At 40.1% G+C, this 72,089-nt stretch overlaps 4 protein-coding genes across 4 annotated transcripts; 1 reads left to right on the plus strand and 3 right to left on the minus strand.

Annotated features, from left to right (window-relative positions):
* Nucleotides 1-13,878: 13,878 nt before the first annotated feature.
* LOC144703024 (ferredoxin thioredoxin reductase catalytic beta chain family protein) lies at nucleotides 13,879-16,722 on the minus strand. Its single transcript, XM_078575101.1, has 6 exons — nucleotides 16,491-16,722; nucleotides 15,176-15,288; nucleotides 14,958-15,007; nucleotides 14,782-14,853; nucleotides 14,567-14,627; nucleotides 13,879-14,058 (listed from the first exon to the last, which is right to left on the minus strand). The coding sequence occupies exons 1-6, from the start codon at nucleotides 16,594-16,596 to the stop codon at nucleotides 14,014-14,016; spliced, it is 447 nt and encodes a 148-aa protein (XP_078431227.1). The 5' UTR covers nucleotides 16,597-16,722; the 3' UTR covers nucleotides 13,879-14,013.
* A 2,923-nt stretch (nucleotides 16,723-19,645) lies between these two features.
* CFM2 (CRM family member 2) lies at nucleotides 19,646-25,563 on the minus strand. Its single transcript, XM_078575112.1, has 12 exons — nucleotides 24,921-25,563; nucleotides 23,739-24,222; nucleotides 23,535-23,665; nucleotides 23,125-23,400; nucleotides 22,881-23,037; nucleotides 22,410-22,702; nucleotides 20,845-20,904; nucleotides 20,668-20,766; nucleotides 20,484-20,576; nucleotides 20,245-20,404; nucleotides 20,040-20,170; nucleotides 19,646-19,935 (listed from the first exon to the last, which is right to left on the minus strand). The coding sequence occupies exons 1-12, from the start codon at nucleotides 25,554-25,556 to the stop codon at nucleotides 19,750-19,752; spliced, it is 2,706 nt and encodes a 901-aa protein (XP_078431238.1). The 5' UTR covers nucleotides 25,557-25,563; the 3' UTR covers nucleotides 19,646-19,749.
* Nucleotides 25,564-28,828: 3,265 nt separating this feature from the next.
* Nucleotides 28,829-30,503, plus strand: LOC144703044 (Pyridoxamine 5'-phosphate oxidase family protein). Its single transcript, XM_078575124.1, has 6 exons — nucleotides 28,829-29,008; nucleotides 29,119-29,154; nucleotides 29,249-29,450; nucleotides 30,014-30,092; nucleotides 30,168-30,285; nucleotides 30,355-30,503. Exons 1-6 carry the CDS (start codon nucleotides 28,842-28,844, stop codon nucleotides 30,380-30,382), a joined length of 630 nt encoding a protein of 209 aa, XP_078431250.1. The 5' UTR covers nucleotides 28,829-28,841; the 3' UTR covers nucleotides 30,383-30,503.
* A 12,733-nt stretch (nucleotides 30,504-43,236) lies between these two features.
* Nucleotides 43,237-53,792, minus strand: LOC144713961 (Major facilitator superfamily protein). The gene is made up of 4 exons (XM_078588703.1): nucleotides 53,494-53,792; nucleotides 52,603-52,820; nucleotides 44,134-44,708; nucleotides 43,237-43,957 (listed from the first exon to the last, which is right to left on the minus strand). Exons 1-4 carry the CDS (start codon nucleotides 53,663-53,665, stop codon nucleotides 43,237-43,239), a joined length of 1,686 nt encoding a protein of 561 aa, XP_078444829.1. The 5' UTR covers nucleotides 53,666-53,792.
* Between the last annotated feature and the right edge of the window lie 18,297 nt (nucleotides 53,793-72,089).

The raw sequence follows: 72,089 nt of genomic DNA on the forward strand, positions 1-72,089 counted from the left end.
AATAATAATAAAAAGCGTGTTTATTGGGCCAACTAGGAGACAACGAGGCGCATTAGCACCCAAGCTAGCCACAGGCTAGCAAGCGCAGTGCTCAAGCCAGCCCGCAGTCGACAAGGGGCAGTGTGCCTGGTTGGCAAAGCCCAGCCAGACACACAGAGAAGACAAGGAGCCCATAGAGTCCCATGAGAGGTCTAAGTGTGCAGTACAAAGGGGAAGTATGGCATTTCAATTCATATTTAAGCATCTACCATCATTTATATAGCACCGCGGTTTCCCATATTTCTGATATGGGATCTATTTCCCAAGGGCTATGTCAGCTCTGCGTGGGGCTAGGTCGATGAGCAACAAACGGATGTGATCTCGTACGCCTGATCTTCTTTAAGAATATTGGACAGTGAGATCTGGCCGTCTTATTTAATCTTTTTTTTTTCACGGCTTCATTTTGGCTGGCGAGGATGACGAGGACGATTGGGCCCCATGAAGAGTGAATCAGAACCAAGGAAAGCACTAACGCAGCTGTTGATGAGGAGCTGATGTGACGCCGACGAGAGTACACCATAAGAAGGGTCTAGGACTGTGATTTAATTGCAGCCATTGGGCGTTCATAAGGAGGATCAGATGGCCAAGGGCAGTTCCATCCATTTCAGCCCATGACCATCATCGCTGCTTGTTGGAGGCCATTTTTGGCTGGCGAGGGGGGGCTATTGGTGATCCAACAGCCTGGGAGGAAACCTAGGCCGTCGCGGTGCATCGGACGGCCAGGGAAGTCCATCCAAAGCTGTTAAAGTGTGCCCGAAGGCCCCCAAATTCCATATCTTTCGACCATTAGTCTTCACGACGGTGGGGTCACCTTTTGGCAGCGTCAAGAGCAGAAGGAGAGGCGTGATACCTCTCCGAACATTCCTGGAGCTCCGTACGGTGCCAAAGAAAGGGAATGTACACCCTGAATTCGTGCTAAGATGGAGGAGACGAGCGAAGGAAACCGCATACCGAAGTTAGGCGGCGGCGATCAGCGCTGCCACCTTTTCTTGTCCAATTAGGATGATTCAGGTAATCTTGTGATTTTCTTTGGTTGATTTTTATGTTTTATGACAGTCTTAAGGCATGATTTTGTGCATAAGCTGAGATCGATCGAGTTTCTTAGAGTTTTATCACCGCGACTTCTGTTGTGCATTTCATCGAACAAAGCATGTGTTCGATGAATATTTTTTGATTTACATAAGATATATTTTATCAACTTTATAAAAAATTAAAAACATATTAACCGCCCTATTCCATCTTCTATCAGACATTATGTTGAACACCTTGTTGGGTTCTATAGGCCTTGACATGGATGAACAGAACAAAACGATGCGCAGCGGAAGACTTTTGCGAATCAAACGGCATCGACAAAAACATTAACCGAAGTACCTTTGCACGAATCTCATTCGTGATTTCTTCGATCCCGGGGCAAGACAAGTCGAACTGCTCAAGTGTGCAGCCTCTAGACGTATCCACGCGGTCCTCGGCACACGGATCTCCTCCTTCTCCTTAACGAGCCCCGTTCTTTCTCCGTCAGCATCGTTACATCGTCCCGATCACATCAGGGATGGTGAGGGGGTGTGATGAGAGTAGAGAAGAAGTGGAAAGGCCCTGAACAATTCTGGCCTGGGTGAATTTCGTTCAGGGCCTTCCCCTATTTATACTAAGTGGGTATTTTTCATAAAAATCCTCAAAACTTAAGTATATCTTGCAACGTCCAAAAGACCATTTGCGTGTGACCCTCTAGGCCCGTGTATCAGTCTAGTTAACAACTCCAGCGGCCCAAATTAATTAACTATATCATCATATAGATTAATTAACATAAGATCGATTTAACCCAATCGATAGGTCGAGACTCCGACACGTGGGGTGCTAAGCTACACCTCGTCTCCTAGAAGATACAAAGGAGTGTGTATCGACTCCTTCATGGAACCTGTTCATCATCAGTTACTGTGTATGTATACTCCCTCATCCACTTGATGCTCCTTGGACGACTTAGGGTATGGTCAAGTGTCAAACCCTAATCGATCATCCAAGTTAGTGTTGATGCATTCGGAAATCATCGGAGAACTCTTCTCCGATATTTCACTGCCTTGGCCAAGGACTTTATCGCATCATCTTCCTTGAGCTGTCACCTCTTATACCAAGGGTAGATGATCCCATCTTGACCACTCAATCGCCTTCGTGAACTTCTTGATGCACCCGAACTAAGACCATTTAGAATCCCATGATTAGAAACTCATCCGTCATAGTCGAAGTACAAATGTCCTTCCACAAGATGTCTTTGGTGTCTCAGATCAAAGCACCACTTACACAACCGTGACGTGAATCAACCTGATTGACAGTTTGGTATAATACCATTCAGGGATTCGTACGGATCAATTCAATGAACTCTTTCCACTAAAGAGCACCCACTATCTATCCTTAGTGTTGCCACACTAATGGCTACGGGACCGGCCATACTCATCAAATGAGTGAGGCTAGATAGTGATATTCTATCCAGATACTTTGATGTCCTTCTCGCGTATCCTTCGAATAGGAATGTTTAGAACACATGCTTAAAGACTAGTGATTTCCGTATTACGATCTCATCATAATTCACTAAGTCCGATCATGTATTCATGGACTTCATTATATGCATCACACGTGCACTATAATGAGTATGTTCTATTAATGAACATGGAACAAGATGTGGAATGTGTGATTGGCTTGCCGGCCACATATATTTCCATCACACCTCACGTGCGTTTGATAGAAATACCCTCTTATCCCTAGTTTATTCTATATAAACTATATATAAATCATATAAATGCTAAGTACACTATATAAATATTTTATTTCAACTGTTTTCGGCATTTGGTCGGACAACTCTAAGGTGTTCAACTAAGTCAACTCATTAATTCTCAAAATTAAACATAAAAGTATATATAAGAAAATATCAAAAATATAATACCTAGGTTACCTGTATAATTAATATTCTATAATTATAGGTGATCTTATATAAATATAAGTATTTATTAATTATCATAACTAACCCATTTATCCTCCCCTAATATATCTATACCCATCTAACTACTTAATCATATAATAGTTATATACTTTCTTATTCTCTCCCTATATATCTTCTTAGTATATATAAGTAGTTCTCTAGACTTACCTATCTACTTAGTTATATTATAATTAGGTAGTTAGTTAATTCTCTCCATATCTATCTAGCTTCTTCTACTTCTTCTTATTCTTTACTCTTGTTAAACTACTTACTCTTATTAAATACTTATCTAATCATTCACTAACTATATCGATATCATCTTTAACTATAATATCTAGTATCTTACTTCCTTAATATTCTTAGTATCCATAAAATATATATACATATAATATCTGATATTTCTTCTCTACCTCACTTATTAACCTATTATTTTCAATCCAGATATTAATTACTTATTTATTCTTATATTCACTATCTTTAGAGCTTATTAACTAACAACTCACTTATTAAAACATCCTTAAAGGCCAGTCCCTGTGGAGATGACCTTACTCACACTATACATTTGAGAAAGTTTATATATTTTATCAAATTTATTTGAAAGTAGGCAAATTAAATTTACAAAGACAATTAAAATTTATTACGTAATTTGCCTCCCATCAATAGACATAGTGTGTGTAGATTCCAAGCAGCCAACAGCCCCCTCACATACCCTCACCCCTCACCTGGAAGTGTGTCTAAAGATTCCTCAATATGACACAATGAAATTTGTCATGACCTTGGCCAATGGGCATACATATCACAAACTAGGCTTATGCAAAGATGTAACTATAACCATCCAAGGAATGACAATCATGCAAGACTTCACTTTCATGCCATCAGGAAGCACATACATCATTTCAGGTATTTAGTGGATGAAAACATTGTACTAGATTTATTCTAACTATGCCATCTTGGAGATGAAAGTAAGAATGGGATGTGACCTTTATGATTTGGAAGCATACCCCATCCCCAACAAGACAGAGATAGCCCTTTGCCAACTAGGCAAGACATTATTAAGATAGTAATGCCTGCTGGTAAATCTTTACCACATGATAGAAGCTGCGTAGGCATCTTACAAAGAGACCCGTGAAGAGATGTTACTACTAGCACTTCATAGTGAATTATGGTTTTATGTGAAGAAATTCAAGATCTACCTCCCTCTGGCCAGATATAAAACGTCATTGTGACCAACCAGGCGAAATGCTAGTGAACGATCAACCTTACATGTATTCATAGCTCCAACATACTAAAGTAGAAACTTTTTGAACATGAGTTTTGGAATCAGGCATGGACCAATATTTGACTAACCTATGTACCAGAGCATTACTCTTAGCGCGCTCCTTGGATGACACAATAAATCAGGTAGAGGGGAATTTTATATTGGTTATCACACCTTAAACGATTCAATATCCCCAACCGGTACTTGCTAGAGCCAAATTGTGCTTTCATTTCATTGTCATTGTAAATTCAATTCACCTAAATCAAATAAAATGTGTAATTGTGTATAGTCACTCAAATATATATTAGTCGGAGAGAGGTTGTCAACACAAGGACTGGTCTTTCAGATAAATCCATAGTTGAGTAAGGGTTTCCAAAGAGGAAATGAATGAGTGAGCAATAAGAGGAATTAAGTATAGAATAATAGCTCTGATGAAGCAATAACAATATGATGGTGATAAAGTACAAGATTAGTGAGTAAATTCAATTCACCTTAAATTCTCTCTTTTTATAGATATTAGAAAAAGAGAGAATTTAAGATGATATGTAAAGGTAAATTATAGGAATTAGTGTTAGGGAGAACTAGAAAAGTGAGAGGTATTGTAGTTATAAGAAAATATATTCATATTATTAAGAGGTTTAGTATATTTTAGATATATTAGAGATAGTGAATAAGTGGAAGAAATAAATTCATTTATAATATTATAATGAAGGGATATGTTAATATTAGTAGTTAGACGATAAATAATTTTATTTGAGTCAGATATAAGAAGAATAATGAAGAAGAAAGAGGATGAGAATATTGATGATATTAAGAAGGAGAGTATTAAGTATGTATATAAATGGTGAAATGATTATATATAAAAATAGGAGCATAATAATTAGGGAGATAAAATAGAATATATTTTAATTTATAAGAGATGATTCAACAAATTAGATTGATAGGAGGATAAGGGAATATAGTTAGAAAAGATGAGCTTCTCAAAACTACCAGCGTTCCTATAGGGATATGCGTTTGGAATAGCGGCGCATATACTGAACATGTTACCTAGAAAGTCGGTAACTTCCACACCATATGAGATATAGAGAGGAAGAAGAACAAGTTTTATGTATGCTAGAGTTCGGAGATGTCCTGCCCATGTGAAGAGGCACGACCCAAGAAAGCTGGAACCTAGAACTGAACTGTGTAGATTTGTGGGATATCCAAGAGAGACATAATGATACCACTTTTAGCGGCCCAAGGAACAAACCATTTTTTGTTTCAAAAAGGGTCATCTTCCTAGAGGATGCAAATCTTCTAAGAGAAGATAGTGGGAGTAAAGTAGTCTTGGAAGAAATTTTGAGTCAAGACACAAGTATTGTCTCATCAGATGAGCACTCAGTTCATGAACATGTTCAGGAAAATACACTAAAACCCCGTAAGTCAAGAAGAGTAGTGAGACAAGTTGATCGCTATATTGGACATATTGCATCAGGTGAAGTCGAGACACTACATCTTAAGGGTGATGATCATTCGACATGTGATGAGGCAGTTCAAGATTCTGACTCTCAAAGATGGCAAGAAACAATGGATTCTAAAATCCAGTCCATGCACCACAATCAAGTATGGTGCTTGGTTGACCCTCCCGAAGGTATAGTACCTATCGTGTGTAAGTGGATCTTTAACAAGTTGACACAAATAGACACGACTAGCTGTGAAAGGTTATCGTTGAAGGCAAGGACTTGACTATGACCAAATACTTTCACCAGTTGCCATGATAAAGTCAATCAAAATTCTTCTCATCATAGCTGCACACCATGACTATGAGATCTCTTAAATGGATCTCAAGGCTGCTTTCCTCAATGTAAACCTTGAGGAAGAGGGGTATATGTTACAACCCGAGGGTTATGCATCCAAAGAATTTCCAGATAAGGTGTGCAAGTGGAAAAGATCCATTTATGGATTAAAGCAAGCTTCGAGGAGCTATAATCTCAGATGAGATGAGGCTATCAGATCTTATGACTTCATTAAGAATGAAGATGAACCATGTCTATACAATAAAACCAGTTAGATAGATCACTTTCATGATTTTATATGTGGATGATATTCTACTCATTGGGAATGATCTAGGAATGTTGTCATCAGTAAAGGCATGGTTATCCAAGAACTTCTCCATGAAAGATTTGGGAGAAGCAACCAACAAATTGAGAATACATATCTATAGAGATAGATCAAGGAGGTTGCTTGGATTATCCCAATCTATGTACATAGATACCAATGACAAAAGGTTTGATATCATTGAAAACTCTAAGAGAGATCTCATACAGATGAGGCATGCAATTCAAATATATGAGGAGCAATCAAATAAGACTCCTGCAGATAGAACAATAATATCTAAAGTTCCATATGCTTCGGCTATTGGATCCATCATGTACGTGATGCTATGTACTAAGCCTGATGTTGCATTTTCTCTAAGTGTTACGAGAAGATTTCAGGCTGACCTAGAAGAGGAACACTGGGTAGTAGTGAAATGCATCCTTAAGTACTTGAGAAGGACTAAGGATTTATTTCTGATTTATGGAGGAGCGGAGCTGAAGCTGCAAGGTTACACTGACTAAATGATACCATGCATTTTTAGTACCCTATATGATCACATTTACATGCTTATTCGCATTAAATCACTCATACTTGCATGTTATCAAGCTTTAAATGATTAAATCTATTTTTAGAATGATTTTCTGAATTTTCTACATTTTTTTGGGATTTTTCTAACAATAGATTCTATAAGAATATAATATTTGAGACACAATATGATTTTTCTGGAATATTTTGACATTAAATTTGGAAAGATATGATTTTTTTGAGTCAAAATATACATTTATACGTATTTTTTGGCATTTTATTTTATTTAATATGAAATTTTAAGTATTTTGGTTTTTTATGGCATAGGGTGACGTGGCGCGCTGATGCGCATCAACGTCAGCGTCGAGAAAGAGATTTTTTCTTTTTTGTCCTTTTGTCATGTAAATGTGGCACGGAATACAAAAAGCTACGGAATACGAAAAGCCACATAATATAAAAAGCCACAGAATACAAAAAGCCACGGAATATGGAAAGCCACGGAATACGAAAAGCCACAGAATACGAAAAGCCACAGAATACGAAGTGCTTTGACTTCTTAACAGGCACGAAACCGATGACATTGATGAGGAGAGAGAAGAAATTAAAGGCTAGGATTACTTCAACTTCCAACGGCCATAACTTTTGATCTTCCCTTCCTCTTTCTATCCATACCCTCTTATCTATAAATAGAGTCTTGGATCATTGTAAAAATCATCTTGAACTTGCTTCCTACTTGTGTAGGCTGATTGAAAGATAGTGAGTTTTGAGATCCATCAAGAGTCTTCTTGGTGTCTTGAGTGTGTGGGAAGAAGCATTGGAGAAGAGGGGGACCTTACCGGCACTCATAAATTGTTGTGACCCTGGCGGAACGTAAGGATCTAAATTAAGGGTCTTCGCATTACGTTGTCTCTTTCCGGTCACTATAGCTAACATAATTAGTGTTTATCATCGTTCTTGCATCCTCATTTTACTTCATTCTCTCGTCTCTCCATCCTCTCCACCACACCACTTCACATCCAATCAATATCTTCGTTCATACCATCGTTCATCGTCATATCAATCACAACCACTTACTCTTTTCTTTAAGTTAAATTAGTTTATAATTACGCATTTTTTATCGATTTCACTAGCTCACTTCCTCGAATTGTGCTTTCACCGATCCTCTCGTCAATCATCACTAGTATAAGAAAGTAGTTCCTCAATCATTGTTCCTTGTGGAGACGATCCGTACTCACCACTAACTACGTATTTTGAAGTACGGTTAAATATATTTTTATTGAATAATCTCAGTCACCAACGACAAATTTTAACCCTAAAATTGAGATTATCACTCAAGTTTCCAGTCATATCCAAACGATAGTAGGTATACATCTGGATTTCTGTTCACACAATGGAGGTGCGATATCCTAGAAGATTTCCAAGTAGAGTAGTACCGCAGACTAGATGACAAAAGCTGAATACATTGCAGCAGACGAGGACACTAAGGAAGCAGTCTAGTTGAAGAAATTCATCACAGAACTTCGCGTTGTTCCTCCCATCTCAAAACTTATTCCACTGTTATGTGACAACAAGGGTGCAAAAGTCACGGTCTCATCAGAAGTCAAAACACATTTTGAGGCGATTTCACTTGATTAGGGAGATCATTGCACAATGAGATATTGTGATGGAAAGGGTTGCATCAATAGACAACATAGCAGACCCACCATCAAAAAATGGGATTTTTGAACAAGGGTGATTGGCTTTGGTCCAAGTGGGAGATTGATGGATATTATGTAGTCGTCAAGCCAATCACACCACCATGTTTATTTTAGTTCATTGAATAAATATTATGTTCATTATTATTCCAGTGTGATGATTATAATGAAGTCCATGAATATGTGCAATGACATAATGAATTATGATGAGATCATAATATCAGTGGTCACTAGTATTTAATTATGTATTCTAAATATTTCCTATTAGATGGATAGTCGAGATGGACATCGAATTATCCAGATAGAATAGCACTAACTGATCCTTCTCATACGATAAATATAGCTGATTGTGTGGCTATTAGTGTGGCGACACTAAGGATAGATAGTGGGTGTTCTTTGGAGAAAGAGTTCACTGAATTGATCTGTATGAATTGTTGAATGGTGTTACACCTAAACATCAATCAGGTTGATTCATGTTGCGGTTGTTTAAGTGATCCACTGACCTGAGACACCAAGGACATCTCGTGAATGGACGACTTCATTTTGACTACGACTTACAAGCCTCTAATCATGGGATTCAAACAACTAATAGCTCGGTTGTAGTGAGAAGCTCAAGGAGATGATTGAGTGGTCATGAGAGGATCATCCGCCCTAGGTATGAGAGGAGATTGTCTGAAGGAAGACGATGTAGAAAATCCCGAGGGTAGTGAGGATATTGGAGAAGGTGTTCTCCAATGATCTGGTTACGCATCAATGCTAATCGAATGACGGATTAGGGTTTGATGATAAACCATACCGTAAGTGTTCGAGAGTCATAAGAGGATGATGGATTATACATATATGGTAACAAATGGCGGTAAAGGTTTCATGAGAGAGTTTAAACACTACTTAGTATCTTCTATAGCACGAGGTGTAGCTTGGCACCCCACAGGCTGGAAACTTAACCTATCCATTAAGTTAAATTGATCCTTAGTTAATTAATCTATATGTCGATATAGTTAATTAATAAGGTAGGCCAATAATTGTTATTGTGCCACTAAAGTTACTAACCAGAATGATACATGGGCCTAGAGGGTCACACGCATAAGGTCATAGGGGCATTAGTGCATATATTTTACTTTGTAGAGTTTTGAGAAAAAAATTTAAGTAAAATATAAATAGGGAAGAGGCACTCATTTAAAGCACCTAGGCCAGCCAGATTTGAGAGCCCGCCCTCTCTCCACTCTCTTCTCCACTCAACTAAGGAGAGTGTCTTCATGGTGAGAAGATCTTCAAAATTTTCAAGAAGAGTTGAAGAAGATGAGGTGGAGATCCAAGCGCCAAGTGGTCGCATGAATATTTCTATAGGCCAGACACATGAATGGCTTTAGAATGATCTCAGAGAGACAAAGTCAAAGGTGGAATAAGTTCCCCACAAGGTACATTTGATGTATGCTTTTAAAGATCAATTACGAATCAATTAACACACTTCTGCATCTATGGACTCATGTTTTTTATGGATGAACCAAGGCACAGAACCCTAAAACTGGGACCCTTTTTAAGGCTCCCAGATGAGCTCCAACAGTTGTGGATAGTGTGGAATGGCCATGGGGTCATCACAGGCCATTGGATTGCAAGTGGCGGTCCCCCTCTACAAGACATCGTCATCTGGTTGGAGAAGGACCACAACCAAGGGCAGAGATGGATGCATCTGCCTGTCACTGCTGGATCTAGATTTAGGAGTTAACAACAGCGAATAAATCACAACCGTGGACCACCTTAAGCCAACGGTGCACCTTTCCTTACCACGTCGATCGCCCATCAACGGGCCCATCAACTATTGTCCACTTTACTTGTTGGTGTGGCCCCGTCATCCTTATCAGCTACCTCAAAAAGAAATAACATATAAGAAAATTCAAATATAACATGTACAGTATGATCTCTTTATGAAGATCAAATGGTCAAGATTAAAATGCAACTAAAATATGGCTCGTTATGATGCGCACTTTGGGCAATGTTGGCTTAAAGCCCGATCATTTTTCTTGTTACTTTTTGGCCCAAAGTGTGGAGCTAAAAGAAAAAATTATATGATACATATCACAAAATATTAGAAAATTTGTAGCAATATAAATCCAACTGAAATAATGAAACAAGTTAAATGAAGATCTCCCTTGTGTGTGTGGGCTATCAACTTGATTGGCTGTGTATGCGGCCTATTTTGGGTTGGTCCTTCTTGTTTACTCCATGTGCTTCTTTTCAGCTACTACCTATGTGTCGCCGCTCGTCAGCCGCCAGCAGACTTGACAGCTCTGTGCTCATTGGCCTGATGCAGTCTTGTGTGTTGTTGCACCTAGCTTTTATCTTGGTTACTGGCACTATAAAATATAATTTTCATTTTTTAGTAAAACTTTGTCTTCAAAATATAAAATGACCAACTAGAAAAATTATTAAAACACATTAAAAAATAATAATTTTTGTACACAATTTACATCAAAATAATTAGATTTTGTAAAATATGTAAAGGATTCGAATAAAAAATGTTTTTTGATCAAATTGAGATAATCATTAAAATGATTTAAAAATAACTTCAAAATTAGTAGAATTTGATGCCACATTATGGGTTCATCAGTACCCCACTCTAGTCATTGATGAGCTTTTCAAAGAATTACTGGGAATGTTGATCTTGTCCAAACTCGATTTGGCATCAAGCTACCCCCAAATTATAATGAAAGCAAAATTCTTCTCAAAAATGGCTTTCAAAATACACCAATGGCATTATGAGTTAAATTTATGCCTTCTGGCCACACAAATACACTAGGATTATGTTTTTGTAATTTTTCTTGATATAGGTTATAACATATTCATGTATGATGCAGACTTAGTAGCACACGAGGGGCTTCTGATAACTCGCAAATGATTGGATCCATTATATTCACTTTACATTTTTAATTGCATCAAAATAGTTATATATGCATGTTACCGAGCATGAAATGACTAAATCTATTGTTGATTTAGTTGTATTTTTAAGGATTTTATCAACATCACATTCTTAAATATTTTATTTTTTGCATCAGAATAATTTTTTTTACGAATTTTTGACATTATATTCCGGAAGATATGAATTTTCTAAGTCACAAGTTATTTATTTATATGAATTTATGAAGGTTTTTGGGATTTCTTACCGTCATGCCATGTGTTGCCATTTGAATCCTCACATGGTCACCAATCAAAATTTTCTGCAACGATTAGTGTCAATAATCATTGTGGAAAGGCGCTATGATGGCATCACAAATTGTGATGCCATAATGGCCAATCATTGACCAACGTATTTTTCTATTTTTTATTCGCAAGGGTGACTAGGACTAGTGGAAAAAGGTTGGATTTAAGTCACAATAAATATGATGCAAGCATCAAGAGAAGAAATTAAAAAATCTAATTATTTAAAGCTTGAAAGGTCAAAAGTTGTGCCAATACACGTGGCCCGTCTGTGTAACATTATAATTGGTTAAAAGTAAGCGCAACGCTGGTTACACAGAATATTTCCTTATTTTGGAGACACTAACATTGCAGGAAGAGGGGACCCCACCAACTCCACTAAAGACAATAATAAATAGAATGGATTGTTTGATTTGGGAAGAAGTTTCATGGAAGAAGTTTTCCATCTAAATTTTTGTTGTTATATTCCTTTTCCTCATTTGGGAAAGGCTCGTCTCAGCAGTGTCTGGCTGAGTGAAACATAAATCCTGATGTGAAAATTTATGAAAATGTTTATAAGATTCATGTAATAGTTTTCTATTAAATGTTGAAGAACCAAGTTTGAAAAAAGTTCTTGTCTTAGCAACAAATAAAGACCAGAGGTTAGTCATCTTATTCTTGAGCTTTACTGGTATTCCCCCCAACCTATTATATGAATATATTTCTATACTTCCATCTGTATCCTTTTAAATGGTTAAGATAAATTATTTGGTGTTAATAATTCTTGACGTTTTACTTCTTTATTCCCTCTGCCTCGTGTAAATTATTTAACTTTAGTTATCATCTTCTCTTATCTACCTCTCATAAATCATGTTTATAAATTCAATATTTAGTTCACCATAACGATGATGCTTTATTCTAAAATACTTTATTTCCTTATTCGGAGGACATTATTTTTTGAGATAGCAGTAAATGTTTTGATTCATTTCAGTCAAATTTTCATATTATAAAACCCTTACAATGATCTCATCACTTTTTTATTGGAGATTGGGATAGGAGGTTGAGACCAATTGTGGAAACGTTGATGGTCAATGAAATTGGGTTTAAACTTGAAACGCAGGGAAAATACTACTTTGATTGGTTCCTCCCAATCAACATGGTTTTTTACCTAGGCACTCAAGAGTGTTGATAGGGCTAATATTGTGTATCTGGGGTATATTAATCATAGATCATACAAATCCTGATGTATATTATTATGATATATCCTAATTCATTTATATATAGACTAATAAAGAAATAATTTATAGATTCAGAATGAACTCTAAAAAAACTAATTTTCCCGTTAGCCTGATATGCCAGTTTTGCTGTTCTTATTGAAAGCATTTATTGAAATCAATATCCCCATTTTCTCTATATTTAAATGCTTTTGTAATGACTTTTTTAAAATGGATGCATTTTTCCACATTTGTAATGACTTTTGCACTTGGATTTATCCCAATTAGTGTTTACAGACAATGGCCAAAATGGTCATCATCATCATCGTCAGCACCATCATCATTATCATCAATAACCCATTATCAACCACACCTCGAGAACAACTCGCCATAGTGATTGGTGACAGCTAACAATAGCATTGGACTGTTAGTTCATTTTATTCAGATGGCTATTTTTTAAAAGAATTCTTACCCGCCTCTGCAGACTCTTTTTTTTTATTTGGTGAACTTTTCGTCATCAAATGTATTATCTCAAATCCTATGAATGTAATCAATTAACTCATCAATGAACAAAACTTTCATGAAAAGATTTTTTGCACCTTATTCTTTTTTTCCGTAGCCTTCTACATTTTTTCCTTATCCTATGCCAAGAAACAAAGTGTTTCTTTCTTTATCATCAAAAGTGCACTAAATGAATTCATTCATGGTTCCCAATGACTGACTTAACGACAATTTGTTTTTTAAAAGTGAACCAAAATTTAGTTTATGTGGAATCATATTTTCATTTCTGTACAGTTATTCAAGTATCTAGTTTTCAGACATCATTCCCAGGTTTATTGTCTATCATTTAACTCTTCGTCGAATCCTTTATTATCAGTTCCTCATTAACAACAAAGTGATTTTTAAGAAGAGAACTGGGGATAAAAGGACACAGAATAACCTATCGATGAGTCCCATTTGGAGAGAAATGTGCACCAGGGAATCGAAAGTAAAAGCCATGAAAACATAGATGGGTATCATCGTCGCGCCAGGACGCAGCAGATAGAGAATTTACAAAGGCCATCAGTAGTGAGCCGTCGTCTCCTTAATCTCCTCCATGGTAATTGACTGCAAAAAAATCAGAAGAAATACTTGAGAAATGGGAAAAGTGGATGGGCATATTCGGGATAAAATTTGTTCCACAATACTGGAGATTTTATTCCCAGAACCAGGTTTCTTAAGTTCATCACCATCGTCCATATACTTCGTAATTGATATCCATGGATGTCAAGGGGACAGTGACAATGACAAATTGTAATTGATGGTGGTGATGATAACGAGGACAACGATCACAATGACGAATATCTCATCATCATTTTCAGTGATGTGTGACCCTCTGAAAATTCCCCCCTTATGTGGGTGGATGGTGAATTTGTCACCCTCATCTTCATGACAATCATCATCCATGTTTGGCTTGGACAAATTCATCACCTCCATCATCATAGTCAACCTGGATGTCAAACTTTAACGACCACTTGGACATTTCCTAAGATTGTGTTTGATGAATAATCCGTAATCAACTTTGTAGGGCTGGAAAGATCACTGGTTAAACTGAATCCGTATGATAAATAAGCACCTGATCTTTTCCAGCGAAATCATTCTCAGGTGTTAAAAATAGCATGCAGTGGCACTCTTTCCTGCAAAAGATAAGTAAGAAAGTTAGCTAAAGCACAAATAGTATAAGAAAATTATTTTGAATTCATGTTATAGTATTTTACTGCTAGAGAAATTAATTAACTATAGAGCTGGATCGTTAAGGGAATGCAGAAGCTTTTAGAAAATCTTCCCGACCTTTCACGCATAGGAACACAAGGGCAGTTCCAAAATCCTTGTGCTGCCTCAGCAGCCTTGTCATCATAATGCCTGAAAAAATTTTGAAGGCGCCAAAAATTATGTGTTTGATGTTAAAAGATCAGCAAAAAAGAGAAAATTAGTCGAATGATTTTATGTTCAATAAGTTATTTTACCTGCAAGGGCACAGGGGTGCTCCAAGGGTGTCTCTATGTTCAGCTAGGCCCTATAAGAAATTAGACAGATGGAACTTAAAAGAAGAGAAAGCATCGCTGATAGATGAGAAAAAAATACATACTGCCATAGCATCTTTAATTTTTCTTTAAATTCGGAAAATATAAAATGATATACATATCCTTGTTTACATTAAAAACAAAATAAACGTTTTCAGCACCTTGATAACCACAGAGGTGACTCCCTTGTCAACGCAGAAATATGTTCCTGATCGACGAGCATATTGCTCAGAGAACTTTCGCATAATCTCTACAGATTTCTCTGAAGGTTCAGCTGCAAAATAAATAAAAGTGGAACTTCTGTTAAAATGGAAACGCAAGGCTTCTTCCAGATGCTAGACATTCGTTAAGGTACCATTAGATAGTGTATTCGACCAAAAAGGAAAAATCTCAAAGCCAAACAGTGTTCACAAAATTTCATGAATGTAAGTTGTGGTCCGAAACAAGCAGGAAAAACATTATGATAAAGAATGAATGTGGACTTCGAACACTATATAGAAGTATACTTCTTGTTACATAAAGATTAGCTTCTTCAATTCAAAGACGGAAATAAAAAGTCAAGCTAAAGTCGCATTTTTGTGCTATTAGATGCAACTGATCAGCCCAATACGCGAGCTAACTGTAACTGAAAAGAACTTACGTTCATCTTACCAATTAAGGAACCTGAGAATTTACCTACTATCCTACACATCGAAACACAGAATTTCACCTAACTCCATCATAACTAATCTTTTTAACCATCATAACTAATCTTTTTTCCCATCCCTTCTAACATCTGATCCTTCGATTACTTGGTTTTCTCCCCGGAGCTAGTTTTAAAACGGCCTTGTAACCAGTCTTCGACGAAATTTCACTCATTTCTTCTCCAGAAAATCGGAGCGTAACATCTACTCCGTTCTAACATAACGAGTTCACATCTATTCTGGTTCTAAAACAGACAAGCTAAGGTTCACTTATTTGGTCAGAAATAGAATGCAGAAAAACAAACACGCAATCTTTTATCCCGGACTGTAAACAGTTTATCATGCCGATAGATGAGCTGCAGCCTGCGTTTCGCAGAATGAACCATTCTACAGAAAAAACTGGAGAATCCAAGGATCAGCTACATGAAATTAAAAAAAAGCTGTTAAAAAAAGGACGATGTACGTGAACCGATCATCAAAAACTACGATTTTTTTTCCTTAATGAGGAACCATCCTACAAACGGAAGAAGAAGAAGACGAGAGTCCGGCAACAATCAAATCAGTTCAAACCCGCCCCAGAACTCCGAAGAGGGGGACAGAGGACGAAATGCGGACTAATTTTATCAACTGCAGGACAGTATATAGAAAAGAAAAAACATGCAATCTTCGACCACGGACAGCAAACAGTTTATCATGACGAAAATTACCGATAAAACCATTGTCGGGCGCGAGATCAGGAACCGGCCCAGAAGAAGAAAGAGGGGAAAGAAGAGATCTGCAAACAAAAACTCACATTTGGCTTTCACGATAACGCGAGAGCAAGAGCGGCTCCTCGCGGGCCAGCAAGAAGGGGAGCCGAAGCTCCTCAATCCAGCGCTGGAGTTGCTGAGAGTCTCCATAACTTGGGCTAGTTCAAGCAATCGAAGTTCTTGATTTCAGCAATGGCACCTTATCCTGCTCCTCTCTGCCTCTCCGTTCTTCTTACTCGTCGTCGTCGCCCTGCCATATCCTCGTTGGTTTATGTGGTGGCACGAACACTCACCACAGAAATGACTTGGGCTTAACGGATACTTTTTAACGGTCACAATCCATATTCGGATCCTGTTGGCTTCTAGAGTCAGGATAGGGTTTGGATGAGGATAAGAGGGATTTTTCTTTATCCAATTGGGGATATATTACAACTAGGGTTTGACGGTCCCGGTCCGATCTGGGTTTTTATGCAAAGACCTAAACCCTACCTAAAATTTGGTCCCGTTCTTGTTCGGTCCTGGTCCGGTCCTATCTGATCCCGGTCTGGTCAAGTTGACTAATCAATGTCAAAGTCAAAGTGGAAAATTCTTATGGATGGTTATGTTGAATATTAACCTAACAAGGTTTAGAATACACCTTCTCCTCCCTCCTTTCTTTCTGCTCTCTCTCTCAATCTCTCTCTCGCTTCGTCTTTCTCCCTCCACAGCTCCATTCTTCATGGAGAACTATCGTGGTGAATAGAGAAGGATAAAAAGTTCAATTGAGGAAGAGGTTTTGATGGGCACTTGCAGCCTAATTTCAAAGGAGAAGTCCTCATCATGTAGTGGGTTCCCATGAACATTCAAACACATTGTGGGTGTGCTAAGCTAATATATTTAGAAGTTTCAAAAAATAGTAAATAAATATTTAATGATTTACTTCCAGTTCTCGTCGGACTAGGCCCTTGGACCTAAACCTATCCAAAAAACCAGTCCACCCGCAAAATGGGGGACCTACTGTCCTGGTTCAGTCCCGTCTGACCGGTCCTCAGTACTAAATATCCAACCATATTTACAACTGTCTTCTATTCTTCTAATGCAGAGTACACATTTTTGTACTTCTTTGGAACTTGGATTATAGATTTATGGAGTAATTTGTTGGTGTTTGTTGTGCCAATCAATCATTGTTCTATTGTGGTTTTTGGACCAGGAAAATGGCTGACCCCTCTGATACAAATTATTAGAATGGAGTAGAAGGAGATAGAGATGGGGACAATAAAAATCACCTGTTGGGATTTTACGCTCGAGGATTGTCTGAACAAAGATTTATGGAGTGATTTTCAGGTGTTTGTTGTGCCAATCAATCATGGCTGTATTGTGTTTTTTAGAACAGGCAAGTGTCTGGCCTCTCTGACACAGATTATTTCACTGGAGTAGAAGGTGATAGAAATGGAGATGATCAAACTTGATCTGTTGGGATATCATGCTCAAGGATGATCTGAGCATAATTTTATGGAGAAGCAGTTTGTAGGTGTTTTTTGTGCCAATCAGTCATGGTTTATTACGGTTTTTAAACCAGGCAAGTGTATGGCCTCTCTGACCCTGAAATTATTAGATTGGATTAGAAGGAGATGGGATGACATGATCAAAATCATCTCTTGGGTTATAATGCACAAGGATTACTTGAACACAAAACTATGGAGTACTTTGTGCTTGTTAGTTGTGTCAATCAATCATGGTTGCATTGTAGTTTTTATACCAGGAAAGTGAGTGAACTCTCTAACAATGAAATTATGAGAGTGGAGTAGAAGGAGAAAGATATGGGTTTAATATGTTGGGATATCATGCTCAAGGATTATCCTAGAAATGATTCACCATTGATAGATCTCACTAAGGACAGATCGATGGAAGGTGGAGAGAGCAAGAGAAAGGGAGAAAAGAAGAGAAAGAGAGAGAACTTCCGAAACTTGCATAACAGTAATCATCATACAATGAGATAATCCAAGCTCCAGATCCATGTAAAAAATAAAAATGGATGAAACCTGTGTGTGTATAAATTTTTACATTGAAAATTATATTGATATTTTTGTATCAAATAAATGGTTATTAAGAATAAAAAATCAATATTAAATAAAATTTTCCATGGATCAGTTCATGTGAACAAAAACATGTGTTCTGAGGAATTTCTAATGACTTTTTTGCGGCTAATTTTAAATAAGCATGCATTAAGTGAGAAAAAAATGTTTTGAAGCCCTAAGTATTTTCTGCAACATTTAAATACTGTCTAAATTTTGAATAATTTTGTAAGCATAAGTCCAGTGATACCCTTCAATAAGTATGTTAATTAAACAGTGTCATCACCAATTATCTGTGCAGAAAAAATAAAATAGTGTGGGAAATTTCAGTAGGAACTTTAGGTTCGACCTTTTGAGGAAGATATGCATCTTGAAACGTAAAAGTAGATATATTGGTGGACCAACACATTAAAAAGCTGTGCATCCGAGGTATGAGCATTGAAAGGCACATAATTCCTTCTGATTATTCTCTTCTATCTTTTGCCTGTCATCTCAACTTGATATTTTAAAGGTAAAAATTTCTTGAAATAGATAATAGGAATATCTGAAGGGATGCTGAGCTAAATATCTGGTCAGTTCAGGGGAAAACACCATGTACAGCATTAAGTAGAGTTATCTGACATCTCCAGGGCGAAAAAGTTTGCATTCTTGGTGTATTTTTAATTATTCCTGACATTTAATATCAGAAACTGCTCTGAGGATCAGGGAACCGATCTATAGGTGTGATCAAGAATTAGTTGCAATCTTATGGCTGTCATCAGTCATCAGTGAAAGTAAAATGAGATTGAATACAAAATTTCAAGGGGTTCAGTAAAGATAAATCCCTTGAGACATCAACAAGCAAAGCTGCGGCAATCCAGATAAAAGCAATGCAATACGTCAGGGGAATAAGTGATTTCCGGATGAATATTAGGTTATACAAGTGTTTACCAATACTTAAGTATAGAAATATACATATGCCTAAACTTACTCCATCTTAGCATTTTTTAACACCAGCATCTATGAATAGAGAGGAGAATTTAAAGACATGATCATGGATATGGGACCCTGGTAAAAACTCTTGAATGATTGTTCCACACCATCAGATATGGGACCCTGGTAAAAGCTCATTTTCTCAGCACTATCTTCTTAAAGACATGATCATGGATTATCTCAACATAATAGCCTTTTCCTCATCATTCGAGAGTTGATGCATAGAGAGGGGCCTAGAGAGAGAAATAGAGATAGAAATAGAGATAGAAAAGGGAAGTTAGTATAAATCTACTCCACATTCAAGGCTGATAGCAGCCATAAGAAGCGGGGAGACATCCCCATGTTCAACCTCTCTCATTTCCCTGTTATCTTCCATTGCCCTAGTTTGTCTCTGCTCCGGCCAACCTCTGTACAATATTATCTTGCTGGGCTCTCTTGATACCATCAAACCTCCAGTGGCTTGCTGCTCAAAAACAAAAATAAACAAAAAAACAGAAATAAAATAAATTAGCCCCTTACATGACATCAGCATCTGACCCCAATTGTCAAGCGTGACGTCAATTATACCTCCAAGGCAAAGACCAGCTCCTGAACAGAGGTGCCTTTGGCTCTTCCTTTGACGTTCACAATAGCAAGGGGATTTTTCTTGAAGTGGCCCACTATTGCTCTAGCCACGCCGGCAATGGCATTGCTCCTCCCTTTACAAAAGAAATGATCGTCTTCAGTTATCTTATGGATTGTTAGTGGGTAACTAATTATCTTAAAAAATTACCAATGGCAAAGACAGGTTTTTTCTTCATTTTAAGAGCCTGCTTTCTTAGGATCAGCCTCTCTCTGTTTGACAAAACATCCAATTTACGAGAGAGCTTGACACCAGATGCCTTCCCCGTCGTGGCTTCTGGAAGAGTGGGTTCGTCTATCGCAAGTGTTGACTGAAATGGTGAGGAAAAATTGAAACAGGTTTACCGCATCATTCATTAAAAAAAACTCTTAAAGAGAACTAGAGCATACCTGTTCGGTAGGCTGTTCAACATCACTTAAAGCCTCCACATCCTCTGCAAAGAACGATGAATTTGTATTGCTCTCATGGTCCAGATTGCCCTCCTTCATTGGGCCGCCAGTATGGGTAAAACATTTTAGTTGGAAATTTGGATCTTAATCGCCAGAAAATAATAATAATTTGAATTTAACTCACGAGAGTTGCATATTCCACTTCCCCCCGTCCTTCAAAGAATCTGTGCTTGCTGGTCTCAGAAACAGCAACTGAGCTTTCAAACTCAGAATCATCATTCGCCTGAGGCAGAGTCGACATTATACGGTAAGAAGTATGTAATGAAGCATACGGGTGATTAATAAAGGAGAAAAACCCCACCATCTGATGCCGCATTCGGTCAATATCCTCCGAAAGTTTGAGAACATGGAGCTTCAATGACTGAAAAAAAAAAGGAATTGAAGTAATAAATATAGTTTTTTTTTGAATTTTGAAGTAATAAATATAATAAGTGTTAGAATCTAAAAGCCCAATCCACACAGCTCATATTTTATCCTTCCTTCCAGAGAATTTAGCTCTATACCCTTATGTAAGGTCTCTTTATTTTTACCGTTGTAAAATGGGATTCAGATCTTGAGATCCGAACATGATGTGTACTTTATAAAAAGAAATTTTCTCCATATGGAATAGATGACATGATTTTCAGACCTAAAGCCCAAACTCTCCTTCTTCTGCCTTCTTCCTCCTCCCAGTCTCATTTGATGCCCTAATAGTGTTAGCCTGCTGATCTCTTGGATGATGGGGTGTCAGGAAACAAGCATGCCAACAGTAAGAAAACATAAACTTTCATCATTGTATGATGCGACCCAACAATCTTGGCAATGATCTTGATGGAGATCAATTGCACAGCGTAAACTAAACTTCCAAACTCTGCCTTCTAGGATTCGGCACCTTCCAACGTCCTTGACAAGGGACATTGACAGTGATGTTGACAACTGATTGACAATTTGTTGATAATGTCATCAACGTCAATGGACCTTCCAATGGCCGTCAACGGCCACCAACGTCGACAACAGCGCTAACTGTTTATTTGAGTCATCCCATTGACAGTGACAAGTTATTGACACTGTCATTAAACATCAACATCAATTTCTCAGGGCATTGGCCAATATCACTGCAACGTCACTCACCCCAGAAACTGTCAACATCATTATTAATGTCAATGTCATCAAAGATTGATGATACAGTCTTCTCAGAGATCGTTAAGTTCAGACCAGAATTAACTAGAAGAAAGGTACAATATTTATTGATCAGAGTTGGTGATACAAGTATGCAGGCCCTCTCTCTCTCTGGATAGGACCCACTAGACGATCACTCGCCTCCCAATCTCTTAAGAATTAACTTAAGAGCCTTAGGAATCACTCCTTCTCCTTGAGTGTTTTCCTGATCTATACACACTTATTTACACATATATATACTATCCCTATTCAGGCAGTTATACTGCCTCTTCAGTAGCCTTCTTCGAACATATCCAAGGATGGTGTCTGTTGGACACTCCCCCTGGATTCTTCTTCAGGAGATGCCGTTGTTAGTGTCTCTTCAGATGACTCCGTTGGTTGGGTATGCTGTCTTGAATCCCAGGAAGATTCTAACGGTAAATGTGAATGGCTACCATAACTGTCATTTTTCATAATCAATATCGATTTATTTCTTCTTTAGGAAGACTCATATCAATCGATCAAGTTGATAGGTGTTGAACATTACTGGCTTCCAACCACAGTTTGGACAGACCCAGAGGTAGGAAGAGTGTAAGAGAAACAACATAAATTTAAAGTTTACCCACCTAACAGTAAACTAACGACAATGGCCCTACTGGACTAAAAGATAGAAGTACCCCTAAGATTGGATGAGTACTGTATCGGTATAGAAAAGTATTTGTAGCTAACCTGGCGTCTCTGGGACTCTAAAGATCGTCTTAGAGCTTCTTTCTTGTTCAAAAGGTTTTTAGGCCTTAGAACGCCAGGACGGCTGTAGTTTTTGCCCCTGTAGATAATAATTGCGAAACCCTTGCTCACTCTTTCAATGGCCACGAGTATTCCTCCACTGGCCGATTCCAATTCCATAGCTGCCCTTTGAACACTTTCAGCAGATCTGTCTTTTGAAATTATTTTAACAAGCTCCCTGTATTTCCAGTGGAGATGCATGTTCTCTACGGTCCCATCAAACACCCCTCGCCTGCCTGAACGGTAATGAAACAACACTATAAGATAAAAAGGTAATCAAGAAATTTGCAAAAAAAGAACAGTTTTATCAGATTTTCAACATCTTACAGCTTGAATTTGAAGAATGCGGCGATACTGTTTGATTTTAAGCGGAAATTTTGCAGAAAGATTTATGAGTGTAAAGAAACTACTCACCCATTAATAAAAAGGGCTTCATTCTAAGGCCCACTTTTCTCAGCATAAACCTTTCTTCCTCGCTTATACCTTCTTTATCCAGCTCTGACTTGGGAGGTTCCATGGATTCATCAAGTTCCTGTAGAACCTTTTCAGCCTTCTCCTTTTTTCTCAGCGCCTATAAAAACATCCAAATCATGCGTCTCACAACTAATAAGGTAATGGGAATTCAATTGAATCATTTAAACATTTGTGAAAATCATACACTGGCTAGTTTCGCCTCTAGTTTAACCGCATTTCCAGATGAGGAGACAACTTCTTCAGATCTCACATAGTTCATTGTGTCATTTGAAAATTGGACTTCAGAGTTGATCTCCATCCTCGTAGAACTGGCCTCATTCAACACATCTATCTGAGAACGGCTTTCAAGTTTTCGTCTCTTTTCTATGGCGCTGGACACTGCAAATGGCAGGAAATCCTTTCCTCGATAGAAAACAATGAAGTCCTTGTCCCGCGAAAGAATAGTGCCACCAGTAAGTCGCTGCATAATGTTGTTATTCCAGGTTCAAAACTTGAAATAAAGAATCAAATGAATCAGAAAAAAATTTATTTGTAAAACCGAAAGGAAATCTAGTTCCCTTAACTTGGGTGAAGAAAATAATTTAAAAAAGTTACCTTCAATTCTTCAGCCATCAATTCAGAATTCGTGTTACGAGCACCCCTCTTGACTGCAATCTTAGCAATCTCACACTTTTCCCAAAGCTTAACCATAGCCTGCGCTAGTCCTTGGAGATTCCTATTCCTCCCTGGACATCAAATTTCAAAAATCACCAACTTATATGGGAAAATCGACGAGAAGTAGTAGATATTTATACGAACCTAGAGCAAAGTGGCAAGGTAAGGGGCGGCTGAGCCTCCTTAAAATGGTCATTTCACGATCTGTTAACTTGGGATGCAACCCAAACGGAAGAAGTCGAAAGGGCCGCCGATATCCATGGACGACAGCCGGCAAGAGGTCGGCGTCAACTGGTGGTGGGCCCGGGTCCCACCAGTCAACGAAGCGGGGACCCAAGCCATCCAAAAGACGGTCAACCTCTTCTCCAAGCTCCACTTCACCTGGCATCTGAAATCTCACCTTGTTTGGAGCTCCAACACCATGAACAAGCTGGTGATGTGTCGAGGCTGAAGATGATGAGCTGTCTAACGAGGTTTCTTCTTCATCATGAACAGACTCTGAATCTGACGCGGATTCAGACTCTGAGCTGCTTTCTGTGTGGGTAAAGTAGGGGTACTTATAGTCGTCACCCCTGTATAAAATGATGATGCTTCCTGATCTCCAGATAACAAGACCTCCGGTTTTTTTCTGAAATAGGAGGTCGAAAATCAAAAAACTTAGTTGGTTAATAACTCAGGAATAGAATGATTCATGTAATCTGGCACACGAATGTAATTTATTGCAGTTTAAACTAAGCATTCATAAAATAGAAAAAAAGTTGGGAGTTTAATGTTGTTCTCGCTCTTGTTCATGGTTTTTAACAAATTAAGAGTTCAAACATGAGCTAGACAGAAGGTTCATTCCATAAGATGCAGTGGCGAATTGTCTGATGATTTCTTACATTTTCTGCCTAATTTAAGTAAAGACTAACGAACTACACGTTGATCTAGTTATTATTCATCGTTTTCTGCAAAATAAGAGTTCAACCATTGGCTAGATCGCCGGCTCGTTTCATAGGATGCAGTAAATAACTTTCCGATGATTTCATGCATTTCATGTCTCTTTAGTGGCTAAAAATTGCAATGGGTCACGTTCATTGTTTACAAAATAAGAATTCATCTGCAAGCAAGAGCAGAAGCTTATTGCACTACACGTAGTACTAATTTTCTGACGATTTCTTACATTTTCTGTCTGTCTAAAATCTTTGGAGAAGAGCCCATCGCTTCAGGTAGCATAATTCAAGTCACTACTCATTAAAATCTGGCATAGAGATCTTCGACAGGCGCAAAATTAAATCATCAGACGAAGCTCGGAGATGCCCAAGACAAACACTCAAAGAAACGAACCTCCAAAATCTCATGCGTTCTCTTCATGTTCATCCTGCACAAATCCTCGCACTTGATCTTCACAAGCTCCGATCGCCGCCACCTCTCGTGGATGGAATTCACAATCCCCTCGGTGACGCCGGCCTTACCCACCTTCAACCGCAGCTTCTTATCCAATCTAATGCCCAAACTCCTCAATCGCCTCAATTGTTGCGAAGGAAGTATCATCTCCGCCTCCATCGGCGGCGGCGGCTGCTTCCTCAATTGGCGGAACCGGGCAAAGGCGGGGCCGGAGCCCGGGGCAGGGACGGGGCTCTCCGGGGAGCTCCAGCTGGAATCGACGGTGTGGCCGACGCGGTGCTTGGGGAGGGCCATTGGCGAGGGGACGAAGATCTCCCCGGCGGAGCAAGACCCAGATCGAAATTCATCGTCTTTTGGCTCTTCTTCGATGAACCCTAGAGCTCGAAGCTTCTCGGCGATTCTCTGGATGGCGGAATTGGCCGTAGCGCCCCGATCCGCGGTGGAAGTGTCGGAGACAGCAGCTCGCAAGGGAGGCAGCAGATGAAGAGCCGGCGATGGCGAGAACGAGGGTTTGCGGGCCTTCCCCGGGGAAGAAGACGAAGGAGGAAGACGATGGAGCGGCCGAGGTAGCAGCATTGTACAAGAGAGCAACCAGAGAAAGCGCGCAGAGAGGAAAGATAAGGAATTGTTACACGTCAACCGTTGACGATTCTCGTTGACGATGACGTCTTTCCCCAATTTTTAACCTTCATTTTTGCTGACTTGGGTTTCAAATTATGAAACTACTGTCGTCAACGTCTAACTGTTAGTTCCCGTCATCAAATACTCATCAGTGTCAGTCGTCGGCCTCGTCCCCATAGCTTCTGTCATCGTCAGGGCGACAGTTGTCACTGTCTGGATACAATTGTCATTGTCATCCATGACAGTCATTGCCCTCATTCATGACCCTTCTGTTGATGGTGCCTATCGTTGTTGCAATGACAATTGTGACTGCCCTCGACAAGTGGTCTTCGTCGTCGGTGTTAATGTCGTTGTCATTGTCATCCATGACAGTCATCTCCCTCTTCACGACACTTCTGTTGATGGTGCCTATCGTTGTTCCAATGACAATTGTGACCCCCCTCGACAAGTGGTCTTCGTCATCGGTGTTAATGTCGTTGTTGTCGTCATCCATGAGTGTCATCTCCCTCATTGACGACGCTTCTGTTGATGGTGACTGTCGTTGTTGCAATGACAATTGTGACCGCCCTCGACAAGTGGTCTTCGTCATCAGTGTTAATGCCCTAGTCATTGTCATCCATGACAGTCATCTCCCTCATTGATGACACTTCTGTTGATGGTGCCTATCGTTGTTGCAATGACAATTGTGGCCCCTTCGACAAGTGGTATGTGTTGTCAATGTTGGTCGTCATCTTTATCATCGTCTTTGTCATAGTTGTTAGGTTCAGTGTGTTGGTTCGTTTGTGAAAAACATGTTTATATGGATGGGGAAGCGTGTCGATTGATTCACAATCTAACTTTAAAGCGAAACATTGAATGTACCTTTTTGGGAAACTTATTCCACCCTTGACATGATCACTTTGAGATCATTCTGAAGTCGTTGACGCGTCCGGCCTCTAGAAGTATCTACGTGATCACTCGGCGCTTAGTTCTCCACCTCTTGTTCTTCAACTCTCCTTAGAGACTCTCTCCTTGGTTAAGTAGTGATATGGAGAACGAAGAAAGGGAGGGGCTCTCAAATTAGGCTTGCATGGGTGCTTAAAATGAGACCCCTTTCCCTCTTTATATTTCACTTAAAGTTTTTCCCAAAACCCTCCAAAGTAAAATATATCCACCAATGCTCTTATGACCTTGTGCATATGACCCTCTAAGCCCATGTATCATTCTAGTTAATAACTATAGTGGCCCAATAACATTTATTAACCAACCTAATTAATTAACTATATCAACATATAGATTAATTAAATAATGATCAATTTAACCCAATCGATAGGTTAAGTTTCCAGCCCATGGGGCACCAAGCCACACCTCGTGCTCTCGAACTCTCTCATAGAACCTTTACTGTCATCGGTTACCGTATATGTATAATTCATCATCTGTGTGAGACTCCCAAACAACTTAGGGTATGGTTTATCGTCAAACCCTAATCCGTCATTCGATTAGTACTAATGCATAACGGGGATCATTGGAGAATGCCTACTCCAATATCCTCACTACCCTCGCCAGGGATTTTTGTGCATCATCTTCCTTGAGTTAATCTCCTCTTATACCAAGGGCAGATGATCCCGTCTTGACCACCCAACCATCTCCGTAAGCTTCCTACCACATCCGATCTATAACTTGTTTGAATCCCATGATTAGAGCCTCGTAAGTTAGAGTCAAAACGTAGTCGTCCACTCACGAGATGTCTTTGGTGTCTCAGGTCAATGGATCACTTACACAATCGTGACTTGAATCAACCTGATTGACGGTTAAGTATAAAAACATTCAGGGACTTTTACAGATTAATTCCGTGAACTCTTTCTCCAAAGAGCACTCACTATCTGTCATTTGTGTCACCACACTAATAACCACATGATCAGTTATACTTGTCGTATAAGTAGGATCAGCTAGTGCTACTCTATCTAGATAATTCGATGTTAATCTCGACTATCCATTGAATAGGAATATTCAGAATACATGTTTACAGACTCGTGATTACTCTATTATGATCTAATCATAATTCACTAAGTCATTGCACGTATTCATGGACTTCATTATAAACATCACACAGAATAATAATGAACGTAAATATTGTATTCAATGAACTTAAATAAATATGGTAGTGTGATTCGATTGATGGCCACATAATATCCATCAGTATTGACAATCATCAACGTAGGACGTTGTAACAAGAATCATCATAGTGACAGTTTTCAACATGATTTGTCATCATTGTCTTCATCATTGCGACGCTCATATTAACCATTATTGTTGTCGTCCATGACAGTCATTGTCCTCATTGATGAAAAGTCTGGTGATGTTACCTTGTATTGTTGCAATGACAATTGTGATCCCACTCCACAAGTGGTCTTCATCATTGATGTTAATGTCAATGTCGTCGTCGGCATTGTTGTTGTTGTTGGTGTTGTTGTTGTTGTTGTCACCCATGGCAGTCATTGTCCTAATTGACAACATTTCTGGCGATGGTACTTGTCATTGTTGCAATGACAATTGTGATTACCCTCCACAAGTGGTCTTCATCGTCATGGTCGGTCGTTATCTTCATCATCGTCTTCGTCATAATGACAGTCATCAACTTCATCAGTCATCATCGTCTTCATCATAGCGACATTATAAACAATTGTTGTTGTCATCCATGACAGTCGTCGTCCTCACGATGACGCTTCTGTTGATGATGAGAATCGTCATCGCCCTTGACAAGCGGTCTTCGTTGTTGTTGTGAATGTCGTCGTTGATGAAAGTCATTATCCTCGTAGTCATTGTCGATTGACTGAAGAAGCTTGTGGACATTAATTGATATTCACATTTTGAATTAGTCATCCACATTGGCGAAGCTTCAATGGACATTGTGTCAACTACAGTCGTCATCCTTGTCACTGACACTTCCGTTATAGTTGTTTGTTGTTGTCGTCATAGTGACAGTCGCGCAGTCGACTACAAACAGTCGTCGCAGTTTCTTAAGGCTTCGATTTTCAAATCAAATCAATTAAGAGGTATTAATTTTGAACAAATTAAGTACGACATAAAGTGACGTGCTTAAGAACAACATTATCAGTCCAAATTAAACACAACTGTTTTGATTTTTCTTTCCCACTGTTTAGTTATTGGATGACGATGACGATTAAGGTTGTCGTCATCCTACATGAACACTTCAAATATCTGTTCTTGGCTGGAACTGTAGAGGGGGAGGGGAAGAGAATGGCAGCGATTGAGCTCGCGATTTCTCTAATTGTTCTTCTAATTTGTCACCCGATCACTGCAGAATCCCGCGACCTGTTCTTGAATGGGTCGCCCAAGCCCGATCCTTTCGACGCCGCCGCAACGGCGCGGTGGCTGGCGGCGGAGAACTCTTGGGGTGTTCTCAGGTGAGTTTTTTTCCGCCTGAAGAAGGCAAAAAATTGCGATTAATGAGCAAAAAAGACATTTTTTTGGCCACCCTCGTAGTGTTTGATGATCGATTTTTCTCCAATTTCAGCACAATATCTTCCGAATTTGGGGGGGCACCGTTCGGGTAATGTTGTCTCGCTTTATGAAAGCACTGGCTGAGGAATTTCCTGCGGATGGAAATTTTTATTCTGATTTGCTGATGGGGAATATGAGTGCAGGAATGTTGTTTCATTTAGCGATGGATTACCGGGACAAGGCTTAGGAATTCCTTACTTTTATTTGACATCTCTTGATCCCACCGCTAGGGATGCGCTGAAAGATCAAAGGGCCTCGTTCACTGTCAGTGAGTATCCTCTTGGATCTTGCGGTAGAAAAGATCCGGAAAATCCTACTTGCTCAAAGCTCACCCTTGCTGGAAAGGTAAACATGAGAATTTTGTTTTCTGCAAGAACAGAAAAGAGATGAGATTTGCTTAACAGTCTTATATTTTTGCAAATTACTTGGTATGTTCTCAATTTTCTTCCATAATTTCGTTCCATGATTTAGGACTGAGCTTTTTTCAAATGTACATAATTTTTTATGGCCTGTGCAATGGTTGATGAAGCTGTAAAATTCATTGGTTCATTTGTACAGGGATAAGATAAGACCTTCTGCCGGAGAAGTATTAGTTTGGTTGAATTGGTCGGTCCACGCTAGGATTTCTAGTACTCATCTGCCCAAGTTATTTATTAGATGAAGAAAATAACAGACTCGGACAAAGAAAATGAACCTTGCCAGTTCATCATCTTAAACTTTTACTCAATGTTCTATCAAGCGTTTTAGAATAACTTTCGGTCAATCTCTTTCTCTTCCTTGTGTATTGACTATCCAGTTTCTACTTTTGGGCCATCCATTTCCTGTTCTGTTCTTGATCTGTAATATATCAAAGAATAATCCTTTTGGATTTTTTTCCAAAGAACTTTCCAAATGGGTTTAAACTGCAGCTTAAACCAATCAGCCTTGACACCAAGGAGGGGAAGTTTGCAGAATCAGCGCTCTTCACCAAGCACCCAGAAATGAAGTGTAAGAAGGATATCTTCAGTACTACTTAGGGATACACAGTCTTTTTATTCTTGGTATTTTTTTGTTTTTTCACAGACTGGCCAAAGAACCACCATTTCCAGATCTTCAAGCTGAACATTGAAAACATATTTTTAATCGCCTGGTATGGCGGATCCAAGCCCCTGACTCTGGATCAGTACCTGCACCCTGCTCAGTAAGTTAACCGTAGGCATTACCTCTCTAGGTATTTTGTGAAATTGAATGGTTGCTGCATGTTCTCCAGGGTCAACCACCTGTCCATGCGTTCTTGATCAAATTGCACAGCGCAGTTGAATCTGATTATTTATATTTCCAGAACATAATCCGCCATTTATGAACAAAAATCTCGGCATTGCACTTTGATGGAGTTGTATATATATTGTTTGTACACCATCCAATCCCTTTCCCTGATGGCAGATAGAGAGTAAGATGAGAGAGACGAAGCTACAGTAGAATCAAGCTTGATGAGTGGGAACGGAGGCAGAGAGGAAGAGAAAGAAATTAGGATATTTATCAAATTGTGGAAGAATCAAGCTTTAAGGGTGAGAATGGAGGGAGAGATAGAGCTATCATGTTCTCTTCTACGTTGGAGTAAATTTTAATCCCAATTTTTGCTAAAATTTTAGAGATTATTTTCTAAAATCACAAGTGCATTTTAATAATGGATAAAATATCAAAGTATCTTCCGTTGTCTTAAGTCAAGCTTTTAACTGACTAGTCAGCAAGTCATGGCAAGTCAGGCAAGTCAGTAGGCTCTACCGAATAGGTAGAGAACCTAATTTGTTACTAGTAATGCACAAGAATCAGTCATAATCCAATACTTTGCTTTTCATGATGATTGCAACAAGTGTTCATGATGATTTCACAATTATTAGAGTTCAAAGAATGATTCTAGACCAATCAAACGCATAAAAATAGATTCATTTTTGTGTATCAACTATGTTTATGCTAGACACAAAATTACCTCACTAGCAGAACATTTTCGAGTCTTTTACCAAGGGGGACCCTTAAGCAAATGGAAATGGGGTGGCCCTGGAGCCACCAAAGTGGCGCAGAGCCAACAGGCTGAACTGACAAGACCTTTCACTGTGGAGGAAGTGAAAGCTTCCATCAAGGGGCTAAATGGAGAAGGCGCACCATGTCTGGACGGATTTCCGATCTTCATTTTTTGCGAGTTTGGGAAATGCTCGAAGTACATGTTATGGGCACGTTGACGGAATTTTGCCATGGCAATTATGGCATGGAGCGATTAAACAGATCACATCTTTTCCTACTAGCCTAATTCTAAGGGGCTTCCCGAATAGGCGACTTTCGTCCTATAGCGCTCTCAAACTCCATCTACCTCATATTGGCAAAGGTACTAGCCAATTGACTTCGGCATGTGATCGGTGATTTGGTTGGACCTTTTCAATCCGCATTCATTCATCCCAGGGTGACAGTTGATCGAGAGCGCGGTAGTCACAAGGGAAATCATAGCAGCTTGGTAGAGAGAGGGCAGGAAAAGCTTTATGTGGAAAGTTGATTTCGCTAAGGCATACGATACACTAGATTGAGAATTTTTATGTGTTTTGATGAGGAAGAGGAACTTTCTGAGGGAATGGATACAATGGGTGAGAAGGTGTGTGACGTCACATTCTTTCTCAGTCCTCGTGAATGGTAACCTAGAGGGAGGTTGGATCCAACCTCAAAGAGTAGTTCGATAGGGTTGCCCACTGACCCCGCTTTTATTTGTCCTAGCAGTGGATGCCCTAGCCATCTGTACGGTAAAGATATGTGCACGAGGCAGGCTGAAGGGCTTCCAATCCGGAAGCTGCCCAACGGGTATACCAATACTTCTGTATACAGATGACACTACATTCTTCATGGAAGGCTTAGTGGAGGAAGCCCGAAATGTGTTAACGCTGTTACACCTCTTCGTGGATTTCTCAGGCCTACAGATCAACCGTTCCAAATTCGCTTTCGTGGTATTTGGCCTTGCACCGGAGGAAGATGTCCAATGCTCAGAAGCTCTGGGGACTCCCATTGGAACACTTCCAAATGCGTTATCTGGCATTACCCATGAAGAGGGGGCTGCTAACACCCACGGATTGGACCTTGGTGATTGAGCAGGTGGAGAAGCGACTCGAGGGATGGCAAGGTTAAGGTTTTATCAAGAGCGGAGTGTTTGATATTGATGAGATTGGTACTATCAGCAATACCAATATTTTACCTCTCAGTCTTCAAGATGCCGGAGGGGATCAGACGTGGATTGGAAGCACTGATGAGGCGATTCTTCTGGAACGGGCCTGGATCGACAATTGGCACGTTATCTGTGCGGGTGTCATGTGAGGTGGTGTGCCGACTAGTTGAATATGACAGATTGGGAGTACTACACCTGCTATCCATGAACATGGCACTGCTAACTAAATGGGTGGCCAAGATTATGGAACTGAAGGAGGACATGGTCACAAAAGTATTAAGAGATATGTATGGCACATGGTTGAATTGGGAGCAACAATCTACCCCGGTTGAAGGGGCTTCTGGCTTTTGGCAGGGCTTGGGCCAAGTTTTCCAGTGAAGCCAAGGGTTCTTTGTACCCAAATTAGGGGATGGAGCGTATTTTCGCTATTGGCTAGATGACTGGTCAACAAGATGATGCGAAAATCTTTCTACCGACTATTCACGTTAACTAGGAGCCCACAAGCATTGGTGAAAGACTGTTGGGATGGCACATGAAATCCAATCTTGCAGATGCACCGTCTGTGCAGAGATTGGAAGATCTCCCAAACATGCAGCTGACCATAGTGGATCTACGGCCCATCAATGGGTTAAGGGACAGCTGGGTATGGAGGGAAGTCCAAGGGTCAGTTCGCAAAGTGTAGAAGCAGATTGGGGGGAGTTCGATAGAAGATGCAAACATTATATACACGTGTAGATGCCTATGGTAGCAGAAGATACTGTTGAAAGTGCGAATTTTTAGTTGGCTGCTTATTAGACATCGAGTTATGACATGTACTCTCCGAAGGCACATATCTCAGACATATCAATCAAGTGTCCCATGTGTGGCCTTAGAGAGGAAAACTGTTCTCCCATGTTTTTTGAGTGTCCTTTTGCTCAGGCCATTTGGGAGGGCACAACAGCTCGTGACATCAGAAGAGGCATGCTGGAAGTTCCTCAAGAGAGGGGCGGGTAGAGGACGATCAAGCTGGGGAAGAGTCCTCGCAGTGCTCTAGACATTGTGGCTACATCACAACGAGGTGATATTTAAGGGAAAGGTTGCGTCGCTGGAATCAATGCTACATAATGTGGAGAAGTATATATCCTACTAGTTCATTAAGACATAAAGAAGGGAAAAAGAGATAGGCGGGCCGGGCATGTACTATGTCACGATCTTATATATCAATAGTAATTTTGGGTTGATCACTGAGTTCAGGTGGTCTTCCCTCTTTTCATTAAAAAAAAAATCAACTATGTTTATAACTAAATATTTCGGGGTATTTTTATTACTAAATATTTCTTTTCTATTTTAGGATTTATGCAGAATTCCTACATGACTTTCCCTCTGTGTGTGTGTGTGTGTGGGTCTCTCTATCATTCTCTCCCTCTCTCTCCATCTCTCTTTATATCTCACAGTCTCTCTCTCTCTCTCTCTATCTCATAGTCTCTCTCTCTCTCTCTAGCTTTTGTCCTTATTCCTTTCTAGTATGATATTGGGCAAGTACTGAACTAGCCCATATTCGTACCTTATGTTGTCTATGAGATTATCATAATGGGCTCAAATAACTTTCACTGCTACTTATACCATCCTTAGTACAAGGTAACTTGAGGTTTTTCTTCCAAACCGTGGACAGTCTCAACAATGTTTGAAGGGTGTTGTTGATGCAGCAGCTAATATAGTATCAAAGTGTCATCTTCTCTTGATTTGATTTGATTGTACTAGAGCATTCATCCCCTTAGTGATTTGATTTGATTTGATTTGATTAGCATCGATTTGATTTGATTTGATTTGATTCTCCCACCAGCAAAGTGACTAATCTTTGTGAACTTCTTGATGCACCCAAACTATGACTATTTAGAATCCCATGATAAGAAACTCATCCGTCATAGTCGAAGTACAAATGTCCTTCCACAAGACATATTTGGTGACTCATGTCAAAGGACCACTTACACAACCGTGACGTGAATCAACCTGATTGACAATTTGGTATAATATCATTTAGGGATTCGTATGGATCAGTTTAGTGACATCTTTCTACTAAATAGCACCCACTATCTATCCTTAGTGTTTCTACACTTATGGCTACAAGATTGACTATAATCATCATATGGATGAGGCTAGATAATGCTATTTTATAAACATACTTAGATGTCCTTCTCGAGTATCGTTTTAATAGAAATATTTAGAACACATACTTGAAGATTAGTGATCTACGTATTATGATCTCAACATAATTCACTGAGTCTGATCATGTATTCATGGAGTTCATTATAAGTGTCATACGTGTACTATAATGTATATGTTCTATTAATGAACATTGAATGATATATGGAATGTGTGATTGGCTTGCCGGACACATATACTTTCATCATTGATCGATTGATGATAAGGAATTAAAAAACAGATAGGCAGACATATGATGATAGAACAATGTGAGTAAGTAGGCTGACGATATTCCAATTTGAAGGATAGTCAAAATGGGCACTAAAATATATGGAAATAATAGAAAACTTTAATCATTTTTCATATGATAAAAATAGGTAATCATGTCCCCATTAGTGTTTAAACACTAAGGACAACTGGTCAGTGTGATGAACTCAAATTTGGGGTATTTAGTTGTCATTTTTATTTGGGTAAACAATGGAGATTTATAAACCTTGGCTCCTAAAATAATTTGACTGTTCAGTGATGAGAATTAATGTCTCCACAGGGAATCTACATTTTATTTGGGTAAACAATAGACACTTTTATTTGAGAAAATGCCTTCTTAGATATTAATTTGGGAAAATAATAGCTTTTTTAAATGCTAAGAATATGAAGAGTTGAGAAGGATGATAATGATGAACATGATAAATATTTACATATAAGAATTAAGTTATATAATTGGACACAGCTTGATGATGATGATGAGTGAATGGATGGATGGATGGATGGATGGATGGGGATGGGTGGAATTGAATGTATGGATGTGAACGGATGGATATTGAGAATAAGATGATGTAGTAAGCCTAAAAACACTTACCATAGATCATTAGATTTCACACAGATCAAGGAAATTTAAGGCACCATGAGAGCCCATTCACATGTCTCCTGATTTCTAACTTCAACCAATGATGAACACCAAAAAAAACCTGATGGATATTCGAAATCACCTAATTCACCCGTCTTACTAAATCAGGAGAAATTCTGTGATAATTTTTTCATGAGTAAAGGGTTTATTTATTTATCTGACCAAATGGGTCGATCAATATGAGAGAGGAAAAAATCATCCTTAACTTTTTAGCTCGAAACTCCTAGATCAACACATATTTTGACTTAAAGTTGAATCATTCGCCATCGTCGGATTTTCTCTCCCCTAAATGTTGAACCTTTGGACTTTCCTAACATTATGCCCCACTTTTTTGTCTTTTAATCATTTTCCACCTCATTTCAATCATCCAAAAAGTTACTCCTCGAGCTCTCGAAAAGGTGTGCATTGTAATCCTCTAAATTTCCTCTCTGTGAATATGAATACTCAAAATGAGTACTTTTTCTCAAACTCAAAAAGATGATATGTTTGAGTTTTACATCCTGAATTTTTTTCATTGTTAAATGTCCACTTCATTTTTCAAGTCTGAAATCGCTTTGCTTATGATTTAAATCGGTGGATTTTTCAATTGGTCTATGACATCTTCCGTATTAAAAAGTAAAAAAATCTAGTAAACTGATTTATTATTATGGTGTTGCTATGTGTGATGTAATAATGACAATGCAAATAATTGGCTACTGCCATGATTGGGGTCCCACATTATTGGGTTCCTGAGAGAGTTAGTGTTCTCCTTTAGATATTTTAGAGCATGAGGTGTAGCTTAGCACCCCAAAGGCTAGCAACTGCACCTATCAATTTAATTAAAGCAATCCATGATGACCGAATCTAGATGCCTGTACAGTTCATTAATAAGGCTTGTCAATAGATGGTATTGTACCATTAAATTTACTAAGCAGGCTGATGCATTAGCCTATAGGGTCACACAGATAATATCTAATTGGTGATTATAGTCAAAGTTATATGAATGTTTATGAAAATATCCCAAAGAGTGTTAATGGGAGGCTCCCATTTCAATTGCCCATGTCATTCATGATTGGCCAGCCCCCTACCTTCTCCCCGTCTCACAATTTGCTCTCCCTCAAGTGTGAATGGATGCTGAGAAGATCAACCATATATTAAATAATAGTTGAAGAGATTGAAGAAGAAATCATAAATAGAGTGATTGGATACATCTAGTGGTTGAACATGTGAATGGTTCAATGGTACTTTTCCATATAACCAAGTGAGAGTGGATTCTATTCTACATAAGGTCGTAATGATTAATATCATCTATTTTTAATAGTCATTTAGTGTATTTTATATGCTTATTTTCATTGAAATGATTAAAAGTCCATGTTATTAATGCTTAAAATGATTTCTTGCACTTTTAGAATGAATTTCCTATTTTTATTTAGTTTATAACATTTTAAGATAGTTTTTTGACATTGATTTCATGACTTCAATCATTTTAAAATCATAAATGTGTATTTATATCTATTTAAATATTTAACTTTTTATTATATTACTAGGATGAAATCCTCATTTTTGTCTCTTTTTGGTACTTTTGTGGAATTCTCCAACATTAAATTGATAAGGAAAATGATTGTAAAAGTCATAAAATATGAAGTTGAATTTTTTAACTTTTTAAACTCCTAAAATTTTTCCCATGCTGGCAATCTGCCACACAAATCGGAGGACAGAAAAAGTTGGAAGGATCAAATTACTCCAAATTGAAACCATGATATCTATCGATCCATATAGAGTTTTGGGCTGACATTTTGAGGGTGGTTCTACTCTTCTAACATCTATACATCCACCCTCTTAGATCTATAAATAGAACCCCCATCATTTTAAAAATGTCATCCTTAGATTTTTTCCTAATTACGATTAGCGAAGTAATCTTCTTATTCAAAATCTCATTTGGGTCCATCCATGTACTCTGATAGTGAAGGATTGAAGGAGTGGCATTCAGATCAAGACACCTGAAGAAAAATCACCAGTTGGCCCCTTAGGCATGTGACAACAAGGCAAGTGTGATCTTCGCCTTTTTCAAACTCACATCTTCATCTTTTTTCCTAGGTTATCATCAATGATATCATAGGTTTCCATTATCACGCACACCACCTCCAGTTCTACTACACTTCAGCTCAGATCCACCTCCATCTCAACAACACCGGTGAAATCATCATCACTCGCCCCTGCTCTCCCACTCGTCCACTGACACCATCTCCGTCACAGTCAGCATGGTACCTCTTTCATTTGTTCCACTCCATTCATCAATGATATCCTAGGTTTCCATTATCACGCACACCACCTCCAGTTCTACTACACTTCAGCTCAGATCCACCTCCATCTCAACAACACGGTGAAATCATCATCACTCGCCCCTGCTCTCCCACTCTTCCACTGACACCATCTCCGTCACAGTCAGCATGGTACCTCTTTCATTTGTTCCACTCCATTCATCAATGATATCCTAGGTTTCCATTATCACGCACACCACCTCCAGTTCTACTACACTTCAGCTCAGATCCACCTCCATCTCAACAACACCGGTGAAATCATCATCACTCGCCCCTGCTCTCCCACTCGTCCACTGACACCATCTCCGTCACAGTCAGCATGGTACCTCTTTCATTTGTTCCACTCCATTCATCAATGATATCCTAGGTTTCCATTATCACGCACACCACCTCCAGTTCTACTACACTTCAGCTCAGATCCACCTCCATCTCAACAACACCGGTGAAATCATCATCACTCGCCCCTGCTCTCCCACTCTTCCACTGACACCATCTCCGTCACAGTCAGCATGGTACCTCTTTCATTTGTTCCACTCCATTCATCAATGATATCCTAGGTTTCCATTATCACGCACACCACCTCCAGTTCTACTACACTTCAGCTCAGATCCACCTCCATCTCAACAACACCGGTGAAATCATCATCACTCGCCCCTGCTCTCCCACTCGTCCATGACACCATCTCCGTCACAGTCAGCATGGTACCTCTTTCATTTGTTCCACTCCATTCATCAATGATATCCTAGGTTTCCATTATCACGCACACCACCTCCAGTTCTACTACACTTCAGCTCAGATCCACCTCCATCTCAACAACACCGGTGAAATCATCATCACTCGCCTGCTCTCCCACTCGTCCACTGACACCATCTCCGTCACAGTCAGCATGGTACCTCTTTCATTTGTTCCACTCCATTCATCAATGATATCCTAGGTTTCCATTATCACGCGCACCACCTCCAGTTCTACTACACTTCAGCTCAGATCCACCTCCATCTCAACAACACGGTGAAATCATCATCACTCGCCCCTGCTCTCCCACTCGTCCCACCGACACCATCTCCGTCACAGTCAGCATGGTACCTCTTTCATTTGTTCCACTCCATTCATCAATGATATCCTAGGTTTCCATTATCACGCACACCACCTCCAGTTCTACTACACTTCAGCTCAGATCCACCTCCATCTCAACAACACCGGTGAAATCATCATCACTCGCCCCTGCTCTCCCACTCGTCCACCGACACCATCTCCGTCACAGTCAGCATGGTACCTCTTTCATTTGTTCCACTCCATTCATCAATGATATCCTAGGTTTCCATTATCACGCACACCACCTCCAGTTCTACTACACTTCAGCTCAGATCCACCTCCATCTCAACAACACCGGTGAAATCATCATCACTCGCCTGCTCTCCCACTCGTCCACCGACACCATCTCCGTCACAGTCAGCATGGTACCTCTTTCATTTGTTCCACTCCATTCATCAATGATATCCTAGGTTTCCATTATCACGCACACCTCCAGTTCTACTACACTTCAGCTCAGATCCACCTCCATCTCAACAACACCGGTGAAATCATCATCACTCGCCCTGCTCTCCCACTCTTCCACGACACCATCTCCGTCACAGTCAGCATGGTACCTCTTTCATTTGTTCCACTCCATTCATCAATGATATCCTAGGTTTCCATTATCACGCACACCACCTCCAGTTCTACTACACTTCAGCTCAGATCCACCTCCATCTCAACAACACCGGTGAAATCATCATCACTCGCCCTGCTCTCCCACTCGTCCACTGACACCATCTCCGTCACAGTCAGCATGGTACCTCTTTCATTTGTTCCACTCCATTCATCAATGATATCCTAGGTTTCCATTATCACGCACACCACCTCCAGTTCTACTACACTTCAGCTCAGATCCACCTCCATCTCAACAACACCGGTGAAATCATCATCACTCGCCCCTGCTCTCCCACTCGTCCACTGACACCATCTCCGTCACAGTCAGCATGGTACCTCTTTCATTTGTTCCACTCCATTCATCAATGATATCCTAGGTTTCCATTATCACGCACACCACCTCCAGTTCTACTACACTTCAGCTCAGATCCACCTCCATCTCAACAACACCGGTGAAATCATCATCACTCGCCCCTGCTCTCCCACTCGTCCACTGACACCATCTCCGTCACAGTCAGCATGGTACCTCTTTCATTTGTTCCACTCCATTCATCAATGATATCCTAGGTTTCCATTATCACGCACACCACCTCCAGTTCTACTACACTTCAGCTCAGATCCACCTCCATCTCAACAACACCGGTGAAATCATCATCACTCGCCCCTGCTCTCCCACTCGTCCACTGACACCATCTCCGTCACAGTCAGCATGGTACCTCTTTCATTTGTTCCACTCCATTCATCAATGATATCCTAGGTTTCCATTATCACGCACACCACCTCCAGTTCTACTACACTTCAGCTCAGATCCACCTCCATCTCAACAACACCGGTGAAATCATCATGTACTCTTTCATTTTGTTCCACTCCATTTCATCAATGATCCTAGGGTTTCATTATCACGCACACCACCTCAGTTCTACTAGATCCACCTCCATCTCAACAACACCGGTGAAATCATCATCACTCGCCCCTGCTCTCCCACTCTTCCACTGACACCATCTCCGTCACAGTCAGCATGGTACCTCTTTCATTTGTTCCACTCCATTCATGTACATCTCCTTCTAGCATCACCCCATGCTTCCAATGTGTCAAATAAGTCATTTTAAATTAGAATTGATTGGTATTTTACTACTATAAAAATTATATTTAATTAATAACCGACAAAAATTCTAAAAATTTTAATTTTCAGATTGTTGAAGAAATATTATTATTTTTTCTATTTTTATTATTTATAAAAAACTCATTTAAATAAAAATTTTGTATTTTATTTTTTTCAAAATTCTATGAATATTATATTATTTTAGCTAAAAATGCATTTTTTCAATAAATTCTATTCAAATTTATTAGGTAAATAAATGAAATAGAAATAAATACTTTACCTTCTCTTGTTTACATGGGCGGCAGTCATGGGAAACTACACACAAAGTGGGTGACAGTTGAGACGATTGTGCATGTAGAGGGGCGGAATTGGGCTGTTGTGTGGCTATGGAAAAATTATTTTAACTTTTTGTAACACCAACTAGGGTATCTTTAATATATCCTAGAAAACAAGTTAAGAGAAACTATATAAAAAATAGATTTATTATACTAACCTTGTTGTAACACCAATTAGGGTACGAGATGTTGTTCTTTCTTCTTCTCCAGATCAACAAATTTGGATTGATCCTATCTCATTATGACGCAATGGAACCAAGAAAACCAATAATCTAATGCCGGCAATGATGTATTGAGATAAGATTGAAGAAGGGGATAATGACGGGAAGAATAGAATTTTAAATACAAGAGAACTGATGTTCTCATACTTTAGAACTAATCCCATGGCTTATTTTTTTCCCCAAAGGACGATAATCTAATAAAATGTACAGCAGTCGTACTTAATATGGTTTATATTTATTTACTCTTTATAATCAGATACATTTCTCCTTTTACTATTAGCATACTTAAATTGTTGAAAAGCCAACATATATACATTTTTTTGCTATTATATCACTCGATTTGGATTTATTTGAGAGGCCAAAGATGTAAATATGGCTTATCTTTTGGTTGATGCTCTAATATATTATTCATTTTTCAACTTTCTAAAATGGTTAATGATAAATTCCAATTTGACTAAGTCAAACAGTCCCAATTGCTTGATTATTACATTTTTGGAGCTTTTTAGTAAAAATAAAGTCAATGAAAGAAATTACATCTATGAATGTGAGTAAATCTAAAAATTTTTCCTATAGAATCATCAAGATATAAATGATCCATTAACAAAAAGTATGGGGAAGAAATAAAAATAAAAGGGAACATCATAAAAATGGAAGACAAAGAAAAAGATCACTCCGCAGTACCAAATTAACCTGTAATTTTTTAATATAGGTTTTGAACATCACTACGATTCAAAAGAAACTTTCTTGCCTAGCAATATTCCTCGTTTGAAGAGGCTAAACATTATATTGATGTCGATATGAATACTATAATGTGAATTCTTCAAATTCATCAGCACCCATCACAGCAATATCATGGTTCTGAGATACCGTAGTAACCCACACCAATAACATCATTCTCCTGACATCTGCTAATTCATGGGAAAAGTTTTAAAAAATATGGCATGCAAATAGGTCTTAGTGCAAATATTCATATTTTAAATATTATTATTTTCTCTTGATGTTTCAAAAATCACCAGAAGCTTACTATCTGCTAAAACTTACAACTAAGAACAAAATATGTATCAGATTTCACCCATATTTGTATTTGATGAAGGAGCAATGGGCTCGTGGATTCTTCCTTTGTGTAAGATTAAAGATCCATCTACTATCTTGTGGAGTCAACATGACATGAAAATGCCAAACACATGACATGAAATATTGGGATCTGGGTCCTTCCAAAATCACAGAAATATAAGAGAGGTTTAGTCTTCCTAACTCTCGTATTCCAGCAAAGTATGTGTGTGATTCATCAACTCCCTATCTCATCCTAAAGAAAAGTAAAAACATTTTGACTTTATAAATCCATATTTATTTGGGCTTTCTTCTCTAATGTCACATCTTATTTTCTCTTAAAACCATTATCATATATGACCTCAATAAATACACATGGATGTTATCATTTGAAAATTAAAAGTACTTAATTTATATTTTTTTCAAATTTTCTTCAAATTTAATATTTTTTCCCTCATTCAAGATGTTATCAACACCCAATTACGCAAGGGTATTGTTAATCCTCACACAAACATTTAAAACTCGGTGGAGTACACCAAAGAGTTGAATTTTTTGTTACCAAGATTTACTTATGTTTCAATTAATATACTCTGAGATCTCATGATGTCTATTTTTTAATTATATTATTTTTAACTTAATAGATGTTTGTCTTCAATCTTACGATATTTATATGTTTTCCCTTATGCTTTGTGCAATAAACATACACCTTAAAATCCTACTGTATTTGATGCACAATAGTTTTATCGATCATACCCTTTTCACCATTCTCTAACACATTTCAGCTCTTATTCCAAAAAAATCACTTCACATTGCTAGAAGCAGTCCAACATCAACACCTTCTGTAGAATGACAACCCAATTCTCTTCACTCATTTTTCTATCATCTCTGTTCACTTCTTTTGAAATTTCATATCGTCCTCGTCTCTCCTCAAGTTCTGTACAAGGTTGGGATGGAGAGGGAGAGAGAGAGAGAGAGAGAGAGAGAGAGAGAGAGAGAGAGAGAGAGAGAGAGAGAGAGAGAGAGAGAGAGAGAGAGAGAGAGAGAGAGAGAGAGAGAGAGAGAGAGGGAGAGAGATAGAGACAGAGAGAGAGAGAGAGAGAGAGAGAGAGAGAGAGAGGGAGAGAGAGGGAGAGGGAGAGAGAGAGAGAGAGAGAGAGAGAAGTCAGTTGATGAGGACGAAGAGGATGAAGCTGAAGGCGCAAAGAATAGAGAGGAACCAGTAGAATCTGTCGAGATGGGAGACCCTGGCGTCCTCAGAGAACCAGCTGCCGTCGGTCATGCGCTCGACGGCCCAGATGAGCGCAGAGCTCAGAAAGCTGCCCACCCCAAACACGCTCAAATACAGGCCAATACCTATCGTCCTCATGCAACTCGGCATGCCCCCATAAAAGAACTCCTGCATCCCCACCACCGTAAAAACATCGGCCACTCCCAGCAGCACATACTGCGGCAACAGCCAGAAGATACTCAGCCGAGCTCCGCCGCTTCTGGCGGCGGCCCCACGGCGGCTCTCAACCAGCGCCGCGGCCACCATGGCCACCACCGAAAGCACCATCCCCACACCAATTCTCTCCTTCACCATGATACCATCTTCTCTCCTTGTCGCCCACTTGAAGCAGGGAACGATGAGCCTGTTGTAGAGCGGCATGAGGAGGATGATGGAGACAGTGATGGAGCTCTGAAGCGTCGCCGGCGGCAGGAGAAACTCTCCGCCGATGGTTCGCTCCATCGCTGCACCCTGCCGCGTGAAGAAGGTTGACGGAAGCTGGAAGATCACCGCGAACATGAGCAGCGCCACCCATGTCGGTAGAAGCCGTAGAATCACCTTCCTCATGTCGGAGGCGCCGCTCTTCCCCTCCGGCGCCGGCGACGTCGCTCCCTCTCTGTGACCAAACACATCTCTGTTGAGCTTGAATTTCGCAATCGAAAATTATTTCTCTTATCTTGGCTTAATATGGGACGTTCTCTCAATCAATTGATCCCAGAGTATGTTTAGCCTTTTACCCAGAAAGTAGAATTAAAAGGAGAAGAAGAAGGAGGTTTTTGAGAGCCAGCTTACTCAACGTCGCCGGCGACTGGCTCTTCCTTCAACCGGAGGAGCTCGTTTTCCTTGAGGGGTTTTCCCTGCATTCTGCGTTGAAGACGTCTACCAAAAATGACATTATTTTGAGAGGATAAGTCCTTAAGTAGTTGACGCGGGGCGTTAAAATTCACGTACTCGAGCTCGGATTCCTCGCCGTCCTGCCCACCGTAAAGTCGAATGAGCTTCGACGCCGTCAGCCGGCGAGCCAGTGCGCGCTTGAACGAGGCGATGAAGTTGCCGGCGGTGACGGCGAAGGCCACGGCGGAGAGCGCCATGACCGCCGTCGGCACGGCGAAGCCGATGACCCAGCCGTGGTTGTCCTGGAGATAAGGCATGAGCGAGTTGCCCAGCAAGCTCCCGGCGCAAATACCAAAGTACCACCATTGGAAGAACTGGCTCTTCTGGTCCTGCTCTATTTGGTCTGCGCCGAAGGCCTGCAAAGATGGGTTGTAGCCTCCCTGCCCGATAGAGATGAGATAGAGCGGGATGAATAGCGTCGAGGTCGGCAGTTGCTTCTCTAGCAAGGCCCATGTCGTCAGCGCCCCAAGCCCCTGAAAGACATCTTAACTGTGAAACCAAATTCTAAATTCTCTGATAGTTATCGAATTTAACGATACTCTTATTCAGAGAGAGAGATAGATCGATCGAAACTGTGAAACGTAATTCTGACATCTCAGATAGTTATCGAATGTAACGATACTCATAGATTCACAGAGAGAGAGAGAAAGAGAGTAAATTCTGACTTCTCAGATAGTTATCGAATGTAACGATACTCATAGATTCACAGAGAGAGAGAGAGTAAATTCTGACTTCTCAGATAGTTATCGAATGTAACGATACTCATAGATTCACAGAGAGAGAGAGAGAGGAAATTCTGACTTCTCAGATAGTTATCGAATGTAACGATACTCATAGATTCAGAGAGAGAGAGAGATAGATAGAGGGAGAGAGAGAGAGAGAGAGAGAGAGAGAGAGAGAGAGAGAGAGAGAGAGAGAGAGAGAGAGAGAGAGAGAGAGAGAGAGAGAGAGAGAGAGAGAGAGAGAGAGAGAGAGAGAGAGAGATCTAAACTGTGAGACGATATTCTGACTTCTCAGATAGTTATTGCATGTAACGATACTCATAGATTCAGAGAGAGATAGATCGAAACTGTGAAACAAAATTCTGACTTCTCAGATAGTTATCAAATGTAATTATACTCATAGATTCAGAGAGAGAGAGAGAGATCTAAACTGTGAGACGAAATTCTGACTTCTCACATTTTAGATCTCAAAGGTAACTAAATGCAACGATGCTCAAAGGTAGGGATCGGGGATTCGATCTGAGAAGTCAGAATTTCGACTCACAGTTTAGATCTCTCTCTCTCTCTCTCTCTCTCTCTCTCTCTCTCTCTCTCCGAATCTATGAGTATCGTCACATTCAATTACTACCTGAGAAGTCAGAATTTCGTCTCACAGTTTCGATCTGATCCTTCGAATGTTTCGATTGAATCGGGCATTTGAACGAACGAATCCGAGCCTCGATCAGACCCGAGCAAGATTCGATTCGTACACGATCTTCGCATAGGGTTCGGATAGTATTTTTCGATCCGGCCCAATGTTCGGATCTAATATGAGATCCGATGCGGGTCGAACTTGCAGTTCGGATCTCATTGTTTGAATTAATAACAAATAAAAAAATAAATAGAAAATAAATGTAATGAAAGAGAAACGAGAGAGAGAGAGAGAGAGAGAGAGAGAGAGAGAGAGAGAGAGAGAGAGAGAGAGAGAGAGAGAGAGAGAGAGAGAGAGAGAGCGAGAGAGAGAGAGAGAACATGCCAGAGAGAACGAGTGATAAGAAGAGAAAGAGAGCGAGAGAGAACGAGAGATAAGAAGAGATGGAGAGCGAGAGAGAACGAGAGATAAGAAGAGATAGAGAGCGGGAGATAAGAAGAGATAGGGCGAGAGAGAACCAGAAGAGAGAGAGAGGGCCCCCGAGAGAAGAAAACCAGAGGGAGAGAGTGAACCAGAAGAGGAACAGAGAGAGCGTGCGAGAGAAGAGATCACCTGAGAGAGACAGAGAACGAGAGAGAGAGAGAGATAGCGAGATAGCGAGAGAGAGAGAGAACGAGAGATAAGAAGAGATGGAGAGCGAGAGAGAACGAGAGATAAGAAGAGATGGAGAGCGAGAGAGAACGAGAGATAAGAAGAGATAGAGAGCGGGAGATAAGAAGAGATAGGGCGAGAGAGAACCAGAAGAGAGAGAGAGGGCCCCCAAGAGAAGAAAACCAGAGGGAGAGAGTGAACCAGAAGAGGAAGAGAGAGAGCGTGCGAGAGAAGAGATCACCTGAGAGAGAGAGAGAGAGAAAACAAGCAAGAGAGAGAGAACGAGAGAGAGAAAACAAGGGAGAGAGAGAGAGGACGAGAGAGAGCCAGAGGGAGAAAGAGAGAGCACGACACAGAGAGAGAGAGATAGAGAGAGAAAAAGAGAATGAGAGAGAGAGAGCCAAAGGGGGGAGAGAGAAAGGTAGAGAACGAGAGAGAGCCCTAGAGAGAGAGAGAAAGGGAGAGAACATGAGCACTAGAGCACCAGAGCGATAAAGAACAAGCGAGTGAGAGAAAGAGAAAGGGAGAAACGAGAGCACTAGAGAGAGAGAGAGAGAGAGGGTGAGAACGAGAAAGAGAGAGAGAACAAGCGAGAGAGAGGAAGGGAGATAAAAGAGAGAGAGGGCACGAGAGAGGCAGAAAGAACCAGCGAGAGAGAGAAAGAGGGAGAGTGAGAGAGAGAAGAAGAAGAGAGAGAGCAAGAGAGAAAGGGAGAGAGCACGAGAGAGAAGTCAAGCGAGAGACAGAGAGAGAGAGAGAGAAAGGGAGAGACAGAAAGAGAGGAAGCAAGCGAGAGAGAGAACGCGAGAGGAAGAGAGCGAGAAAGAGAGAGAGAGAGAGAGAGAGAGAGAGAGAGAGAGAGAGAGAGATTACGGGAGAGGGAGAAAACGAACCAGTGACAGAGAGAGCGAGGGAGCATTGTTTTTTCCTCAATTGTTTTATTCTGTTCTAACAAATGTTCGATCGAACACGAACGAACAAACGAAACCGATCGAATAATTTGTTCAAACTCGATCAAACTTTTTGATCGATCGAAAGATTTGAACTGTTCAATCTCCAATTGATCGTTCGAAACTTTCGATCTGGATTCAAACGATCCGAACCCCGATCCCTACTCATCTGTTCAGAGGAAGAGAGAGAGAGAGAGAGATCTAAACTGTGAGACGAAATTCTGACTTCTCAGATAGTTATTAAATGCAACGATACTCATAGGTTCAGAAGGGGAGAGATAGAGATCAAACTGTGAAAGGAATATCTGAATTCTCAGATAGTTATTAAATGCAACGATACTCATGTTTGAATAACCACGATGCATCAGAACGTGTCTTGAAGGAGTAGCGACGTGGAGAACGTGTGGAAGGAAGAAACGCTCTTTTTTCTTATTTGTGGCTTAGAGACAGTAGCGGGAAAACGTGGGAGCATGGATCCACGTTTTTCCTTAGACAGTTATTTTCCTTTTCTCCCTATAAATGTATGTTTTTTCCATCTTTTAGAGACAAGTCATGAGTTCTTTTCCCTTGCCTCTTTCTCTCAAAACCTCTCGCCCTCTTATTCTTCCACCATAAGAGGGTATTGTCCAACAGTTGGTATCAGAGCAGAGAGGATCGTGAGGCATTCTTTTCTTTTTCTCGTTGAGATCACACCATGCCAAGAAGAAGTGAAGAGGCGTCTCAAGCTGGAGGAAGCTTTTCTGCAGAGCGTGCTATCAACGGAGCGGGAAGTGGAGCACCTAGGGCAGGAGATATGGCACCACCGTTGCTATTTCCTGTTCTATCGAAGACCAACTACTCTTTGTGGGCGGTTCGAATGGAGGTGTTGCTGGAAGCACATGGATTATGGGAAGCGATTGAAGAAGAGACGGTGACGAGGAAGAAGGATCGTCAGGCTCTTTCAATCCTCCTCGGAGCGATTCCTGAGGAGATCCAAGCGCAAATCGACATCAAAAAGTCTGCAAAGGAGATTTGGGAGGCGCTCAAGAAGAGAAATGTGGGTGTTGATCATGTTCAGAAGGCTCGAATTCAAGGGCTGAAGAGAGACGTCGAAAATCTCAAGATGGGCAAGGACGAGTTCATTGACGACTTCTCTGGTAAACTTTCCAATATAGTGGCGCAGTTAAGAAGCCTTGGAGAGGATATTACTGAAGCATCAGTAATTGGGAAGCTTCTCAAATCAACACCAGCAAAGTTTGATCCAATTACTTCAACACTGGAGCAGTTCGGTGATTTCGAGACGATGACTCTTGATGAGGCGATTGGGTCTTTGAAGGTACATGAGGCAAAGATCCGAGATCGTCAGGTTGAAGAAGAGGAGCAAGCTTTGCTGACACAAGCGATTGAGAAGAACAAAGGCCGTGGTGAATATTTGAAGAATGAAAGAGGAGAGCACTCAAGAGGACGCGGCAGAGGTCGCGCTCGAGGACGTGGAAGAGGACGCGGCAAGAGCACTGGTGATCGAAGCAATGAGGGTGAGCGAAAGCCCTTTGATAAGTCCAAGATTCAGTGCTACAACTGCCAGAAGTTTGGGCATTTTGCATCAGAATGTCGCAACGAAAAGAAAGAGCGGACACTCAATGTTGCCCAAGCCGAAGTGGAGCCACCGACGTTGCTGATGGCGTTCATTGAAGAAATGGAGACTTTACTCCTAGGAGTTGGTGAAGAATCGACGAACGAGGATCTCTGGTTTCTCGACACCGAAGCCACCAACCATATGACGGGGAAGAAATCTCTATTCCATGATCTTCAAGAAATATCTGACGGGATGGTCAGATTTGGAGATGACTCTAGAGTGGACATCTGTGGGAAAGGAAGTATCCACCTTGAGACGAAGACGAATGGATCCGTAATACTGGGTAATGTTCTCTATGTCTCTAAATTACGGACTAACATTCTCTCCCTTGGTCAGCTAGACGAGAATGGGTGTAAAGTGGTGATGGAGAATGGAGGACTCACCATCCATGATCGTGAAGGAAGATTGTTGGCCAACGTCAAGAAGACAAAAGGAAGAATGTACCTGCTGAAGCTAAGCACAAAGAAGATGTGCTTATCAGTACAAGAAGACCATCAAGAAGCGTGGAGGTGGCATAGGAGGTTCTGCCATCTAAACTTCCAGTCATTGAGCGGACTTTCAAGGAACCGGATTGTCGACGGCCTCCCAACTTTGAAGATGCCAGACAGCCTTTGTCGAGATTGTGTAGCTGGAAAACAACATAGACAGCCATTTCCTTCGGCCACCTCATTCAGATCAACTCGTTTACTTGAGCTAGTGCATGCTGACATATGCGGACCTATTTCGCCAGCCACAATCGGAGGAGGAAGGTACTTTATGTTATTGATTGATGATTTTTCACGGCTAACTTGGGTATCGATACTAAGACAAAAATCAGAAGCCCTTCGTATCTTTACCAAGTTTAAAGTTGTGGTTGAACCAGAGAAGAACTTGAAGGTCGGTTGTCTAAGAACAAATAGAGGAGGAGAATTTCTCTCTAAAGACTTTGCAGAGTTTTGCAGCCAGCATGGGATCAAGCTACATCTTACTGCCCCCTACACACCTCAGCAAAATGGTGTGGTAGAAAGGAAGAACCAGACCATCATGTCTATCGTCCGAAGCATGCTCAAGAGCAAGGAAATGCCATTGAAGTTTTGGGAAGAAGCTGTCAACACTTGCGTCTACACGTTGAATCGTTCACCAACGAAGAGCCTGGATGGAAAGACTCCTTACCAAGCATGGACGGAGAGAAAGCCAAATGTGAGTCACCTGCGGGTATTTGGCTCAATTGCTCATGTTAAGACAACAGGTGGAAATCAGAAGAAGTTTGATGATAGAGGAAAGTCTATGATTCTAATTGGCTATGAAACTGGTTCGAAGGCATATAGATGTTTTGATCCAGTAGAGAAGAAGATTCACGTGAGTAGGGACGTGATATTCGAAGAAGAAGAAAAATGGAAGTGGGAAGATCCAGAAAATGAAGAAAGTGGAGGTATGCTTAAAATTCCTGGTTTCTCTGAACTTAGTGATGATGACATCCAAGGGGAGCAAATCCAATCGGATTCCTATGCTCAAGGGCCAAGCACTGAAGAAGCTACACCTGAAGAGCAATCAGGACATGAAGGTTCATCCTCATCAAACCAGACTCCAGAAAGATATAGAGATCTGAACGAAGTCTATGAAGAATCAGATCAGATTCATCTTGATCTAGAGGAGTGTATGTTGATCTCGGAGGAGCCACGAGATCACATTGAAGCATGTAAGGAAGAAGAATGGAAGAAGGCCATGATAGAAGAAATGGAAGCCATTGAAAGAAACAAGACGTGGCAACTTGTCCCTCCGCCATCCGGATGTAAGCCTATCGGTCTTAAATGGGTTTACAAGGTGAAGAAGAGTCTGAATGGAGAAATTCTACGCTACAAAGCAAGATTGGTCGCCAAAGGGTATGTTCAAAAACTCGGTGTTGATTTTAATGAAGTTTTTGCTCCTGTTGCAAGAATGGAGACAATACGAGTGTTGGTGGCCTTAGAAGCACAAGAAGGGTGGAAGTTACATCATCTGGATGTGAAATCAGCTTTTCTAAATGGCGAGCTAGAAGAAGACGTTTTTCTGAGACAACCAGAAGGTTTTATTCAGAAAGGAAAAGATCATCTTGTGTTGAAGCTTAAGAAGGCGTTGTATGGACTCAAACAAGCGCCTAGGGCATAGAATATGAAGCTAGATATGAGTCTCATTTCTCTTGGATTCACTAGAAGCATACATGATCATGTTGTTTATATGAAGCACATTACCAGCCACGTGCTATTAATTGGCGTTTATGTTGATGATCTGATCGTGACTAGATCAACGAAGGACGATATCAAGCAATTCAAGGAAGAAATGAAGAAGAAATTTGAGATGAGTGATCTTGGTTTGCTCAGCTCATATTTGGGCATAGAAGTACATCAGAAGCATGGGGAGATACGGCTAAGTCAAAAAGCCTATGTTCTAAAGATTTTGGAGCAGACCGGCATGAAAGAAAGCAATGTGGTACAAACCCCTCTTGAAGCAAGACAGAAGTTCAGTTGTAACACATCTTCTCCACCAGTTAACTCTACTGAATTCCGGAGCATAATTGGATACTTGAGGTATTTGACTCATACCAGACCTGACTTGATGTATTCAGTTGAGATTTTGAGCAGACATATGGAGAAACCTACATCTGAACACATGACTGGAATCAAGCGAATTCTCAGGTACATAAAAGGCACCTTGGACCTGGGACTCGTCTACAAGAAAAGAGATGAAGAATGTGAACTGATCGGATATAGTGACTCTGATCATGCCGGAGATATGGATGATAAAAAGAGTACTTCGGGTATGGCATTTTACCTCGGAGGAAATTTGATTGCTTGGTATTCAAAGAAACAGAAAGTAGTTGCCCTATCTTCATGCGAAGCAGAGTACATCGCTATAACTGGAGCAGCATGCCAAGGAATATGGCTTGCACGTCTAGTTGCAGAATTGAAGTACAAGAAAGAGAAGACGGTGAAGTTAATGGTAGATAACAAATCTGCCATAGCCTTGAGCAAGAATCCAGTGCTTCACGGCAGATCAAAGCACATTGAAACAAGGTTTCATTTTATCAGATCATGCCTAGAAGAGAAGAAGGTTAGCTTGCATTATGTTAGTTCTGAAGATCAGTTAGCAGATTTTTTCACAAAGTCTTTGGGAAGGATCAAGTTTGTGGAACTTCGTCTTCGACTTGGCATTGTCTCTATCTCAGAGATGCATCATGATTATGGGGGAGATTTTTTGAATAACCACGATGCATCAGGACGTGTCTTGAAGAAGGAGTAGCGACGTGGAGAACGTGTGGAAGAAACGCTCTTTTTTCTTATTTGTGGCTTAGAGACAGTAGCGGGAAAACGTGGGAGCATGGATCCACGTTTTTCCTTAGACAGTTATTTTCCTTTTCTCCCTATAAATGTATGTTTTTTCCATCTTTTAGAGACAAGTCGTGAGTTCTTTTCCCTTGCCTCTTTCTCTCAAAACCTCTCGCCCTCTTATTCTTCCACCATAAGAGGGTATTGTCCAACAACTCATAGGTTCAGAAGGGGAGAGAGAGAGATCAAAGAGTGAAACGAATATCTGAATTCTCAGATAGTTGTTGAATGCTACGATACTCATAGGTTCATAGTGGGTGAGGGAGATAAATCTAAACTGTGAACGAATTTCTGATTTCTCAGATAGTCATCGAATGCAACGATACTCATAGATGCAGAGAGAGAGAGAGAGAGAGAGAGAGAGAGAGAGAGAGAGAGAGAGAGAGAGAGAGAGAGAGAGAGAGAGAGAGAGAGAGAGAGAGAGATGGAAGAAAGAGTGGTGAAATTCACTTACTGCGACGTAGAGAAGAGCGGAGAAGAGAATGGTGGAGTGGCGATCCCACAAGGAGTCGGCGAGGAAAGCGCCGGCGAGGGGGAGCATGGAGGTGACGCCGACCCAGCAGTTGACGGTCTTCGCCGCCGCCGACGTGCCGAGCTGCGCCACCTCCGTCAGATAAGTCACCATGTTCGACGCCACCCCCTTGTACGCGAACCTCTCCGCGCTCGCCACCGCTGCGAACTCAATTCGATGGTAAGACTATGATAACGACGATAATAATGTCATGATATGACCATGGAGAACAGTTGAAAGAAGAGTCTTTGGATGATGACGATGATGGTGATGATGATGATGACCATGGAGGACAGTTGAAAGACGATAATGATGATGATGATGGAGAACAGTTGAATGAAGATTCTCTGGATGGTGATGAAGATGATGGAAAACAATAGAGAGATGAACCACCGGATGATGATGAGGATGCAGAACAATGGAAAGAAGAATCACTGGATGATGATAATGGAGAACAATTAAAAGAAGATTCGAGACCACAAAATGAATGAGAAAAATGAAGATGGAGAGGAAGATTATGATGGTTATGACATTTTGATGATGATGGTGAGGACCAAGAAAAAGAAAGAAGCATTATAGTATAATTGTAAAATGATAGTGATAGTGATAATGATGATGAGACGGGCGGATGATGAAGAACAAGAAACTAGGGGAAAGAGGATCACGATGAAAAAGGTTATGATGATGACGATACTGACGATGATTATGAGATGGATCGGCTGTAAAGATCAAGTAAACAATGAAGAACCACAAAAAATGACAGTAGCAACAACAACCTCAACATTATAATGATGATCTGAATATGTTATACATGATAATGAGGGTAAGACGGACCGATGATAAGGATGCATGAAGTGCTTAACCGGGACGGCGAAATCTTGATCTTCTGCACATCAGCCATGGAGAGGAAGAGAAGAGACGATGCGAATGCGAAGTGGGAGCTCGACAGTCCATCTAAGGTTGGGTAGTCGCAAGAACTGACGATGGTTAGTAATAGTGATGACATAGTTTCCTCATCAGTATGAATCTGGTGACGGTGCTCTGCCCAGTCGACGTCCACTATCGTTTTTGCAAATTTCAAGAAATCTTGCCGCTATCGTGGAGCGGATACCTCCACAACGGAGTGAATTGTGATTCCTTATACCCACAAAATTCAAATTATTTTGTGATAAAGAGAAAACGACTAGAAGAGATGAGAGAAAATTTGATAAAAAGCAAAGGGTCGGCGATTATCTTGCCAGAGAGGGACCGAGAGGAGAGGAGAGGATATGGACGTTCTTGGACGCAGAAAAACGTCGATGACAAGTATGATGGTCAGGCGCAAAATCATGTGTCGTCATGCAAAGGGGAGATGGAGCTGGCTATAGCCGTAATATGGATAAGCGAGTGAGGATATCTCTGGTGGGTCCTTTTATTGTCATTTATCTACCAATTCAGGTACGGTGGTGAACTCACCATCGTCTTCTAGTCAGACTGAGAGAGAGAAAGAGAAAAGAGAATGAGGAAGGGAGAGAGAGAGAGAGAGAGAGAGAGAGAGAGAGAGAGAGAGAGAGAGGGAGGGAGAGAAAGAAGAGGCAGAAGCGAGAGAGAGATTGGAGCAACACCCATGGAGTAGATATTTGGGCTTAACAAGGCCTAAATCTTTGGATAATGGCGATCGAAATTATAAGAAGGGCTGCTGGGAAGATCAGCAAAACACTACGACTTGCGGTACCTCATTCAGCTTTAGTTGTACAATATTCTTCCTCTCAACAGGCCTTGATACTGACATCAGTTCGCCTCTTTCTATGCGCGCGCTACACTAGAGAGCTTTGATACTCGTGGCAATTAAGGAGCTTTCTTTATGTTCTCTGTGTATCAAAAGGATAAAGACAGGCTACCTGTAGAATTGCAATATTCGGATGGTAAAAAATTTATTGCATCTAAGAGAAATCAAACCAACGAAGGGCAACTTATAAGTATCTGATCATGCATCACATTAAATTTGAGCATCTGGATTAAATTGACACAGATAAGTCGAATTAAACTCGAATCTTGAATCCATATTTAATATTTTTACGTAATGTAAAAAAGGGGTTCTGGGAAGCTACCTTCTATTAAAATTTTAGCCAATGCCCAGCCGTAAAGACACATTCTAGAACCTTTTGGTTGGAAATGTGTGGCGAAGAATCTGCCTTTCCTCGTTACATCATCATGACATCAAGTACGTCCAGTCTGTCGACCTTCCCTATCTACAGATATGTAATACTATTCTTTCACTAATTTTTAATCCCTCGTATTTTTAATAATATTCTGCATTAATTTTTGCGACTTGTAATACTGTGTCGACGCGAATGTGTTTCTCCTGTTACATCATCGGGACATCACGTAGTTCTTTTGCTGACTTTCCCTAATTCCTTGTGAGCATGTAATGCAAGTACTTATTCGTATTTGTATCTTTCCTGAAATATACTGATGGCAACAGAGGAAAATTAAAAGATTTTATTTTGAATATGAATATTTAACTTTCAGATATTTGAATAGCACTGCAAAACGTGATTCTATTAAATAATAACGTTACATTCCGAAAGGACTGGTGTTTAACAATTTTCCGGACTATACACGATGCACGCGCGAATTTATTGAGTAATCGAAAAAAGAATATAAATTTTACGTGAATTTCATTCATGAAGATTTAGGTAAATTTCTCACTATACACATCAATTCTAGAACAAACCTGCAATTATAGTTCAGAGATGCAGACGGGACGATTTTTTTATCCCGGGAGGAAAAAAATTGTCCCGTCCGAGGATATGGACGAATTTCAGGACAAAAATTTGTCCCGGGGACCACCAGACGGGACGGTCTTCGTCCCGTGGGACGAAAAAACTGTCCGTCCGGACGTCTAGGACGATGGACGGACGGATGTGGACAAAAAATGGCCGGATTCACATCCGACGGTTGACATCTCACCACGTGTCCTCGCTATGACAATTCACATCAATGTCCTTGTGTTTTCTTGCACGTGCAAACTGACGCCCCCCAGAATTAATTGTATATATGCCCATTTGCATTCTCTCTCCTCCATATTTCCCTTAAAATACTTAGAAAAATCAATTTTAATTTATTATAAATATAAAATGGATTTTTTTCATCCAGGACGAATTTCGGGACGAAAATTCATCCCAAGAGAACTGGGCGGGATGAAACACCATCTCGAGATTATTGGATGGGATGGTTTTTTTGTTGGCGGACGAAAAACCATCCCCTCCTTCGTCCCAGAGCTAACGTCGGACGTAGGACGGGACAAAATTTGTCCCGTCCCATCCTTGGTCCACGTCCGGGATGATCCAGATCTATACCTGCAATACTTCAACGCAACATATATTTACCTTTTTTTTTATAGCGTAGCCATTCCATGGCATTCCTTCTACGTCCCGTCGGCGTAAAAAAGAGGAAAATGATCACTAAATAAAGTATTGACATAAAAAGAGGAAGCCTTTTCAAGTAAAAAGAATAATACAATCGAGCTTGAGGAGTGGGCTATGTTGGAGGATCTCTTTCACATATTGGAGGCATTTCTCGAGGCAACAAATTTCATAAGTAGTTGAAAGATGATCACCGCAACCAGGGCTCTTGCCATAGTCATGACTGTATCAACATATCTTGACAACGTCTTGGACAGATTCAACGTAGATGGCATTTTCTGTGATAGAGATGTTGGCAACTGAGCAGACAGAGTCCATTAAGGCTGCATGTGAGGCCAGGTAGCATAAGTTTAGTGAGTACTCAGCTATCATACACAACAATGAAGGCATGGTGGCAACTCCGCTCTTTGACCCATTTATAAAGCTTGCTCTGATTGAACCTCGAAGCCATGCAGGCATTACTGCGAAAATGGGATATTGTCTCCAGTGTGAACTTATGCATAACAATCATCACTCTTCAACAAGATGTCAAGACCTTGAAGGGAGTCAGCAACATACTCTATTAGTTGCAAAGACAATCAGGCTGGCCAAAGCTGGTGACTAGCCTAGGTCAAAACCAGAACCCATACAAGAGCTTGAGGCCTATATCTCAGAGCCTTGTATCAAGGACAACAAGAACCTTATGCAGTGGAGGATGGACATAGGTGGGGTTAATAGTACGAAATATCCCAGACTTTTTCAAAAATCTGAGATATAACCTAAACTTTTTTTGGCACGGTATATCCCAAACTCTCTAAGTCGACGCCGACATATCCCAGTGATCACGTGGAATCCATCGTGGCTTCCAGGTGGATTTCCAGCCAGATTTTGACATGGCGGAATCCACTTGGCAGCCACGATGGATTCCACGTCATAACGAGGATTCCACTTGCCAGGTGTTTTCCGATAAGCGAGAGAGAGGCATTCTAGAGAGAGAGGCATTCTAGAGACAGAGAGAAAGGGAGAGAGAGGCATTCTAGAGAGAGAAAGAGAGGCATTCTAGAGAGAGAAAGAGAGGCATTCTAGAGAGAGAGAGGCATTCTAGAGAGAGAGAAAAAGGGAGAGTGAGGCATTCTAGAGAGACCCGACCGAATCGAATCTCGCGGGAGAGAGAGGAGGCGCAGAAACAGAGACATAGACAGAGAGAGAGGGGAAGGTTATCGGCGATCGTCTTAGATATTGGAGAGAGAGAAAGAGAGTGAGAGGAGGGGGAGAGAGAGAGAAAGAGAGTGAGATTTATCAAGGGTTCAAGAGAGAGAGAGAGGGAGGGGAGAGGGGAGGTAGAGATTTTCTGCTTGGGGGATTTTCAAGGGTTCAATTAGAACATATTCTAGATTCGTCGACAGATCATGCAAGGGACTTCAAGCTCCCAATCGTTCAGAAGCATCGCGACACATTTGCATTGCAGACCGAGTACAACGGTGTAAACTGATGCTTGATTCTTTCTATTAAAGACGTTGCTGCCTCTTGTGAACGGTGGTTTCTTCATAGAATAAAATATCTGACGAGGATTGAAGGGAATCACAAACTCCAAATTGATTTACTGGATCGAATGGATCTGATCCTGATGCACACTCCCATAATCGCCGACCCGTGCCCTTTAGCAAGCCAAGAATCATCATGCCGTCGCACTTGCCATCCTGCGGCCAAGCAGGGCTCTTCCCCCCATCTCTCTCAGACGAGTCGCTCTGGGGCTACTGAACGACGTTCTATCCAACGGATGGCTCGACGCCATGGCCGCTTCGTCCCCTCCAAGAAGAAGGCTTTGCAAGGACGCCTTCGCCGACTCTCTACAAGACGATACAGAAACTGCCTACCATCTTTGGATGGTAACTTCTCTCGATCCTCTTCAAATCTCTGAAGAATCTCTCGTTTCTCGCGTCTTAATGGGGGTGATTCTCTTCGCAGCTCAAGTACCCTTCTGCATTGTCGGCCTTCGAGCAAATCGCAGAGAAATCCAAGGGGAAAAGAGTGGCCTTGTTCCTTGACTACGACGGCATGCTCTCGCCCATCGTCGATGACCCCGACCGTGCTTTCATGTCTGATTCTGTGAGTTTTCTCTCATTTCCCTGCTCGTTCCCTTCTTCTCTGCTCTCTCTCTAGAATGCCTCTTTCTCCCTTTCTCTCTCTCTAGAATGCCTCTCTCTCTCTAGAATGCCTCTCTTTCTCTCTCTAGAATGCCTCTCTCTCTCCTTCTCTCTCACTCTTATCAGAAAACACCTGGCAGGTGGAATCGCCGTTATGACATGGAATCCATCGTGGCTGCCAGGTGGATTCTGCCACGCCAAATCTGGCCGGAAATCCACCTGGCAGCCACGATGGATCCCACGTCATCACCGGGATATGTCGGCGTTGACTTAAAGAGTTTGGGATATACTGTGCCAAAAAAAAGTTTAGGTTATATCTCAGATTTTTGAAAACGTTTGGGATATTCCGTGCTATTAACCCACATAGGTGGGTGATCTTGTCCACATGTAGAAAAATGGTGATTGAATGCTTCTCTGTGCTTGAAACGAGTAGACTGGCAGCAAACAATCACTCCTAGATGTGAAGAGCATTGAGCTACTTTAAATGTTGCACCCTCAACCAGTGAAGAAAATGATGTTTCTTTGTACAAGAACATGGGTGAGGTAATTGTTTTTCATTTCTTTGAGTCTGCTTCTTTTATGTTTGTTCTTATTGCAATTTATATCTGTTGGGCACAAACACTCACAGAAGCATACTTGGATGTGAACAACTGCAGAAGATGTCGAGGATGATCCCACTATTCAAGGAGAAATGTTGAGGCGTAGTTGTTAGCCTCGTCATGTCCCTGCGTCATCATTGTCAAGAGAGCACCAACTCTAGGAGAGAGAGAGAGAGGGAAGGAGAGACTTCTAGTTCAAATGAACTTTCAAGAAACTCAACTTAACTCAAAGGGAGAAAAAAGAATACATCAAGGGTGTAGTGGTGTAGAGAGTTTTGGGGGTGAAGAAAACAAGAGAAATGGGCGGGGGGGGGGGGGGGGTTCTTATATAGGAACAACCCATGGCCTAAATGCCCCCTGAAAACTAGGCAAGATCCAAGAAAGTAGGCACGAACCTATTCTCAAGGATGTGCTAAGTCATCCTACTTTCTAGGATGTACCAAGTCAATCCCCACAATCCTGAAACTTAGGGCTGGGTGGTTTGACATTTCAACAATATCTAATTATACTTTTCTTAGTGCTTACAATATCATTCTGCCAGCAAGGCCTGGACGATGAGATTCCGCAAGCAGTCCTGTGACAAGGCATTTTTTGGACGATAACCTTATGATTTTTTTTTTTTAGGACATGTTTTCAGTTTTAACTTTTGGATCACTTAAAGTGAAAAAATTCATTCTTCATTTTATTACTCTATTTTTCTATGTGGAAAAAAATTATCCTAATCACAATGTTTATCATCCCCATCATCCATACTAGTCATCCCCATCATTCATGCTCATCCATACTGATCATTGTTCAGGTCATCGATGTTGGTCATCCCAGTTGTCCAGTCATCCATGTCGGTCATTATCCTTATCATCGATGTTACCCATCCCAATCATTAATGATCATATTTCATGTTGCTGATGATCATCCTCCCTACCACCATGCTAGTCATCTCAATTACCTGCATAATTGATGATCATCACCCCTTTGTCATTAGTAATATTTTCTGTCATCTGCATCGTCAACGGCCATCCTCACCATTTTATCCATTTGAGACATTCCCATCATCGGCAGTCATCATTGCGTAGTTACTGGACGTCCTTCACATTGTAAATAATTACCGTACCTCTTCAATTGCATTTTTTATTTGCACCATTTACAGTTCTCATCAGCGCATCTACAATAGTCATCTGCATAGTCATCAACATCATCAGCAGATGTTGTCCATGTTGTCGGTAATCATTTTCCCTTTCATGGACCGTTATCATCGGCATCATTTATGGTTATCTCCCCCATTACCAATTGTTTTGAACTTGTTGTCGATAATTTTCATCTGCATCATCTATGATGGATATCTAGGACATCGTCGGCATCATCGGTGGTAGACATTCGTGTTTTCAGTCATCTCTATCCCTTGTCTCAACGTTGAAAGGTATCTTACCCTCACTGTTGGCAGACGATGTTGGTGTTTTAAATGATCTTTGTCCTCGTTGATATTCATTGTGTGTGCATCATCAACGGTTTTCGGTCTTGTCGTCAGCAATTGTGCCATCAACATCTCTTTCAGAGGTCAATATGTGTCTTCACTGGTCATTGTCTATGTCATCAATTGTCATCATCCCCTTCCTCGTGGCATTGGTGACACTCATCATCTTCATCATCAGTGTGTGTTGTCCCTGTTGTTGATGATCAACGTCCCCACCATCAGCAGCTGTTGACAATTGATGATCCTCATCCCTATTTTCCATGGTAATCATCTGTATCTTTTATGATCATTGTTCCCGTCGTCTCAATTTATGATGGCAGTTTATGTTATAGTTTTAAAAAATATTCATTTTGTCATCCTAAATGTCAGCAGACATCGTAATTGTAATTTCATTGTATTGTCATCTGTCATCTGGAATGGATGAGTGATGACAGTTTTTGAACTTGATTCTTATAGTCATCTGTCATTTGTATTGGATGACTAATGACTGGTGTTGAACTTGATTCGTTTAGTCATCCATCGATCATTTAGGATGATGGCCAGTGACACATTGGGATGGAACAGATGATGGTTTGTCATACGTCAAACAAGCCTACTTAAAATAAAGCACGGAATGGATTTGACAAGATGGGGTTTTTTGACATCTAACTTTTTCAAAACTCCCAACCTATATTAATGAATGAAAGAACATAAAAAACTCATTGTTACTTTTTGTGCATAGTCCCGGATACATAAGAGAGGAATTAAAATATTAAAGAAGTGAAAACTGAGGTGGGATTTCTTGTTCTTGATGCATTTTTCATTTTTCTTGTTAATGTGATCAGCTTACTTTCAGAAGGGACATTTATATAAAAAATGAAAGCAACTAATAGAAAAGCAATAGGGTTAAAATAAAAGGATAATTCAAATCTTGTTAAAATTTTTGAAGAAACCATATAAATTCAAATCTTGTTATAATTTAACTTAGGAACTTAAATTATATCTAAGATATCCACAATATCCTTATCAACAAAATGACATTTCAAAGTTTGTTTCTGGGCTATCTTTCTCCACATTTTTATAATGCTAAAAGTTAATATTGGAAAAAGAAAAATTACGTTAATGGATAAATATTTACTTGATTAAAACAATGCATGATATTTCTCATGATAGGTTGGTAGAATAGTTCTGAAATCCATATCTTTTTTCAATCTGACCAAAATATTCTAATGACATATCATTTTAGCTCATCTCAAATTTTATATTAAATGTTTATTCATATATTTTAAATAAATATCATTCTTACTGTTCACAAAAAATAATATGCAGATTCATGAGATTCGACACAATTTATCTTCCATGTACTTTTATGGCACCCTTCTTCTAGAAATAATATCTATACGAATATCTTAAATAATTTCATCATTGATCAAAATATCATTTTAAATATCTACAAAACTATATGAATATCTAAAATAATTTCATTATATTTTCAGAAAAATATTCTTCATTTACAGTTTAGTTTTCTGTATACATGGAATCATCTTGAATATTATCAGGATTAACTAAAGGCTGAGTATAATATTAATGTTTATTGTATTTCATCTTCATAAATCCATAATTAAAGACATAAATTTGTCTTCTCTCTGTTCTCCATTATCATATTATGTTTTTCATTCTCCTGCATTTTCTTCTGCTCTTCCATAAGTTTTCAAAAGTGATTCTTTGTTTACACTTTCTTCTTCTATAAACATGGGAACATCTGGAATTTTATTTTTCACGTATCACTCTTTGTGCTACATCAATGCTTTCCTTTTTTCTCATCAATGGAAAATGATGATTCTGATCTAAAAAAATAAATATTCAGGATTGACTACAGACTGAGTATAACATTGACCTTTATTGTAATCCATCTTCGTATATTCATTATTCAAGACGCACAAATTTTTTTGCTCCACCTTTATTACTGTTTTTCATTCTCCTCCATTTTCCTATGCTCTTCCATCAGTTTATTCATCATCTGCATCATCATGTGTGTAAAATTCTGACTAGTCATAGATGAAGACTGAAATTTAGAATGAGTTGAGAAATAGAGTTGGACTGCATCAGTCTCTTATGAAATGGAGTCTAGACCCATCATTCATATTGGTGTTTTGTTTACGCTCGTCAAGTTCCATTGATTTTGAACTTATTCAAAGCCCAAGGCATTGACCTTCTACCTTTTCATAAATTTTCCATCTTCATAATCATAATTAAAAAAAACAGTGCAATATGTCATTGATAAGCCAGAAAAAGGGTATAAGTCGTCATTAATTGCTAGATTAAATGACAAATTTATGATGGTTTCTTACCAAGTATAGAGTTGAGTAAGGGTCGAACCACAGAGATCCAGGAATCAATTTGAATAGTTTTCTATGTGTTTATATATATGTGTGTGTGTATGTGTATCTTTTGTAGATAAAAACAAAAACTTACTGTGAGGGAAGCAATTGTTCTTTTTTAAGAAAATGGAATATAGAAAAACCTAAATTGTATTAGCAAAAACTATAAATGTATTTTTAATAATTTTTAAAAATATTTTAATGCAAATAAATCAAATAATAAGTACCTAAAATAGCTTATGGTAATTTTTGGCAGACAGCTCCAAAGTTTTCCCATAAGAGCACCTCAAACTTGGCGTGGAAGATCCGAAAAAATGTGTGGTGGATTTCAGGTTTTCTTCTTCAATAAAAATGCAATAACTTGATCAGTAGGAAAAATTTTTTAGCAGTTTTTGCAGCATTGGAAAGCCCTGGGTCTTAGCTATCATGTCCTATAATAATCAAGCTAGAAAAACTGAGAGTAGAAGGCAGGAACCTCTGAGAATGCACAAACTTATGGTGTCACTCCCTCTTTGGGTCAAGGATGCATTCTTATTCGATTTCCTCCAAATCTGATGATCTGATTCCCTTATTCACTCAACATCACACTCAAACAGAGTGAAATTTTGTATTCATGGCTTCCAAAACCTAGAATGTTGCAGGACAGACATTCAGGATAGTTACATTGAGTGAGAAAAGGGGTATAAATAGAGATTCCATATTATCAATGTAAGAAACCTAGAATGTCGTTGCCAGTATTTGGTAATCTGGCCGATCAATTTATGCCCTTTGTATAGGAAAGAAACAGCAACCACCCACTTGAATTTTTCCTTAAATATAGGCCCTTCCTTTAATTGGCTTAAGCTCATTTTGGGATCCGAATAGGGCATACTCCATAGTGTATCTATAATATTCCAATCACCTAAGTCCTGACATACAAAAAGACTCCAAGGAAATGATGAGAAAAATAAATCACTTGACTCAAGAGAATCAAGTGGGGTTAACTCGTAAATCACTAAACCATTAGTTAGGACCAATTATAAAACTGTTTTAATTTCATTTTCAACATTAAAAAGTGATAATTTGTGTCCATATTCTAGATATATATAGTAAAATAAATCATAAAAAAATATTTATCTCTACATATTTGATGTCATCACTCATGTAATTTACTTCTTCATCCTTTTTAATTATGTTTAATTCCACAACAATCTCTGAAATTTCCTATGGTAAATTTATGGTTTTTCTTTCAAAATTTAATTTTTCAGAGTTAATACATTATCAAGTAATCTAGATAGTAAACAATGAATGTTTCTGTATGAATCTGTGATTTTAAAAATATGCACTTCTCTTGCATAAAAACCATAGATTTCAACATATTTTCTACTCAAAATTTGAAGTGACTAGATCGCAATAAACAATCATCTTGGAAACTCTCTTTCTTAATCCGAAATAATATTTTCATAACATATCATTTTCAAGATAATGAGAAATAAAAAATGACAAGGACATTGACTAAATCCAGGGTTTAGTTTGACCTCAGTTTTGAGCAATCAAAAAAACTTCAACTCCTTGGATCTAATGTTTCTAATAAACAAAACAGCAATAGATATAAAGGTGAAGTAGACCAGAATGGTCAAATTTAGCTCAATGGAATGAAATAATAATTAAATGAAAACGTTGGGGTAGTGTAGTAGCCAAAATATTGAAAGTACAATCTTCATTTTTGGAAGTGCACAATTCATACTTTTAAACTGCGCTTCTTAAAGCGCATAGAAATTTCCCTCTCCCACCCCAGGGCCTGGAGAAGAAAATGGGTAATTTTGATCAAATTTGTATAATAGTAATAATTAATTAAATGTCTCATGTGGGTGATTTGTCAATAGGTTCAGTCTGTGTTGAGGTCACAAGTTAAAAATATGTTAGAAACATATTTTGTATTCAATATATAGAATATTTTTGTCATTTTCAAGCTCTCAATGTGGGATACCCACGCCTTACTATAGTCATGTAGTGGTGGTTCTTTGGAATGTAATTTTCTGCCCCACAACCCCTAGGAGGTTGGGGTGCAACAAAAATTTACCCACTTGGAAAACATTTTGTACTGCACTCCACAACCCTCCCAAGTCCAATATGCATTTGAGAGACTAGTATTTTCCCTTGGCTCATCCTTGATGACCTGGTGTTGAGGAGATTCTATCTTGATTTCCAAGTTTGTCACTGGCTGTCACTCAACTCCTTTAGAGATCCAAGGGAGATATTTGGATTCTTTTCTGATAACTACAGATCTCTGGTTCCTAGGAACAGAAGTTTAGGAACAATTGAGTAAAAGATATGTTATAGAGGTCATGAAGCTAGTGGAAATCCCTTAAAAACTGAGAGGGTATGAAAGGAGAAAAAGTAGATTTTTAAAGATTTGGTCAGTTGATAACATGTCAATTGTTAGGTCGATACCATTAAAAAATACATAGTTATTTGGACTAACATAATTACATAAGAGTATCATCAAATCTAAAATGATAAAGATATCTTTAGCGAGAAATTCTGATTTTCTATAATTGTGTGTTTTACAGATCTTTTCAACATCATAATATCAAATAAAATAGTCTTATAAGTCAGAATAAGTTTTTAGTTATTTTTATGAAGTAAATTTTAATTTATGGAAATTACTTAAGGCATTGGCCTTATTATACCCACCACATGTCACCATTTGTTTTGATCAAATGACGACCAATTAGTTTTTTATCAATGGCTAACATATATAATGATTGGAAAAATATATATCAATATTTGTTATGTCCTTCTGGTGAATCCTGAGATGATGCCTTTTTATTTTTTTATGCACAAGGAGCGCATGGACCAATAGAAGAAACTCAGGATTAAAATAACACCAAATGTGGTTGTGAAGACTGAGATGTGAAGATAATTTTGAGGCACCCAATTTGTTTAGTTCCATACAGGTGTCTGTGCGCCCAACATCTACATTAGCAATGCAATTGCCTCGTGGGGACCTGGGGCACTCGAGTGCATCCACTGTGCTGGTGTTGCACACGATGAGATGCCATCTAGGTGTGCTGCCGGCAGCATCCCACATGAACATGGCATTTTACTACTGGTCCACAACAGCTACAAAAATATACACACTCTTGGCAGCAATGGTGACCAACATTGTGCTGCACGCGCGACAGGTCAGTGCATGTGCCTGATTCGCACTAGTAGTAGTGGAGCCACCACAAGTGTGTGATGCACTTGGCAGAATTGACCATGGGTTAGGGGTGCACCACAGAAAGTGAAGCTCTAAAATCAACATTCCAGTCATGATTAGGGAGAGACAAGTGAGAAAAATGGGTGTAGTGCATTCCGACATTGTTGATGTAATAGCCAAGTGCCAAATAACCAAGGTCGCGCTGGCATACAAATTAGGTGTGGCCAACTCTGTAAATTATTTTGGCAATATAATACTTGATGTTCTTTCTCAAGGGGCCAGCCCAGCTATGCCTCAACTAATACTCGAAGAATTCAGTTTTGATTCCAAAGGCTGCTTGGTTTTCTCATCAAGATCAAGGACATTGTGTTGTTAAACTATGAATTTGGCGCTATTAATTTTAGCCACATAACAACAAGTGTCAGCTCTAAAAGACCAGAAAGTGATTTTTACTAAAATACTAGAAGGTCAAATGAAGTGGTACACTAGGTGGCCTCATGTCTTTGGTTTCAAAGCAAAAAATAAGTTGACATGGCATCTTGCAAAATATGTTGCCACATCATGCCTTTATTTTATCAATCATTTCATTCATTATTTATTTATGGAAACAGGAAAACTGGTGGTCTCACTGATCAAAAGCATAAATGTGTCAAATTGATACGTGGTAACCTTTTTCCACATCACATATTTAATCATTTTTAATTTATATGTCCTATTGTATGTAGGACACGTCAATCTTAAAGCTACCAATTGAAGATGATGCAGAAAATCAAAGTCAATCACTGCGGATAATATTTTTAGAACATTAAGGATGCAAAACAATCAAACCTCTAAATTGGAAGTGACATCAACACTAATGAGGTGTGCGATATTATCTAATAAAATGAATAGTCATAATTTATCCAAACTCAAAACTTGATACCTGAAGTTTGAAAATGCATGTGAAGCTACTATTTTGAGGGAAGTTTTTTTCTCCCCTCTTTCCAACGCTGCCCTCAGATTTATATAGTATGAGATTTTGGTCGTAGTAAAAACTCCTTAAACTAACATCTTCAATTTGTAGGCATTTTAACCAAGACAAAATTTAGAGATTTATCAAGCTTGTTCTTCTTGTCCTAGATGATTTTGGAGGGAAATAGAGAAGTATAGGATTTGACCTACCACAATTTTCAGTAGCCTTGGCAGAATGTATGGACCTATGGAAGCTCTTCTCTCCTTACATTGGTCCATATTTGTCATCATTATTAAGTTAGATCACACATCATCCTATTATCACATAATATCCTATCATTTATGTTTCCTCTTAAATCCTCTCATATTACTTACCTGCTTATCACGTCATCATCTCTTCACTTTAACCTTAGTTTCTCTCTCTCACTTTCTCGCTCTCATCATTGTGTATTATCTCATACCCTTCATATCACCTGGTCTTTTCATGATCCCCATACATAAATATTTATATCACATAATTATACACCTCTCGATTCCTCTTCTCATCTCCTCATCATAAACACATGCCATTTTCCTTATATGTTTCCTTCTCTATCTCTCCATCACAAATTTTATATCTCTCATTTTAATATTTTTAATACCCTAATAATTATCATCAATGACCTTCCTATGTCACTTTTTTCCTCGCCCTATCTCATATTTTATATATATCCCGTCTCCTCTCTTTAATCATCCTCTAAAAGGTAGTAAAGTATTAATCATGATGTGTAATAACCACTAGGTATCATTTTTTACTAAATGATTTAATATTTTTTAATGATTGAACTCTAAAAAACAATCAAATAAATGAGGGCATAATATTCAGCGTATCATCAATCTTGAAAGTTATGGCTAATTACTCTCACAGGTTCCTAAATAACTTTTAGTTAGTAATTTGTGTTTCCAAGATGATGAAGATAGTTTACTTGATAATCTCCTCTCTTTAATCATCCTCTAAAAGGTAGTAATGTATTAATCATGATCCTTAATAACCACTAAGTATCATTTTTTACTAAATGATTTTATATTTTTTAATGATTGAACTCTAAAAAACAATCAAATAAATGAGGTCATAATATTCAGCGTATCATCAATCTTGAAAGTTATGGCTAATTACTCTCACAGGTTCCTAAATAACTTTTAGTTAGTAATTTGTGTTTCCAAGATGATGAAGATAGTTTATTTGATAACCTCCAACATAAATAATACTCAGATTTATTTTTTTCTTCTTTAGAGCTTGGAAATAAAATTGATGTCCTAGAAAATTATCAAATGCTTTTCTTTTTAACCTAGTCAATAACTTTATTTTTTGATAACCCTCCTCGTTAGCTCATGCCTTTTGTCTCCTCTATCTTCAAACAAATAATAGGATGACCCATTCATATTGTATTTTCATTGTCACAAGCTGAGACTGTCAACTTTGCCATATGTATAAATATGCCTCTTTCCCGCTTCCTAGAATGGTTTTCATGCACCCAAAGGCTGAAGCATTTCTTATTTGGCAGTCTAATTCACCACAAGCCACTTTGTAGTTTAGAATTTGATTATGAGTATCATGTGATGTGGCATGTGATGCAGGGGACACTTGGAGATTTTTTTCCACCACCACCAACCTAATGGACACCCTAGCAATCTTTTCCGAATTTGCACAAGGCACAACTTGGACCTCTTGCAGTAGTCCACTATCTAGATAACTCAATCAGTAATACCTAGGGGGTCAAAGTGACAACTTGAGTAGTCTGAGAACAAGATGACAGGCGTCCTCTGAAGGGGCAACATTGTGTGTGACATACGAGTGTATCAGGGTAGAGCTGACATGATTAATAATGATTCTAAACATATGTACAGAAATGTTTAATTTAATAATATGATCACAAATTTAAAGTGAACTTCCCAAGAGGAATAATATGTCTAAGATAATTAAACTCTGGTGGAATAGACAAATTATTTGGCCCAACTTTGGTATGATCTTTATCAGTAATGCCCTCTGATACCAGTTATATTGAGATTTTCTATGCCAAGGAACTTCAGAGTTTTAGGTTTCTAATGGGACTTAACCAGGATTTTCAAAAATCTTGACAATCAATCTTTCACAATGAGAATATACTAGGATTTGAGGAGGATTGTTATAAGTTGGCAATTTAGGAGACCTATTTGTGCCTCATCCACGTTTTGATGTTGGACGTCACTGATGGCTTCTTCCGATGGATAATTCGCTAAGGTGAATGTAACTACATATGTGCAAATGAGCTAGGTGGAGTGTATGTGCAGGTCGGACTTGCGAGAATTTCTGAGCCGAACTTCAGGGCGGGCGACCGATGATGATGACGGTGACTTTCTGACCCTCATCAAAAGGACAACGGCAACTACGGCGTCAAGCAGATTTAATTCTGTAGGGGCTCGCATGTAACGGACGGCTCGACCCATATCTAGGGAATCAATCATGACGTAGTTACCTCGATAATTTCTCTCTTACCAAAACTAACCCAAGCGTGGTGGAGTATAGTCAAAAATATACTGAAGATGGTAATATAACTGGCGAGCAAGGGGATGGCGTACCTCATCGGAGGTGTCACTCAACGTCGGGGATCTTCGTAAGTGCAAAGGCAGGTGCATGCAAATAGGCAAAGACGTGCCGGTAGGTGGGGACCAGTGGCTCGACTGGCAAGGGGTGTCTGGCGCAGGAGCATGATATAGGAGGAGGAAGGTGGCGAAGAGTGAGGATGAGAGGGGCCGCTATGTCACTTCAACAGGACCGATGTGAATGACTGGCAGTAATGGGTGAGAATGGGTCAGAGAGCACACATGGGGTGTAGTGGCACAGATGGGATCGCAGTCCGCGCGGGGCTTGGACAATTTATGCAGCTCCAGCGAAATGTGAAACACGACGCAGTGCAGAACTGTCACGCGTTGCAACGGTGGCAGGCCGAGCGGCGATGGTGACGGGCAAACTGATACCACAGCTCGTACGAGGACAGTGTTGACCAGTTGTTGTCAGAGCGCTCGAACACAACCCAAACGTCACCGATGCAAATGGATTGTTGGTGTCGGAGGTCGTCGATGGCATCATCCAATGGGTAAATCACTAAGTGAATGTAACTACGTGGATGCAAAAAACCTAGGTGGAGTGTACGTGTAGGGGGCCGACGAGTGGGAATCCGCTGAGTTCCAAGCTCCGGAGCGGGTGATTGATAAGAATGACCGTGACCTTCTGACCCTCGTCGGAGCGATGACGACGACTACAGTGCCAAACGGAGTAATTCCATATGGGTTTGCATGTAACGGACGGGCTCAGCCCGTACCTAGGAAATCGCTCAATTCGTAGTTTTCTCAAAGTTATTTTCTCTCACCTAATCTAACTCAGCACGGTAGAGTGCAGTCGAAAATATATTGTAGAAGGTAATATAATAGACGAGCAGGGGAACAGCGTACCTTGTTGGTGGTGGCGTTCATCATTATTTTCTTGGATGGTGCACAGGTTGGGGCGGGTAGATAGGCGGAGGTGTGACGTTGGAGAGGGGCAGGTCGAGGCTCAACTGACGGCGGGCCGCGGTGCAGGAGTGGAGTGGCGTGAAGTTGAGGCGAGGATGTGGTTGGGTGCGGCATGCAGATTGATCAATGGAGACACACATGGCAGCGTGCTAGCGGTGCACTGCTTCACAATCCCGGATTGGTGGCACTCCGTAATGAACTGTCAAGGCAGCGTAATTGAAGATTGGCGTGCTTCACAGATCTAGATGGGTAGGATCAAACAACAAATTGAATTGACATTAGGTGGCACGCAGATGGTGCACGAGTCCAGGTACTGGTCAGCGGGAGGCATTGCATCGCATCGTCAGAATGGTGTTGAGGGCACTACGGGTTACAAATGGTACTAGACCAAACATTGGGCGCGTGGGCGGCTAAACAGTCCCGGACCTGTCATGGCTAGGTGGTGGGGGGTGGCAACAGCCCCAGCGGCTATCAGCGGCCTGCGCACGTAGCAAAAATGTGCAGTAGGAACAGCGTGTGGGAACACGCTCAAGCTTGACGAGCGCGGACCATGTGACTGCGAGTGACATGGGATGCACATGCATGCGACGGCGCGCAGAGGTGCACTTGGTTGCGGTGGGTAGGGCACGTCACGGCTGGAAGGTGTGGAACCGTGGACTACACAAGCGTGGGTACCTGAAGGCATCCCCGCGGGCGCCCGCGTAGACTGGCAGATCCACGAGGGTTTTCCTACGGGTGCTAGTGCGACACAACCATGGGATAACCTGAGCTACGAACGGCACGACAGGTGCAATCGGGTTCAGAAATTTTACCCAAATGCAGACGTGTTGACCACGCGCAGTGACGGCACAAGGTCCGTTCGCGAAGTTGCACCAGGCCCCTTTAGAATGCTTCGTCCTAGCGGGGAAGTTCGTGCGATGGTTCGCCAGAGATTCAATGCCAAAGGTTTGACACATGTGAGACCAACGGGAGATCCAACAGTGCGAGGCGCCACTCGTGCGGCACCCTGGGTCTTCTTCTCCTTCTTCTTCCTCCCTCTCCTTCTTCTTGAGGGTGAATCCTGAAAACGTGAACATAACTGCAACAATACTTCCAGATCTGAGATGTACGTGGTCCCATCATGGGCTTATATAGGGCCATGATCGGCCCTTACAGGGAGTCCAAGAAGAGGAGCCCAATAAGAACCTCCCCTCCCCCATTTACAACATAATTAAGAAAATAACTAGAATAAAACAACGTGAAAATGAAAGCGATATGAATGGATATGAAACACGGTGAAACGAATGCAATACGATGAGGAGGGTGCACTTGTCGTGATGAACACAAAACAGAAATCAAAATGGCTAAAAACAGATAATGAAAGCACGAAGATACGGACGTGCACATGCTCTACCCGGGGTATTTTAACCTGGGTTTTTTCACGGATGTTTTGAAACAGACCGGTGGAGATGTTGATGACAACGAAGATGGTTCCTCTGACAATTCGTTGGCATCGTCTGGACGCGCTCCATCAGTTGTTCACGGTGATGGCGGTCGACATCCAACGACGCGGGTGAACATTCTGGATCACAATGCGTTACTTTGGTCATACTACATGGTAGAAACCACTCCTTGCGCGCTGTTGGGCCCATTGTTGTTCAGTGTCGACCGTCTATGACCATCACTAGGGTGGGACGACAACCAGGACGTGCTCCAAGAGTCCACCGTGAGCAATTTCTGCTTGCAAAGCCATCCTGACGTGATGATTGGCTTTGGGGGAGGGGTCCCTTCGAGAAAGGATGAGTTGGCTTCAACGTGTTGA

This window comes from Wolffia australiana, chromosome 1, assembly GCF_029677425.1.
Source record: "Wolffia australiana isolate 7733 chromosome 1, ASM2967742v1".
NCBI lineage: Eukaryota > Viridiplantae > Streptophyta > Magnoliopsida > Alismatales > Araceae > Wolffia > Wolffia australiana.

What these genes read in the sequence shown, in the direction of transcription:
- LOC144703044 (XM_078575124.1), top strand. Translation starts at nt 28,842, where the DNA reads ATGGCAGCGATTGAGCTCGCGATTTCTCTAATTGTTCTTCTAATTTGT. An exon ending in AACTCTTGGGGTGTTCTCAG is followed by an intron (nt 29,009 to 29,118) that starts GTGAGTTTTTTT and finishes CTCCAATTTCAG; the next exon opens with CACAATATCTTCCGAATTTG. An exon ending in CAGTACCTGCACCCTGCTCA is followed by an intron (nt 30,286 to 30,354) that starts GTAAGTTAACCG and finishes CATGTTCTCCAG; the next exon opens with GGTCAACCACCTGTCCATGC.
- LOC144713961 (XM_078588703.1), bottom strand. Translation starts at nt 53,665, where the DNA reads ATGTCATCACTATTACTAACCATCGTCAGTTCTTGCGACTACCCAACC. An exon ending in TTCATGCATCCTTATCATCG is followed by an intron (nt 52,821 to 53,493) that starts GTCCGTCTTACC and finishes TTGAGTTCGCAG; the next exon opens with CGGTGGCGAGCGCGGAGAGG. An exon ending in CCAGTCGCCGGCGACGTTGA is followed by an intron (nt 43,958 to 44,133) that starts GTAAGCTGGCTC and finishes GTTTGGTCACAG; the next exon opens with AGAGGGAGCGACGTCGCCGG.
- CFM2 (XM_078575112.1), bottom strand. Translation starts at nt 25,556, where the DNA reads ATGCTGCTACCTCGGCCGCTCCATCGTCTTCCTCCTTCGTCTTCTTCC. An exon ending in ACCTTGCCACTTTGCTCTAG is followed by an intron (nt 23,666 to 23,738) that starts GTTCGTATAAAT and finishes TTTGATGTCCAG; the next exon opens with GGAGGAATAGGAATCTCCAA. An exon ending in AAGTGGAATATGCAACTCTC is followed by an intron (nt 20,577 to 20,667) that starts GTGAGTTAAATT and finishes GGCCCAATGAAG; the next exon opens with GAGGGCAATCTGGACCATGA.
- LOC144703024 (XM_078575101.1), bottom strand. Translation starts at nt 16,596, where the DNA reads ATGGAGACTCTCAGCAACTCCAGCGCTGGATTGAGGAGCTTCGGCTCC. An exon ending in GCACCCCTGTGCCCTTGCAG is followed by an intron (nt 14,854 to 14,957) that starts GTAAAATAACTT and finishes AAATTTTTTCAG; the next exon opens with GCATTATGATGACAAGGCTG. An exon ending in ATTTCGCTGGAAAAGATCAG is followed by an intron (nt 14,059 to 14,566) that starts GTGCTTATTTAT and finishes ATTTTTTTGCAG; the next exon opens with TCAATTACCATGGAGGAGAT.